The sequence below is a fragment of the Salvia splendens genome, chromosome 8 (assembly GCF_004379255.2).
Source record: "Salvia splendens isolate huo1 chromosome 8, SspV2, whole genome shotgun sequence".
NCBI lineage: Eukaryota > Viridiplantae > Streptophyta > Magnoliopsida > Lamiales > Lamiaceae > Salvia > Salvia splendens.
The window spans coordinates 26821768-26878623 of NC_056039.1; the positions used below are offsets into that span (position 1 = coordinate 26821768).

Below are 56856 nucleotides of genomic sequence, written 5' to 3' on the forward strand. Positions count from 1 at the left end.
CCGAGCAGAATCAAGCCATGCGGGCTCGGGGGCACCCTCGAACTCCCTAATGTCCATGTACATGACCGCCACAATGGCAGACACTTCCCGCATGACGCCTCCCCAATACCAAGTCTATCTTGTCGGAATTGAGTTTATGGCAAGACAACTTAGTATTCCGCCTCCAGGTGGCTTCAGTGCACCTCCACCGCCTTCGAGGGATGATTCGCCGGCGGAGTAGTTTTTTATTTTCTATAAAATTGTATTTTAAATTATGTAATTTTTATTTTTTTAGGATTTTAATATGTGTTTTTTTATTATTTTGAATTTTAAGTTGTATTTTTATTTTATGTTGTAATTTTATTTTATTTAATGAAGTGTGTTTTTTATTAATTGAATTTGTTGGAAATAAAAATAAAAAATAAAAATGATTGAATAGTAATTTAAGAGATATAAGAGATGGAGGGTTGCAGGTTTTGTCCCTTAGTTAAAAGATTGAGTAAAAAATACAATGAACCTAAGAATAGTAATTTGAGAGACGGTTAAGGGACAGATAAGAGACAGCCTTGCAGATGGTCTAAAAATAAAGTGTAACCAAAAAAAAGGGTGACTCTGGAGTTGACTCCCCTCCATTTTCGACTGCTCGTTTCTCTCTCTTCTTCCTCACATCACATCACATCACATCACATCACATCACGTGGGCAAGGCCGCCAAATGGTTCCTCGGCCTCAAGCCCTCCAAATCTCCCCCGCCCAAGAAATGGACCTTCGCCTCCCGCCACAAGCACACCCCTGACGACGACGCTGAGGCCAGCAAGCACGCCATCGCTATCGCCGTCGCCGAGGTCGTCCAGCTCACCACCAGCGGCAGGAACATCTCCGCCGCCGTCGCGATTCAGTCCCACTTCCGTGGTCAGTGCACTTCAAATTATCAAACTTCAAAGGCTGTGTTGAATCTCTTTTTTCATTCAAAAAAGAAAAAAAGAATTTTGTGAAACATTATTTATTGATTATGCATTAATTTGGATTTGTCCGTACGTGGTCGGTGCGACATTTTTTAATTAATAATTGAACTTTATAAGTCACGCTATCACTCCTACTAGTCAAGATTTTACAATATGTAATGTGCTGGACTTAGTGATAGTACTACTTCTTTGACCTTCATTTTACTCATCTAATTTCTGTACTACTACTACGTTTCTTGATTCTTCTAGTAAATGTTACAGAAATTAGGAACATGTATTAAATGGCAATTTAGATCTAGGTTTGGTCCATTTGGATATAAAGCTGTATTACTTTATCACTACTAAATTTATCATTTATGTACATCTATGTATACCTCTCCTTTTCACTTTGCAGTGGCCACATTTTCCATAACATGTCACCAAATTTTAAAAATTTTCATGATTTTCAGTTGCTTAATTATGAATTTCATGTGTAGTCGAGGAGAGCTCTACGGGCGCTCAAGGCGTTGGTGAAGCTGCAAGCACTCGTGAGGCGGCAAACTGCATACGCCATGCACCGGTTGCAGGCGCTTGTCCGGGCACAAGTGCGAGCTCGGGCCGTTGGGGCTCTTATGTCGGAATCCCCACACTCGAGCACGAAATCCTCTCACTTCAATTATCCGGTGTTGAAGATGACAGAATGCAACATGCATGGAGATAGCAGAGTGCAACATGCATGAGCGTGAAGTCGATGTGCATGGATGTGAAATTGATGTGGGAAAATATCTTAATCCAGCTGGCGTCCAGGTGGAGTCTAGTCAGCATATGCGAATGGAAGAGGAGTTAGTTAATTGGTAGTTAAGCTTCATAACCGTGTTAGTTTAGCTTAAGCTTGTTTAGTATAAATAGCTCTTTTCTTAGCTTTGTAAACACATGTTTTTTGAGTGTGATCAATAAAGATCTTTTCCCTCTCAATTTCATTCAATGTTTCTCGATTTATCATCTTCTACATGGTATCAGTGACAAACTTTCAATTTCCACTATTTTCTATCTGATTTCTTACGTCTTCAATGGCTCCTCGCGGCGGCGGAAGTCAGATCCAGCCGACGGAGGATTTCTCCAGCCCTTACTACCTTCATCCAAGTGATAATCCCGGCCTTCAATTGGTACCTCAGCTATTCATCGGTTCCAATTACATCGATTGGAGCCGATCTATGTCTACGACTCTCTTAGCTAAGAATAAGTTGTTATTTGTCAATGGTGTTTTGTTGAAGCCTACTGATGATGATCTCCTATATTCCGCTTGGATCCGATGCAATAGTATGGTTGTTTCCTGGATTAGGAACTCTCTATCGCCTCAGATATGTTCTAGCATCTTGTATCTCGAGGATGCGAAGGAAGTACGCGATCGATTTTCACAATGTGATTCTACTCACATTTATCAGCTAAAGCAGAGAATCATGTCTCTGACTCAGGGAGATGATGATATCAACAATTACTTCACTAATCTCTCAATAGTTTGGGATGAATACAAGCACAATCAGCCGATCTCAGGGTGTGTTTGTACGAATTGTAGGTGTCACAGTGCAGCAAAGTGGCATAAACACCAGGAAGAAGAGTGTGTTATGCAGTTTCTGATTGGATTGAATGCATCTTATTCTCAGATTCGTTCTCACATATTATCTATGGTGCCTTTGCCTACCTTATCTAAGGTTTTCTCTTTGGTTTTACAAGAGGAAAGACAGCGCACTATTGGAGGAAGCAGTGACTCTCCAAAATACTCTCATGTACCACCATCTCTGAGTGAGCAGCCATATTCAGCTAATGCTGCCTCATCTAACTTCAATAGAGGCAGATTATGTTCTCACTGTGGAAAGACAAATCATACGGTTGACAAATGCTTCACTCTTCATGGTTTTCCACCTAGTTTTGGAAAAGGAAAGTTCAAACCAAATCCAAATTCAAAGGATTATGGTTCCTCTAAGTCTGTCAATTTTGTAGATCACTACTTTCCAGATTCAAATTCAAATGATAAGGCTCCTACATTTGATCAATACCAGCAGCTGATAACTCTATTGCAAAGTCAACTTGCTACTAGCTCTCCTTCTCTTCCTGCTTCAGCCGCACAACACACTCCACCTCCTCCACAATCTCCACCTTTCACATGTACTACTCTTTATCATCCTATCATAGCAAATATATCAATGACATCACATGTTTGGCTCCTAGACACAGGAGCTACTCATCATGTCTGCTGCAACATGTCCTTATTCAACTCATCCTCTCCTGTCCAGTTGCCATTTGCGTTCCAGTGGCCAACGGCATTTACTTGGGCCTGCGGCTCTGCCTTTGGGGGAAACTCGCAGTAGTAGTAGTGATGCTCTTCTGGTGGTGACGACTGCGGCACATACTGTGGTTCTTTTGGTGCAGGTGGTGGAGATGGTCTGGCTTTTTCTACTGCCTCTAGCAGCTTCTTTTCCATTTGCTCGAATCGAGCTTCCTACTTTTCATCATTGCGCGCCTCTGCTGCGTGTACTACCCCTCGTCTGTACTGCCCTCGAGATGTTTCGTACGACCGTTTGGCTTCAATTAGCCTCTCCAGAATATTCTTTGCTTGGCTAAAAGGGGTTTTTGAGAAATCCCCTTGGGCTGCGAGATTGAGGTCATTTTTGCTGTCTACTGTGAGTCCGCCATAGAAGATCGAGTAGATATCCCGCTCCCCCAGCTTGTGGTTGGGGCATGCTTGAAGCAACCCTTGGAATCTGTCCCAGTACTGGCCGAGGGGCTCGTCATACTCCTGTCTGGCCTCTGTAATCTCCCTTTTCAAGGCACTTGTCTTCGATGCTGGAAAGAAGCGATCGAGAAATATCATGCGGAACTCAGCCCATGTCCTTATGGAACCTTCTGGCAGCCTTGACAGCCAGACACCCGCATCGCCCTTCAAAACGAAGGGAATATCATTGTATCGGTAGAATTCCTCCAGCCGGAAACCCGTATTTGAGCCTGTAATCTTCGGATCTGGATCCAGTCGGCACAGGCTGAATATCATTGTATCAGTAGAATTCCTCCAGAAAAACATACGGACACTCCTTCGAAAGACCGTAGAAGTGGGACAAAACGGCCAGCACTCCTGACTTGATCGCGATGGTCCGCATCCCAGGAGTGGCGGCAATGGCATGTGTGGGCTCCCTGTCGTCGTGAGCGTGTAGAGAACCGATTCCAGAGTCATTGTCGGCGAGGGCCATCTTTGCCCCTGCTTGTTCAGGTGGCGGAGGTTGTGTATTTTGCTCGGCGGCTGCTGCTGCTTCTAATGCGGCTCTGTAATGAGTGGTGACAACTCCGGCTTCCTGGACTCTCCAATGAGCGTTAGTCTCTCTGTATAGAAAGGGATGATTCCAATGTCCACCGTGTTGGTACCTTCTCATCAACAGTGAAAAACAAAAAATGAGAAAACAAGGAAATAAAACTATATACACCTACGCACTACGCACAAACATAAAGTAACACCATGCTTCCCCAGCAACGGCGCCATTTTGGAAGGGCTTGGAAAGAGACGAAAACGTGATTAGAATGCGGATCAAGTTATATGGAATGATAACCGAACCGGTAGGATCAGTTAGCAAATGTCGTTACCACTTAATCACTGCAGTCTTGCTCTCGCTCTTTCTTCCTTACCAAAGTAATTTATAAACTCCCAATTTTGCACTACTTTAACAGTAAAGCGGCAAGTTCGGGGTCGATCCCACAGAGAAGTTGGTGTGTCGAGTGTGTGAGTAGTGAACAGGGGGGTTGGCTGCTGCCACGCTTTAACTTGGGAGTTTTTAACTACTGTTTTTACTCTAGGCAGAATTAAACTAGTTAGCTTGATCAATGGAACTTTAACTACTGGGTCAAGTGAATTGCAGGTAACAGCGGAAAAATAAATGCGAGGATGAAAACGAAAATAACTTTGATTAAACTAAACTGAGTACAGCGTGAAATTTAAACTAAGCTAACACTTCGGAAACTAAAAGAGCGGTAAAAACTGAGAAGAATCTCAACGGGAAACTTAACATAATGCTAACAGAAAACAAGTATTCTACAGCGCTTCTTTGATTGCCCTTTTTAACTACGCACTACTTTATCTAAACTAAGCTATTCTAGAGAACTGGACTAAGCTAGAGAACTAAACTAAGCTAAACTAGACGGAAAGTAAAAGATCAGATCCCCTCTTTGTGATGGCACACCCTCTATTTATAAGCTCGATTCAGCCTCCAGCTGGATAACGATCTTGACAGGGAATATTCGCTCATGCTGAGAATGAGCGACTCATTGATTGCTACGTGTCTTTTCTTCTAGAATGACGACGCTTTTGAGTAACAGATTCCTGACTCAGCTCCGTCCTTGCGTCTCATAAGTTAGCACGTGCCCCCTTCTAGAACGTCGTCCTTGATAACAGAATGGTGCGCCATATCCAGCTCATTTCCTCACGTGTTCTTCTTCTAGAAGCCAGCGGTCCCCGCCTAACTGCTTGATCACTCCCCCTTGATCAACTCCCCCGATTCTTGGCCTTTTATCGCCTTTTGTACTTGCTTGATCAGTTCGGCCTTGCTGCCTTGGTCAAGTGGCATTTCTGCACATTTAACACGTGTTTTGCGCGATAAACCGATCAAGTAGCATACATTTTACCCTTAAACCGATGCATGAAATGAGCCTTATCACTCACATAGGAACTGTTTGCCTTACACCTTCTATCACTCTTCATTCTGTCTTATATGTTCCATCTTTTTCATTCAATCTCATCTCTGTCAGTTCATTGACCAGTTCTCTATCTTGCAATGTGATATTTACTCATGACTCCATTGTAATCCAGGAAGCTTCTCAGGAAATTGTGATTGGGAAGGGTAGAAGATTGGGAAACCTATACACACTAGATGTGAATTCTGAGCATGAAGCTCTTATCCCTACTTCTTTGTCTGTTTCTCATCCTCTTAATGTCAATTCTATTATAAATATTGATGTTTGACATAAGAGGTTAGGACATCTATCTTACAGTAAATTGAAATCCATGTCAGACACTCTTTCTTTTGTCAATTAAAGCCATTCATTGTGTGATATATGCCCCCTTGCAAAACAGCAACATTTACCTTTCCAGCCATCAGTTAATGTTGTTAAAGACCATTTTGATCTTATTCACTGTGATGTATGTGGTCATTTTTCTCCAAACACACAACAAGGATATAAATACTTCCTCACCATTGTTTATGATTGTTCCAGATTTGTCTGGACTTTCTTGATGCAAAACAAATCTGATGTCAACCTCATTCTGACTCAGTTTTTCAACACCATTCTTACACAATTCTCCAAAAAGATCAAAGCCATCAGATTTGATAATGCTCCAGAATTTAATATACCTTCCCTATACACTTCTCTTGGAACCATTGTTCAACATTCTTGTGTTGAAACTCCTCAACAAAATGCTCGAGTTGAGAGAAAACACAAACACCTTCTTAATGTGGCCAGAAGTTTACCTTTTCAGTCACATCTACCTATACATTTTTGGGGGGATTGCATACTCAGTGTTTCCTATCTCATAAACAGAACTTCTTCCTCTGTCCTTCCAAATAACCTTACACCTTTTCAAATGCTCTTTCAGAGACCTCCCTCATACACTCACTTGAGAGTCATAGGTTGTCTCTGCTATGCTTCTACTTTGCACAGAGGCAGAGATAAGTTTTCTCCCCGGGCAACTAAGTGTGTTTTTCTGGGGTATCCTACTGGATACAAGGGATATAGACTTCTTGATCTAAACACCATGCAAGAAATAGTCACAAGACATGTTTCTTTCATGAGGATACTTTTCCTCTTGCTCATCTTCCATCATCCACCTTTCCTTTCTCTCACCAGCAAAACTCCACCTCTTCTGATTCCACAGTCACAAGAACTGGCAGACAAACCAAAACCCCAGCTCACTTAACTGACTTCATCTGCAATTCTGTTGCATCTTCCACTCTCTATCCTATATCAGCTCACTTCACTTTGTCTAAACTCTCCCCTGATCACCTGAAATATATCATTCTCATGTCTGCCATATATAAACCCCACACATACAAACAAGCCTCTGAGATCAAAGAGTGGCAGTTGGAAATGCAAGAAGAGTTATCAGCCTTCATCAGGACTGATACTTGGTATATCAATGTGCTGCCACCAGGGAAAATACCAATTGATTGTAAATGGATCTACAAAGTCAAATATCATGATGATGCTACAGTTGATAGATACAAAGCAAGGCTTGTGGCCAAGGGTTTCACTCAACTCGAGGGTGTTGATTTTTTGGACACATTTTCTCCAGTTGCTAAACTCACAACTGTCAAAATGATGCTGGCTCTAGCAGCCATTAATGGCTGGTCATTATCTCACTTGGATGTCAACAATGCCTTTCTCTATGGAGATTTAGAAGAAGACATCTACATGACCATACCACCTGGCCTTGAAGTTGACAAACTAACTGTTGAAGGGGCCACTCCTGAGTCAACCTTAGTCTGCCAATTGAAGAAATCTCTATATGGTCTAAAACAAGCTTCTAGGCAGTGGTATCTAAATCTATCAGAAGTCCTAAGAGGTTTTGGATTACATCAATCAGCATCTGATCATTCTTTCTTTTATAAGTCTGATGCAGCAAGCTTCTTTGGCATAGTTGTGTATGTAGATGATATATTGGTGGCAACTACAGATCCACAAATAACTGAGAACTTCAAAGCCTTTCTGTCACAACACTTCAAATTCAAAGATTTGGGAGTACCAAAATATTTCCTTGGCATTGAGATTGCCAGAAACAAAAAGGGAATTCAAATATCACAAAGAAAATATGCTATGGATCTGATTAATGATGCAGGACTTTTAGGATGTAAGCCTTCTACAATACCCATGGATCCTATGAAGAAATTACAAATAGACTCTGGATCACCATTAGAAGATCCCTCAAAATACAGAAGATTGATTGGGAGACTATTATATCTTTGTATCACCAGACCAGACATCACTTATGTTGTCCACAAACTGAGTCATTATGTTTCAAAACCCTGCACAGATCATTGGTATGCTGCTAAAAGATCTTGAAGTATTTAAAGAGAACTCCAGGTCATGGCCTTTTCTTTTCCAGTAGCAGTAAGCCTACATTGAGTATATTCTCAGATGCGGATTGGGCAGCTTGCCCAAACACAAGAAAATTCATGACAGGATATTGTTTGTTTCTTGGTAATTCTCTGATTTCATGGAAAGCTAAGAAGCAAAACACTATTTCTAGATCTTCTGCAGAGGCAGAATATCGAGCTATAGCACAAGCAACTTGTGAAGTTGTGTGGGCAAAGGCCTTACTTGAAGACTTTGGAGTAAAAACAGAAAAGGCAGTTCCCTTATATTGTGACAATCAATCAGCTATCTATATATGTTCTAATCCAGTTTTCCATGAGAGAACAAAACACATAGAGATTGATTGCCACACGATTAGAGAAAAGTATTTGAAAGGTGTCATCAAACCACTGCACATCAGAAATAATTTGCAGATTGCTGACATTTTTACTAAACCGTTAGGAGATACGGCCTTCCAATCTATATTGGACAAGATGAACTTTAATATTCTATATAGTCCATCTTGACGGGGCATGTTGAAGATGGCAGAATGCAGCATGCATGGAGATAGCAGAGTGCAACATGCATGAGCGTGAAGTCGATGTGCATAGATGTGAAGTTGATGTGGGAAAATATCTTAATCCAGTTGGCGTCCAAGTGGAGTCTAGTCAGCATATGCGAATGGAAGAGGAGTTAGTTAATTGTTAGTTAAGCTTCATAACCGTGTTAGTTTAGCTTAGCTTGTTTAGTATAAATAGCTCTTTTCTTAGCTTTGTAAACACATGTTTTTTTAGTGTGATCAATAAAGATCTTTTCTCTCTCAATTTCATTCAATGTTTCTCGATTTATCATCTTCTACATAAAGTTATTCCATTTTTCCCTCCCATTGATTCAAAACTTGAATTGGTTGGTAGTAGATATTAGTAAAGATTACCTAACTAGAAGGGGGACGGGGGACCATTCCTTTCACTCTTATCATATTTACCCTTCAAAATAATGCTCATAAACATTTAGCTACCCTCTATATTTAACAATACAAACTAGTTGGGGTCAAATAAATTTATTTTAATTGTTCCATGTTATAATTTCACAACATGGTCTGGCATTGTGCATAAGTTGAGCCTCAATAGAAGACGTTAGCCCCAGACTAATAGGTTCGGGGCTCGAGCAACTATGAGTTAGTTTGTATATGTTCGAATAATAAATGGTTACTTTGTAGGGGCCAGCAACACCTGAGAAATTCGAGTATGCTACTCGGTCTAGGAGCATGAAGCATGAACAAACAATGATACTAAAGGTTTGTTGATTGTTGTGGTTTGGTTTGCTAACTATCTCTAACCATATATGTCTACTAATGAAAATGCAGAGGAATGGTTCGAGGTCAGGCGGAACTCATCACCACCACGATCCAGAGAAGTCACATGCTAGCCGTGTGCTGTTGATGGACAGCAGGAGGTTGTGGGAGCAAGGCGACGATAGAAGTGACAAGATTCTTGAAGTGGACACCGGTAATATTCATCATGTCACTTCCAAGCGTAGGACCCTCTTCTACTCGTCTCATCTTAGCCTAGGCTCCGATCAGAACTGTCCGAGCTACACCACATCCAAGGACTCCACAGCCCGACAGTCAGTACGGAGCATGGCATCAGGCGAAGTTCAGTCCTTGAGCCCCTTCAAGTTTGCAGAGGAGGACCCAGACGAGAGTGCCTTCTGCACTTCTGACAACAGCCCAGCATTCTATTCAGCATCGTCGAGGTCCAAGAGGGGAGGCCCCTTCACCCTACCAAGAGTGATGGTACGAGAAGCTGCCTGAGCGGTTACTCTGATCATCCAAACTACATGTCTTACACATAATAGTCAAAAGCTAAGGTGAGATCACTCAGTACTCCAAGGCAGAGGCCTAACTACGAGAGGTCGAGCTCGACCAAGAGGTATTCAGTTCAAGGCTATGGCAATTCAAGGCCTGCTCAGAGAGTGTCTACGTTGCATGCCAACTTCACCAGCAAGGCTTACCCTGGATCCGGACGCCTAGATAGGTCCGGGATGCCTGTTAGAGGCGACTTCGATGGTTTCAGCGGTGGTGGTGGTAACTGCCAGAGATTTTGAGCTAAAACTTGGCACATATTTTCAATGAAAATTTTAACTAATTGCTAATGTAGCCAGATAGAGAGAGTATTCTAACTATGGATGGTTTTGTTGTGTTGTTTAGTATCAATTGTAACAGTAAAAATGTCAAGCAACTTATTTAGAGCTTTGGCAATCAGTACTCCTATTAGCATTGGCATGAACGGAAGGTGTTGGATACATTTCTGATAAAGTTTATATTTACATTATAACAAATTTGTATTTTATCCCAAATATTTCAATAATTGCAAATATGCCACTATGGAATTCATCAACTACGATCCAGAGTCGACGAACCTGACACAACGAACGATTCGATCAAACCTTGAGCAGAAGCAAGAGTCCATTATGATTACAGAGTTACCTTGGAACCAGTTAGTCATCTATGGTTCAAAAGTAGGGACCTGATCACAGGAGCACGAAAAGCTCGGTACATGGCTCTATCAATGATATTCCTGTACGGATCCTGCTCTCTCTTCTTGAGCAGGTATGACATGCTTGCCTCTTCTTCAGACTTGATCGACAGATAGAGCTCTCGCGCTTTTTCTCTGTCCTTCAACGTCTCCTTCCTCCCCTTCATTTGAATCGGCTTCCCAAATAGGTAGTACAGCCACCCAGGAATCTTTGGTACGATTCCGGGAACATACAGATCCTGATTCGCAACCTCACCACTCACCCCAGCCCTGCACCAATGGCGTTCGACTCTAAGCACATGTTACAACAGCAACCTGAGCGTAAGGTAGCTGGCTATACCTGAAATTAAATTCTTGTGCCTTCTCGTTTTCGCTTCTTATTAGATCACCTAAATATGGGATTTTGATCATGTCATCATAGTCCAGGACTAACTGCCAATAAGAAAGCGCGAATGGTTGAATGCATGAAGGAGATCCATCATCATCAATACACAAGTCCGTTTAATTTATACTCTTCACGAATACCTGAGTTAGATCATCCTCTCCGATAACTCCAAATGGTACGATAGTGGCTTCAAATCTTGCAGCCATCCTCACAAATTCCGGCTGATCTGGCCAGAATAATTTATACTCTTCACCCTGATCACATAGAAACTTCCCATCAAGTGCAAATAATAAATTTGTAATCGTCCAAGTTTTACATATTGAACACTGATATCTTGAGAGTACTGATACAAACATCTTTCTGATCATCTTCTTAGCTAGTTTCATGAGATGAAGAAATACGAAACAGAATGCATACTAACCCTCTTGTGGAGAGCCTCTCGAGCACCACCAGGATACAACAATACATGGGATTTTGTTTTAAACAGCTTGAAAAGATTGCTTGCGCTGACAGGTAGTGCACCGAATAATTTTGTATAGTTGTAAAACGAAAACTCCTTATTTTCACTATCAATAACATCTGAAAACAAAGTTGGATGTGCTATACCACGAACCAAGATCTTCTTCTCGTGCAGAAATTGTAGGACTAATGGTGAGAGTTCTAAACCCATAAGCATGTGATAACCAACTAACAAGACTGGACCTTCCTCGGGAACTCCATCTAGGCCTCTCACGATCTTCCCATCTTTCATATTAGAAAAGAACACTGTTCTGAAGGAGTCTACATTTGCATTCGATTACAGTCAATTCATTAGGAAAAATTCACATATAATAGAATATGACATACATGACTGAATCTTCTCGGTTAAGTTCTTAGTGAATGAATATACAAGGATAGAGAATTATGTTGGTAATTTACCCATTTCCCTCGACTGCTAGCTTGAAATCGGATTTACTAGGAGGTAAGAAATCCATCACATAATCACGGTTTCTGGATCGACGGTACATGTGAGTAGCTTTGATAATGGTCAATAGATTAATACCATCCTCCTGTAAAAATAAAACTTGATATGTTCAATATGTGAGAAGTAGACAGTGGCAAAAAACAAATGAAAGAAATGGTGTTTCAAAACACTCAACATTAATCTTATGAAAATATATTTGCATACTTCAATCTTTGCAAGAGGCATTTCAGAAACAAAAACCAACAAAGGAAAGTCCTTTAACGCAAGGACAATAGGGTCATGATGAACTATTTATCAGGAACTAACTCTACTGGGAAACATTCTTATACATCTCTGGAGAAGCCATAATAATATCCCCACCTACCAATAATATGGTATGCCCACTGTCTTTGTAGTATCTTATATTGCAATTTTTCAGTGATTTTAAGAGCCTCCAAGCTTCATCTCTACTGGGAAGCATGCCATCCTTGCCACTGAGATGCATGATCCATCATTAATATTACAAATTTAAATTATAGCCACTGTATCCCACTGTGAGTGTGTGACAAGAACAAGTCACATCAAATATAGTGTGGACAAATCTTAACAATATAAAGTACTACACAATTGAACAATTAGTTAAGCTTTAGGATGTAAATATCTAGAACAGATGCATATGCTAAATTATTGAGATAATTTCCTAGATGATTATGGTTTCTTGCCTCCCGAAGAAGAGGAAAATTGGTTTTATCCTTTTGCTGTACAAATTATAATATTAAACAATAGAGAAAGATTGAGAACAAACCTAGCAAGAACAAGTACTTCAGCTTTAACTGCATGAAGACGAGAATTAGCATAAGCAGCACCCGTTTTCAACTGCTTCAGTCTCCAAAGCAGGGTTTCTTTTGGTATGATATCGGCCAAGCCCTATCCATATTTTATTGAAAAATAGTTAGTAACTTATCAAGAAGCCTGTAGACATGTACATATATATGTGTGGGTGTGGATGTGGATGTGTTGCCCCGTAAAGTGGCCACTGCAATTACATGTGATGCAAAAAGTTTGATTGAGCATCGTTTTTGCTTCATTTGTTTCTCCTGCCATACTTTTATCGGCAGGTTACAAAAAGCTACCAAATCACAATCTCCTTTTCTTAGAAATAACTTTTGAAAAGTAAGTGCAGATATGATCAAGCAAAAGGAACCAATGTTCTTACAGAAAGACGTGGCAGCATAGCAATAAGGTTATTAGCTAACTGTTCAAAATATTGGCTAGGAGGGCCCGCTGTATCAATATTCACCGTGGCCATCTTCACTGGATCACCTGGTTTCGGAATGGTAGACAGTTTACAGTCAAGACAGTTTGAACAAAATATATGTTTCCAGATAAAAGCTTGTTCACAAGATGGTAATCAGAGGGGTATTATCAATACATTGCTACAAACTTAAAATCCCTAAATGAGACAATAGGAATATTTCTAGAAATAACAGCAAACTTAAAAATACTGCTATTAACAAATCCGCAGAGAAAATTGTTAGAAGTATGTCTACAGAGTGCAATTAGAACACCTAAATCACATGGAATCCTCACAGAAATCCAGATGGCTAATGTTTAGATGGCAATGTTTATGAGTACGTCAGATAAATCGACTACTCAAAACAATAGAATAAGATATCGAAGAGCATTGAGTACATACCCATAACAAAGCTTAGAAGATAAGGAAAAGCACTATGAAGTTCATTAGGCAATGCTTCCAACAGAGGTAGAAAAGGCTGCAGCTGAGACCTGCCAAATGAAGTTGCTGAGAAAAAACGAATAATCAGTTAAACTTCCCTATCTGCCAGCCACAGTTGTCAACCGGTGTATCTGAAATTTTTTGAATAAGTCACTAACGAGTTTCTGAAACAGACCTGGATTAGCTAGTATCACTACAAGGTTAATATCAGGATTCAGTGCTGCAACTGCAAGAGCCAAGCACCCACCAAAGGAATCTCCCACCAGATAGATAGACTTATTAGGACATGAAGAGTGCTTGGCTCTCAAATTTTCTTCAACCCACACTACCAACTCTAGACAATTTATGAATATAAGAGTTTCTTGTTACTCATATGAAACCAAGGAAAATTTCAGGTCACAGGAAGCATGACAGAACAATAAATCGAAGAATAATACTCCCTCCGTTCCATGTTAATATTTTAGGAAGTTCCAAGTTAATTGAGTCATTTCTATTTTTGGCAAAAAGCAATTCTCCTTCTTTTACTTTATTCTCTCTTCATCTCTCTTACTTTATTCTCTCTTACTTTTTTCACCATCCATTTAACACACTATTCTTAAACTTCGTGCCGAAAAGAAGTGTCTCTATTAACAAGGAACGGAGGGAGTACTACATTGTTTAAATTTGAGTAGGCTTTCATAAACATAGATACCTGCAAATGGGGTTCGATCTTGCACTGGGATATGCATACACCGAACATCAAAGACCCTGTGACCAAAGAAAGAACCATTATATTGAACAAACTAAAGAAGCAAGGTACATACTGATACCACAGTATGTTTTTGTATTAAAATTTCCAATCAAGATAGACTCTGTTGCTTGGAATAGATGCATATAAATTACTAACACCAATTCTTCAATGTAAAGGATCATGACAATTGAACGTCAAATGAACTCAATACACTATCTCTCCACAAAAAGCATAGCAATTATGCATTTGAATAACACAAAAACTCTTACTTAAATACTCCACTTACTTTCCAAGAGATTTGTGGTGCACGATAAGGCCGAGTCCCAAACCATCTATTCCTGCATAAAAAATAGAACTTCAAAATACATTCTTTTTAAGTAGAAAAATATTAGAAATTAATGAACAGCAATCAAGAATCAATGATTTTACCAGGCAAGAAAAGTAACAGAGGTGAGCCTCTCAAATGGGGCCCACAAGAGATTGGTGTGAACCCCCGTCCGGCTTGATTAAATCTCCGGCATAATCAAGGTAATCTTGCACAGTTTCAGTCCCATAGCCATCATCCCACAAAGCTTCCAACTTTACCTCCCCCCTCTCCTCCCCTTCCCCTCAATCACACTGGCTAAATCAGCCTTCCCTCTCTCCTCCTTCACTGCACCATTAACTTTCACAGATAATGCAGCTGCGGAATCCTTACTAGAAAAACACCTAATTGGATATCTAGAATGAGCCATTCTCTCCAAATTCGAAGCAAAATGAGGCGGTGACAGCGGAAAACTGTTCATAATTGAAGCCATGAAATGGAAGGTGCAAAATTCTGAAAAACTAGAGAAACTATGTGAAAATGAAGTGTGCTTCCATGGTTTTAGATAGGAGTAGAAAAGAGGAAGAGAAAAACGAAATGAGAAGAAGCAAGAAAGAAGTAGAGACAAGCCACACGAAACTCTATTTCGTGTGAGAATAAACAAGCAAGATACAACCTAGAGTGAGGTTGCACATGGAGATGGCCAGTCGAGACTTGTTAGTTTATTGAGCTGATCAAGGAGACATCACGGTGAAGCTACAGCTTGATCAAGGAGGCAAGCTGATCAAGAAAAAAAAGGGAGATCCGACTTGATCAAGGAGTATAGATACAGCTTGACCAAGGAAAAGAGAAAGCAGTTTCCAGTAACTAGCCGTTGTGCTAAAAACGAGAGAGACCATTGAATTAACGGTTACAACAGAATTTGGAAGGCGGTTGGGCTGAATTGATCGAGCCTAATTCCTTTAAGTAGCGACGATGCTTCCACTCATTCAACAACAACAGAATTCAAGAGAGATAAAGTAGAGAGGAGAAGTTTTTCCAACTGTGCATTTGTGCTCTCGAAGCAAATCGACTTCGAGCGAGTTGAGAGAGTTCTTTACTTGTAAATCTCCGAGAGAATTGAGTGTTCTTGTAAATCCTTTTGAGTGATCAATAAACACATACACTAGTTTTCTGCCCGTGGACGTAGGCATAGAGCCGAACCACGTAATTGCTGTGTTTTTACTTTTCTTGTTGCAGTTTATTCAATCATGCAACTGGTGTCTCACAACTATTCGATCCACATTCACAACGTGGCACCGTCTGTGGGAAGTCTTGAGTAGTCGTGAAGGCATAAGGGGTTTCTCTGGAATTCTTTCTTGGTATTCATTCTCTGTCATTCGAGGAAGGCACCCCATCCGTTTGAGGAATGGCTACAACGAGGTTTGATGTTGAAAAAAGTTCACTGGTCGAAATGATTTCGGCCTGTGGAGGCTTAAAATGAAGGCAATCCTAATGCAGCAGGGCTTATGGGAAATCTTGAATGGTGGAGGCGGCAGTGAGGAGAAGAAGCCCGAGCTAGAAGAAAAGGAAAAGGCGAGGGCTCAAGAAATGGAGTACAAGGCATATAGTACCTTGATCCTCAATCTCACTAATAGAGTCCTGAGAGAAGTCTCAAAGGAAGAAACAACGGTTGGAGTCTGGTCCAAATTGGAGTCATTGCACATGGCTAAGTCACTGGTCAACCAGCTACGTTTGAAGCAGAAACTGCTGACATTCAAGATTGCTGATGGAAAAGGTGTGTTGGAGCAGCTTGAAGATTTTGGAAAATGTGTTGATGATCTTGAGAACATTGATGAGGAGATCAAGGATGAAGATAAAGCTCTGATGTTGTTGAACTCTTTGCCACCGAGTTATGAACACTTTAAGGATGTTATACTTCTTGGGAGAGAATCCAAGATCAAGTATGAGGAAGTCTATTCTGCCTTGAAGCTCAAGGGGATCCAGAAATCCAACTCTAAATTTATTGATACAGTGTCTGAGAGCCTGAATGTTGTTGATTTCAAGAAGAATGGAAAGAAGAAGTTCCAAAAGAAAACTGATGCAAAGGAGACAAGATCATGTCACTATTGCAAGAAACCTGACCACTTAAAGAAGAATTGTTGGTCTTGGAAGAAGAAGCAGGCCGAGGAAAAAGTTGGGAAGAACACTGCTGATCTTGCAGAAGAGTTGGAAATCCCAAAGGCTCTGTGTGTATCTGAAGAAGTGGAAGAGCTTCCTTGGATCATGGACTCCGGTTGCAGCTTCCATATGTGTCCATCCAGAAGCTGTTTGGATAAAATCGAAGATGCAGCTGAATCAGTCTTGTTAGGAAATAATCAGATATGCAGAATCAGAGGAATAGAGAACATGAGACTCAGGCTTCATAATGGATCTATAAGGTTACTCACTGGTGTGAGATTCATTCCAGAAATTAAGAGAAACTTGATCTCCATTGGAGTCTTGGATGCTGCGGGATATGCTTGCATGTTATCTGATGGAGTCATGAACATCGTCAAGGATGGTGAAATTGTCATGATGGCTGAAAGAAGAAGAAGTTTGTACTATCTAAAGGCAAATGTGATTTCTGGATCAGTAAATCTAGTGCAAACAATGGATCTGAGGACTTAGCATCTGAGACTTGGGCACCTAGGGGAGGCAGGAATCAAAGAGTTAGCTAAAAACGGCCTGATCAAGCTGGAAAATCCCAGTGAGCAGCTGGGATTATGTGAGCAATGTGTGCTCGGGAAAAGCAAGAAATTGCCCTTTGCAAGGGGCATCCACAGTTCAGCAGCTCCACTTGACTATGCCCACAGTGATTTGTGGGGGCCAGCTACACCAATCACATTGGGTGGAGGTAAATATTTTCTATCCATCATTGATGATTTTTCAAGGAAGCTGTGGGTGTTTATTTTGAAAGAAAAGTCAGAAACCTTTGTGAGGTTTAAAGAATGGTGTAGAGAAGTTGAAGTGGAAAAGGGTTGTTCACTGAAGTGCTTGAGAACTGACAATGGGTTAGAGTTCATTAGCAATGAGTTTGACTCTTTCTGCATAGAGACAGGGATGAGAAGGCACAGGACAGCTCCAGTCAATCCCCAGCAAAATGGAGTTGTTGAACGCATGAATAGAACCATCCTAGAGCGGGTTAGGTGCATGTTGTTTAGCTCTGGAATGCCTAAGAGGTTCTGGGGTGAGGCTGTCAGTATGACTGCAGTCCTCATTAATAGAAGTCCATCTTCGGCAATAGCATTTGATACTCCAGATCAAAAGTGGTATGGAAGGGTTGTGGACTACTCAAATGTGAGAGTTTTTGGTTGCATGGCTTATGCTCACATCAGGCAAAGCAAGCTGGAGCCAAGAGCTTTGAGATGTGTGATGATTGGATACCAGAAAGGAGTGAAGGGCTATAGGCTATGGTGTATAGAACCAGGGAATCAGAAGGTTCTTGTATCTAGAGATGTGCAGTTCGAAGAAAATAGAATGTCATTTCTGGAAAAGGCTCAGGATAGTGGGAGGTCATCTCACTTGAGGAAGGAGCCAGAGCATGAAAGAATAATGGAGATAGAGATGGTGATTTTAGAACCTGATGAGTCAGCTCAGGTGGAGGCTTCTGGAACTGACAGAGTTGCTGAGGCTGAACAGCAATCAAAGGCTCATGATGAACAAGAGGAGCCAAGCACTGATGCTTTGTATCCTGGGGAGGATCAGCAAGACCTAAACGATTATGTCCTAGCTAGAGACAGGATCAGAAGAGTCCCTAAACCATCAACCAGATACAGTGAGGCAGAGTACTTGCTCTATGCATTTTGTATTGCAGAGAATATTGAATATGCAGAGCCTGCAAGCTTCAAGGAGGCTATGAGGTCAAAGGAGAGCAAGCAGTGGATGGAAGCTATGATAGAGGAAATACAGTCTTTACTCAAGAATAAGACTTGGATACTTGTGAATAGATCATCCACACAAAGGCCAGTAAGTTGTAAATGGATATACAAGAAAAAGGTGGAGGCTGGGAACAAAATCAGATTTAAAGCAAGACTTGTGGCTAGAGGCTTCACACAGGAGGAGAGAATAGACTACAATGAGGTGTTTTCTCCAGTGGTGAAGCATGCCTCAATTCGAATTATACTGGTTGTAGTTACACAAAGAATCTGGCTTCTAGATCAACTTGATGTGAAGACAGCTTTTCTTCATGGAGATCTTGAAGAGACTATATATATGGATCAGCCAGAGGAATTTATGATACATGGCAGTGAGGATAAAGTGTGTCTGTTGAAAAAGAGCCTTTACAATTTAAAACAAGCAAGCAGGTAATGGCACATCAAATTTGATGAGCACATGCAGAAAATGGGATTTGTAAATTCCAAGTATGATAGTTGTGTTTACTTTAAATCTGATTCTGAGGGGCCAGCGGTGTATCTACTGTTGTATGTGGATGACATATTACTTGCTGGACCAGATAGGCAAGAGCTGGATAGAGTGAAACGATTGCTGAAAGAAGGCTTTGAAGTAAAAGATCTGGGAAGTGCGAGGAAGATACTGGGTATGGACATATTCAGAGACAGGGACAAGGGATTTTGTGGTTGTCTCAAGAAGACTACATCAAAAAGGTCATACAGAAGTATCAGATTGAAGGGAGCAAAACAACAACAGTTCCAATATCTCAGCAAATAAAATTATCTAAAGAGCAGTGTCCCAGAAACCAGCAAGAGGAGAGAGAGATGAGCCGAATACCTTACCCCAACATAGTGGGTAGTGTACATGATGATATGCACAAGGCCTGACATTTCTCATGCAGTGAGTGTAGTCAGTAGATACATGTCCTGTCCAGGGAAAGAGCATTGGTTAGCATTGAAGGGAATTCTCAGATATCTCAAGGGAACCTCTGATCTGGGAATTATGTTCAAAGTAGAAAATGAAGATAATGGAGATGCTCTTATGGGGTTTTGCGACTTAGATTATGCAGCTAACCTTGACAATAGGCGCTCGCAATCTGGATATATTTTTACTTTATTTTGATCTGCGGTGAGCTGGAAGTCCAATCTTCAGTCTGTAGTGGCTTTATCAACAACGGAGGCCGAGTATATAGCGTTCACTGAGGCCGTGAAGGAGAGTTTCTGGCTCAAAGGAATGGTTGCTGATTTTGGAGTAAAGCAAGAAAATGTTGCTATCAAGTGCGACAGTAATAGCGCAATTTGCCTCACAAAGCATCAGACTATTCATGAGCGGAGCAAACACATCGACGTGAGGTTACACTTCATTCAAGATGTGGTTGAGAAAGGTTCAGTCAGAATTGAGAAGGTAAGCACCGAACACAATGCAGCTGATGTACTTACAAAGGCCTTGCCAAAGTCTAATTTTCGACATTACTTAGATTTGGTTGGGGTGGTTCAGAATTTGTAAGTGAAAGGAGAAAGGTGGAGCTAGATGTATGGGATCCTTAGATCACTCAAGGTGGAGGATTTGTTAGTTTATTGAGCTGATCAAGGAGACATCGCGGTGAAGCTACAACTTGATCAAGGAGGCAAGCTGATCAAGAAAAAAAGGGTGATGCGACTTGATCAAGGAGTATAGATACAGCTTGACCAAGGAAAAGAGAAAGCAGTTTTCAAAAACTAGTCGTTGTGCTAAAAACGAGAGTGACCGTTGAATTAGCGGTTATAATAGAATTTGGAAGGCGGTTGAGCTGAATTGATCGAGCCTAATTCCTTTAAGTAGCGACGATGCTTCCACTCATTCAACAACAACAGAATTCAAGAGAGATAGAGTAGAAAGGAGAAGTTTTTCCAACTGTGCATTTGTGCTCTCGAAGCTAGGGGTGGCACGGTACAGTATACCGCACCGAAAATATCATACCGCATACAGTACCGCAAATTGCGGTATGAGAAAATGTCATACCTATACCTTACCGAATTTTTCGGTATACCGCATTGCGGTATACCGAAAATTCGGTATGTCAATATTTGAAAACCTTTACCTTACCGACATTGCGGTATACCGTACCGTGTTGCGGTATACCGCAAATCATACTTGTTTGATTTATAAATAATAAATATATTAAATATTATAATATTATAAATAATAAATATATTAAATATATATAATTATTAACGGTATATACCGCAATTTTGCGGTAAATACCGTAATTGCGGTATACCGCGGTATATGCAAAATTCATACCTTTGTCGTACCTTAATCTAACGGTAAGGTATCATACCGTACCGAAAAATGCGGTATTCTGAAAATGCGGTATTTTTGGTATTTTTTTGGTACGGTAAGTGCGGTATTTCGGTATATTTTGTCAGCCCTACTCGAAGCAAGTCGACTTCGAGCGAGTTGAGAGAGTTCTTTACTTGTAAATCTCCGAGAGAATAGAGTGTTCTTGTAAATCCTTTTGAGTGATCAATAAACACATACACTAGTTTTCTGCCCGTGGACGTAGGCCTAGAGCCGAACCACGTAATTGTTGTGTTTTTACTTTTCTTGTTGCAGTTTATTCAATCGTGCAACTGGTGTCTCACAACTATTCGATCGACATTCACAAGACTATTTCCATTAAAGAGATTGAAACCGACATGGAAAGATTGGTAGTGTTTGTGAGATAAATGGAAAGCACCGTTTTAAACTGCTGAAAATGGAACGGCCGATTCGTGGAGTGAGAAAGTGGATTTACTTAATTCAAATTAGAGCATCCACGATCGGAAGGATATCCCCACGGACAAACACTAAGACATCCCAAAAATCACCTCCTGACACGTCACTAGGATATCCCACCTCACTGCCACATTACTAGGACATCCCGCTACACAATAGTGGACAAGCACTAGGACATCCTGACAGACAAACACAATAATAAAAATTTACAAATTCACAAATACGCAATTACGGAATTAAAATTTCGACATGAATACGGGCGGAGAAAGAGCAATAATAATTTTATTAAATAAAAAAAGTAAAAGAGTACAATGCAACAAAAAAACAATTTAAACAAAGTACATGTTAGTATGCCTTGAATCTTTATAGTTTGTCGCTAGCCGAACAGGGGTCTCGCTAGTATGATATGTGTATGTTTTAGGCCTTTATTTTCGACGATCGTTGTGCATGATAATACATGCATTAGTCGGTCTGTGGTGCAAATAAAATGAAGTGCAACAAGCTGGATATATAGAGTTGAAATTAAAAAAAAATAAAAATCGAAAAAAAATTAATTTTTTTTTTTAAATCGAAAAATGCTCTCGTCTATCGACCGCCCACAATAGCGGACGGATGAGAGGACGGACGTCCGCTTTATCCGATGGACGACCTCTCCTCCGTCTGGCTCGTCCGTCGGGCGCTCGTCGGTCGCAATAGTGGACGAGCGCGACGGACGAGCGGCTCGCCGATCGCTCGTCCACTATTGTGGATGCTCTATGCTATCAGAATTGTGTATGGAGCATACTCCCATCTCCTTCCTTTCCATATTAATAAAGTCATTTTTCTATTTTAAATTTTTTTAATATAATTGAATTATTTTTATTTTTTTCTAAAAAAGTATATCATTTAAAGTGGGACGGATGGAGTACATGTTACATGCCTACGTCAAGTATCAACTAGAGACTTAGAACAAGAATTAGAATAAGATAAGTAAAAGTGGAAATGGATTTGTCCCACATCTAACATGAAACTAATGGGGGAAGAAGAAATTGTTATAAATTGTGATAAATGGCTTGCCTAAGCTTGAAAATTTTGTATTTGGTTTATGTAGTCCACCAACTAAAATCCCAAAAAAAACTCAAATTAGTTTACATTTTATTATTTTATTTAGTTTTTATTTGAAGAACCGATTACGTGACCGGTTATAACCATTCTAATAGAATGCTTTTTGGTACACCGTCCTGCCCTTATTTTGCTTCAGATATTTTATTGGTTAATCGACCGAATATCCAGGCGCCTAAAAGTTAGATATAGATATTTCTGTCTAAAAGAATTTAAAAGGTAATAGCACCTAATAAGTGATAATTAGGGTTGTTATTTTTTGAGTAGACACGAACATATAGAAAATTAATGTGTTAGTGTCAAGTTATTGTATTCATGGTATTAACGGATTGCCAAATAAAAATAATTTTATTAGACATAATTTAAAAAAATACTAATTTAAAATTTTAACTAATCATACTTTATTCATTCAAGTGTATTATTTATAATTTTTTTATCAAATTAAAGAATATTATAACAACCTTAAATCTAAGATGCATATTAATCAATAGTTAATGGCTAATGGTTAGTCAACTTATAAGTTTATTAATCAAAATTATTGGTTATTGGCATTAGCCAATTAATGCCTTGAAGTTAATTTTAATAAATAATGTTCTTATTGCCTAATTAAGTTGACAAGCTTCTGCATTACATTTTATAATTATGAATTAAAATGTAAATATTTTAATTGATTAAAATTGGGTAGTACACACATAATCATGTGTATCACTATAACAACTAGGCATCTCAAATGGATATCGGGAATTGGATACGCGATATCCGAACCCGAAATATCGGGTAATTGGATACTCGAAACCCGATTTAAAATCGGGTTTGGGTATAGGATTTTTGGGTATCGGGTATACCCGAATTACCGAAATTTTTAATTTTTTAAAATTTAAAAAATTATGTATTTATTTTAGTATTTAAAAAATTCATATGTATTCCCAAAATCCTTCACTCTTAAATTTTATTTCTACTAATTTGTAGTAATTTTTTTATCTTAAACTCAAACTACTTCAAGTTTGTATCAAATTCGAACTACAAGTTTGTATTTTTAAAATTTTGTAGTTAATTTTCTTTAAAAAATATAAAAAAAATCCACAATCGGGACTGGATACCCGAGTCGGGTATCTGGGTAGCCGAAATCATTTTCAGATCGGGTATCAAATATTAGATTTTGAAAATTCGAGATCGGGTACCGAATTTGACAGGCCTAACAACTATCTTGCTAAATTTTGATTGGTTAGCATCACATTACCTAATATTTTAGTTCTTCATTTGTTTTTTTTACCTAATTTAGTTGATGGGATGTCGTTCCAATCGCAAATAAGGTTGCCCGAATTTGAGGAATACGAATTAAATAGAATTTCGGTGTGCGTCTTAGTTATTTAGTACTATATTATAACTAGCCATGAAAAAAACTATGGCCCTCGAAATATAATTCTAATATTATATGGCACATTTGATCATGTCAAGATAGAAATTTGCTAACTACTAAGGATAACCAGAAATCCAGCCAGGAAGGAATAATAAGAGGGGATAGAAAGGATTTCACTTAGTACAAAAACAGAACACTTAAAGACAATATACAAATCATATGAATTTATCAATCATATTGATTGTTTATTTTTATTCATTAATATGTGGAGTGTTTAATAGAGTAATATATTTAATGAATAAATTTATTCATCGATAGCTATCATAAAAATCATACATCTATCAGAATACAAATTATAAAAATATATCAATATAAAAATTATTATTTATTAATTATTTATTGTCATTTATTCAAAATATATTAAAGCAATAAGTTTATTTATTTTATGAACTATACCTATTAAAATAATACTAGTAATTATTTTATACTCCTAAATCATATCAATATACTATTAATTATATTATTCCTCATATTGATTTGTTATATATCATAGAAAAGATTTTTCAACAAGTTGGTTGAAAGAACAAGATATATATTTGGAAAAAGAAAAATTCATAGGACTTATTGTATTTGTAGTCTTTATTCTTTCCACCTCACGCCTCGAATTACTTGTCTTGTTCCGGCTCTGTTAACAAAGATATCCATTTGATTGTATTAGACTAATAGAGCATAATGTTTGAATTAAGCATACAAGAGGAGGTTACACATAGTACCTGGCTTCACTCACAAGATTGTTTCTTTGATGGCACACTGATTGCCTGCAACATCTAACAGAAATAGCACCAGTTATTGATCTAACTTGAGTCTCTTTTTGGTATTGTTTTATGAAATGGAAGAATATCAACAATTCATGTAGCAGTATCATTAATAAAATAAATAGCTGGATTTATTATAACTCACTCTTTTTCAGGGTGCCAAGACTATCTTTTTATCAGATCTGAGTTGTGATGATCCTGGAGTGTAACATTTTACAGAGCTCGAATCCCACTCTAAATCGAATGAATGTTCGAGCCGTCTTTCCACAGCTTGTCCTATAACTGATGAATCAGATCCGGTGTCGTGACAAGGCAACCAACCTCTCTCACTCGTCAAATTTGAGCAGCCAGCAGCGTGCATCGAAGTGCTAGAGCAAATTCCACTAGCTGCTTCTCGATATGTTTTCCTCCGTATGATTGAAGGCGTATTTCTGTAACTTATGGCTGAACTCTTCAGTATGGATTCTGGACTAGAGATAGACAGTGCCAGGTTAATGGGGTAGGAACTAACGAGCTGATAACTAGCATGTTCAGTTTTAATATCGGAACCATTCGGACGAGAAGGATCATAACATGACAATCCACTCCCCTCATCAGCCAATAGAGGTGATTGACAGATCCTCCTTTTCTTGATCTTTTTACTATTGTCAATGTATCCACACACTGAGAGACTTAAAACGGTATCAACAGGTGAGTAATCACAACTTCCATCTGTTACACACGGGCTGTCTCTAGACATCTGAGTAGATGTAAACACTTTTGCATTTGTAGGGACGCTATCCAGAGCATCTTCTCTAACATCATTCAACGAGTTGGTTGACTTGTTATATGATCCGACTCTATTGCAGATGCCATTGAAACAACTGCTACTTATACTGGTGGGCGGGGAACCAAAATGAACACCGTTTGTACTCACTTTCTCATAAGATCTGCAGGAATCCAGCAGTGCAGGTTTTGCCTGTGCATGATCTGCAGGAAATTTAGTATTGCCAAATGCCATGATTGTAGAACAGGAACCATCACTCTTCTGAGTGACCTTCTGGTCTGGATTAGGCGATATTGTACCACTTTCAGCTTGCAGTTTTTCTTCTTCATTATTGAAGATATTCAGATATGAACTTCCCTGCGATTCCATTGCCAATATAGGAGGCGAATTCATATCAGGCCTCTTCTTAACCGAGCAATTCCAGTGGTTTTTTATAGCATTGTCAGTCCTGCAGTACCAACCATTTGCTAAGAGATCATGAAGAGCCAATAAACATGTTAAATTCCTAGTGTGCAGATATGAAACCTTGAAACAGATACCTTCCAGGGAGAAACTTCGCGATTTCTGCCCATTTGTTACCAAGTAGTTGATGGTAGTGTCTTAAAGTTTCTTCCTCCTCTTTCGTCCATGCATCTTTCTTGATTGCCGGATCCAAGTGATTATGCCACCTGGATACTTATGTAGGGCAAATCAGAAGACGAAGAAATATCCTTTACAACAATAAGCACACAAATAACAGATCACAGTAACGCTTGTAGAAAAACACTGCAAGACAGTAAAAAGCACTTTTAACTGTTCGGATAAACCTGCACGAGCTATTCATCAAGATACACGTTAACTCGATACATAAAATTTCCATTCTGCATTGCTGTCAAGACAAAGTATTGTTCCAGACCAAATACTTTGGATGACCGTTGAATCGACTAGAAAGGATGAAGAGGCATGCCAGTGATCTAATTATACTTATATAAAACAAGCTAATTAAACATACTTCCAAATAGTTCATTTCGTTTGTAGAAGAGTACTAACACTTAAAAACCTATTAAGTTGAAACAGGTAAACTGAAAACATATCTAAGAGATAATCAGAGGCTAATTGAAGAAATGTTTAATAGACCTATAGATTATAACATCAAAAATCAAGAAGAATATGCAGACAAATCACCTTTCCCGACACTGCTTTCCATTTCGACCATGTACAAAGTTTGCAATATATGACCATTTCTTAGTACCATACTTCACAACAAACTCAATAACACGATCATCCTCCTGAAGAGTGAGAGAAAAGAAACCAATATTGTATAAGAATCGGATGCTTAGTTAGATATTTATGTTACACATAAATTATAGCAATAAATGAGAAAAAAAAAACATACCTCCTTTGTCCAAGGGCTTTTTCTGAGGTCTGGGTTCAAAACCTTCTGCCAACGGTGCAAGCACTGAACATCTGTTCTTCCAGGCATGCATTCAGCTGCACGAGAAAATATCAATTGGTCAACAATGCGAGAGTGACAGCTGATCAGAAACTATAATCTCTAGATTCTCTACGACACATGCACATCATGAAGCGACAATGATATGAAATAAAAGCTATTTAAAGATTAGGAGATGATGTTGAAACTCAAATATAGCAGCATAACATGCACCAGATTCAAAACCATCTTTTGTTGGCTTCCATATTTTAAATTTGAACCGATAAGACAAGACAGTAGATAACATAGTATTATTAGAATATATAACATTTTTCACAGGCCAAATTGATCTTTACAACTTAACAAGGAGAAGAAGCAGAGAACATTGACAGTCCATAAGGCAAAGATGTATTCAAACGGTACAAGTTTACCAGAAAGCAATATAATCCAATGAATAAAGAATGAGATTCAGTAAAGAGGCATCAAAGACGGGCCAAATATGTTTAAGAAAGTTATTGCAAAGTAACTAGCTTGAAAACACTACATTGCATACTCACATATTTTTTTCCAGTTCTTGGCATTGAACTTCTGCACTACTTCAGTAAGCCTCTTATCCTGCAAAATCATAGTATATCATTATCTCAGAAGAATAAGAAACAAACTCTGTTGATGTGAGCACTAAATTCCAGTATAACTCAAAACAAGTCATCATTTAATAACACAAATGTTCCTTATTCTAGATTAAGGACTTTCCCTAGTTAAACATATTCAAAACATATGTTTAATGAAAGATACTTATCTTTCCAATAATTTAACAATAAGTTAGCGAAAAATTACTCAAATTGTCAGATGTGGTATAGACAATTTTATAACCGCACCAAGAAAACCAAACAAATTATGATACAATCCAATATAAATCAGATCATGAGCAGATTCAGCACTGTAATACAGCAATGTGGCAAAACTACTATTTGTATGTAATATCCCTGAACAAAGAAGTTAAAAGAAGGGCAGATTTTATAACCGAGTTGATTCCATGTTCACATCAAATAGGGTTTAGTCACATATCATAAAGTAGATGCTTACCTCATCATCTGTCCAGCCTGCTTGGGAGGAACGTTTGGTTGGATGGGAACATCCTCGGACACTTAAACTACAAACAAAAAAAAAACAAAATATAACGTAATAAAGATAAGAGAGAGAATCTTGTCATAAGTTTTCAATTTTTCATTCACCATCTTCCTGATATCATTGCCCCCACCATGAACTACCCAATTACATAGCCGAGAACACAGAAAAGCCACTTCTCAAATTATCATACTGCATCATATTGCAGAATACCCTCTGCCATTCACAAATACTAAGTACTAATGACTAAAGAATAATTTTGAGCCAATGACGTAAATTCTGAATATCAGTAACACAAAATGGATGAATGCATACCCAGAATCAGAAGATCTTGGAGTCACAACACCAGAACTGCTGTCAGAAAATGATGAGTATGAAGCAAATCCAACTTCTTTTGTTGATTCAGGTGTACGTATCTCCTTTCTTGCTCGGATCATGACTTCCTTGTCAGTCGACTATCAATATTCAGCAAAAAATATTAAAATAGCTTTCACTAACAAAACAATTAGAATCAGGAGTGCATCCACAAACATCCATCAAATCTTTAAAAAAGTTACACACCCATTACCCTCGCGCATTTGCATGGGCAGTGTGCTAGTTATGAAAAGAAGAAACACCGGCGTACTAGTTATAAAGAGGAAAAACTAAGAACTTTACCATAGAAACATGTAGATAGGCTATCATTGCATCAAGGTTCTACTTTGACATCCATATGCTATTTATGGGAAACAAAAAAAACAAATAATAAACCGCAACGAATGCAACATTTTACACACTAGACTGGCATGAAATACAGAGAGCAAATCAAGCTCAGATGCTCACAAACAAAAGAGTGGGAAGTGAGAAAACAATCAAATGCCCCACGAATTAACAAATCACGGAGTAGATGATTGAGTAATGACGAATATTCAACTTGTGCTGAACTAATTGATCACAATTTTCAATCAGATTAAGAACAATACGAAACCTAGAAATGGCAATTCATCGAGCTACAATCGGCACCGACAGCCAGTTCGAAGACGAAATGCATAGCAATGAACAAGTGATAATCAATGCGGAGAGTGAGATAAATACGTGCCACGATCTGTAACTGTAAATCAAGCAGCAACAAAAACGTAAGGAGCTCTTAAGAATCCGCAAAGAGAGGGGGGGGGGGAAGGAATAAGGAAAACATAGAAATAAAACAGGAAAGCAGCGGCATTACGCGTTAGAGAAGAGGAATGAGCTGCGCCTGCGGAGTTAGGGTTGAAACGGTGGCGAAAAAGAAGGAAGAGTGCATAGAGACGATGGCATTGGCGGAGGAGTAGCGGGAAACTCCCAAGATTCAATTTGACAGCTAAGAAGAGAGAGAGGGGGAGAGAAAGAGGGGATTTCTGCTCTGCATTTCAAACAAGGATTGTAGACCGCCAGTTTTTCCTTCTTTAACGGGTTTTTTTTAATAGAATATTTGCAGAGAATCTAGAAGTCAATGTGGTTCAGATTCATATACTGATTAAGAATATACTATTTTGATGGATTAAGAAAATCTAAGGAAATTGAATTTAAACTATTTGGCAAACAATCCTTTTCGCTCGAAAAGATTTAATTGCAATATAATTGGATTTGTTTCCTTCGTTATCGTATTACACCAAACTGTGTTAAGATGTTGGAATGTAAATATAGATTAATAATGTAATTTCATAAAATTGAATCTTTGATTCTGTCAAACTGCGTTGACTGGATTTAGATTTGAACACACATCTAATTCAAGCGAAAAAAAATAGCAACGTTGAGGTGGGGGCCCAATTGAGCGACAACTTTCAAAGTGAGGTGGTGACAGCTCCGCTCCTCGAGGAAACTCGTGGGTTCGGACATATTGAAGAATCGGTCGGCACATCCACCATGTTCATCATCGGCCCACCTCCACTGATGCATCGGATTCCTGCTCGAATGCCAAACTACTTACTTGGCTTGAAACAATCATAAAAGTTTAAAGTTGTGAGAGTTTTTTTTCATGCATAAAGGAGCAGACTCAAGCCATCAGAACTTGCGAGCGAGAAGTCTAAAATACAGAGAAGAAAAACAGCTAAAATATACAAGCAAAACAACTAAGCTAACCTAAAGGAAAAGCCAACAAAGCTAATCTACGAGAAAACTAACACGATCAAAAAAACAAACCACCAAGCATAAACGAGCAAAGACTCATCACAAGCACCTACATTTAGAGCATGGAGCAAACACCCACATATATGTTATGTTTGTAGGAGGAAAACCAAAAACCAAGCTGAAGTCAAAGAAGTCATGCTCAATCACTTATTATTCCTTGCACTCGTCCACCCCTTAATTTCACCTAAGTTATCAGACAAAACATGAAAATCCAAATTTTCTTATCAAATCCTCTAAATGGAGGATCACACCAGCATAAAAATATTCCCTCTGTCCCATAAAAATATGGGCAATGGGCATGGCACGGAAATTAAGATAAAATTGGTGAAGTAAGAGCGAGGAGGGGAATGATAGTTAAGTAGTGTTAGTGGATAGTGAACTTATATTATTAAATTGATATAATTGTCCAAAAATGGAATGCACATATTTTTATGGGACAGATGAAAATGCAAAGTGCACACATTATTATTGGATGAAGGAAGTAATAAGTTACATCTACGAGACTGATGTTTTGTAGATATACAAATAACTGCGCTTAGTGTTGCCCACGGTTCGGAACCGGACGGTTCCTGTTTGGTCCAAGGCGGAACCGGAACCGGACCGTGAGGCTATTTCACGGTTTCGGTTTCGGTTCGAAAACCGGCGGTTCCGGTTCGGAACCGGCGGTTTCGCGGTTTGATTATTATTTTATTTTTTTTTAAATTTGAAATTTGGATTTATACAACAAATTGGAACAAGACAATGTATAATTCAAATAGAAATACGACGAATAAGGAGAAAATGATATCAATTTTATTGAGTTTGAGTTGTAACGGACAACAATACATTACAATTTACACTACATATACATCTACAACTACAAGTATACAACATACAACAATGTAATATAATTTACAAGTGTCGTCGGACTCGGAACGTAAATAAAAAAAACATGAAATGGGGGGAAATTTTGAAAATGGCTTGAGCTCAACTTAAACTTTCAAAGTTAAACTTTTCAAATTTAAGTTGAGTTGCCTACGTATCCACAATTTTATTGAGGAATCAAAGCCCACGTAGTCTCTCTTACCTTGCTTACCTATTTGGTCGGCCGTGCTCGCCGTTCACCGCCCCCCCGTCATTGCTATTGTTGAGTGCTCTCGCTTCTGACCTCGTCATCGCCATCGGAGGAAAATTCTTCACCATCACTCTCTACACGGAAGTTGAAATCCGGCTCTTGTGCTCTCATGTCTGCCTTTGCCCAATCATCAAGTAGCATAGTGGCTTCCATGTTCTTGGCGGAGAGATTGCTCCTTTTGTCGTCTAGGACACAACCGCCGACACTAAAAGCTTGCTCAACGGCGACGGTGGAAGCGGGAACGGCGAAAATCTCCTTAGCCATGATGGATAGTATCTAAACTCTTTGTCATGTATTCCCCACCAATTAAGGACGTCAATTTGTTGAGTAGGAGGACAAGCATCTTGAAAAATAGAGCGCGATTCCAAATATATATCTAACTCACTAGTCGCTCTAGTCCTATTGGTTGTAGTACCGTATAGATCTTGCAATTGTGATACTACGTCTGGATCAATCATGACATTGCTAAACTCCCCGCCACCAAAATCAAATGTGGAAGGACTAGATGGAGCACGTACCTGGTGAGCGGTGTTATAGCGCATTTCATATTCCGCACAGAGAGCACGAAGTGCACTATCTAACCTTAGTTTGATTTCATCAACATCCGGAATACTTAGTTCGAAGCATTCTCGTCTTGTCAAGCCCATTTCGCGGAGTTGAGAAAAATCCAAATCGTGCAAACAACCATAGTACATGTCTAAAATTTTACAAACACCATGCAACTTCCACTTTGGATCCAAGCATTTTGCAATCAAAAACACATTTGGAATACGGGCAAAATATTTTAACCACTTTTCAACCATATAAAACAAAATTGTCCTCAACTCAATGAATTGAGTATTTTTTACACATGTTTTAAAACCAATTGCCACATACATGCAATGCTCCAAAACGCGCACAGAAGTAGGATAATAAACACTGGATAACTCAACAGTGGCATTTTTGAAAGCGCGGAATAATCGAAACAAATCCATGTTGTGGTCCCAACAAGCGAGTATCAAAATCAAATCAGAAGGAACATGAGGACAACTTCTAAAAAAATCACATAAATACTCAATGTGGTTCAAAGTCGACTCCAACATATCATACGTCGAGTTCCAACAAGTTGAAACATCCAAACGAAAGTTGGTGTACCTGCATTGCTTACTATGACAATATCTCTTCCAAGCTCTACCAATAGGAGCTTTGTTATGAATTAACTTCACAGCAGTTCTAATAGGATCAACATACTTTTGCCACAAATCGATCGAATCTTGAACACACAAATTCAAAATATGGGCAATACATCGCACATGAAAATATTTGTCATCAATAACAGGAGAACATGCACTGATTAGTTCATCTATGCTAGCAGTGTTAGCGCTAGCATTGTCAAAACCAATGGAAAAAAATTTATTGATCAATTGAAATTCATTCAAAACTTGAATGGTCAATTGAGCAATTGCTTGTGCAGTGTGTGGTGCGGGAAATTCCCGAAATGCAATCAAACGTTTGTTTAAAGTCCAACTGTGATCAACAAAATGCGCAGTGATGCCCATATACGAATTTTTGCAAATACAATCAGTCCACACATCAGAGCAAATAGAAACTTTATGCCTTAAGTTAATAATAAACGTACCTAATTGCGCCTTCTTTTCCATGCATTGTCGAACAACGGCTCGAGTCATTGAAGTTCGACTCAATTTTCTTGCAGCGGCATTATAAACTTGCCGCATACTCGACTCAAAAGCATCGTTATCAAAAGCATTGAATGGAAAATGTTTCATAACGGCAAATCTAGACATCACATTAAGAGCATTTTTGTGATTATATTTCAAAAGAGTATTGCTACACATACCTGATGTTTGGGATGAACCCGTCCCACTCCCGGTCCCGACTCCATGTTGAAAGTTGAGTTGAGTTTGGGTTGGAGCGATACCAAACTCGACCGGATGCGCTTTCTCCATGTGACGGGTAAATGTACCGTATCCTCCACCCCTTCGGAATGTGTATACGTTTTCGCAATAGTTGCAATACACATTATAAGTGTCAGGATCGTTACTATCTTGTACCTTCTTGAAATGTTTCACCATGATGTTTGAGGTTAAAGACCTTTCAGCTGGTCTAGGAGGTTGAGGAGGGTGTCCACAACCACGACTACGGCCACAGCGACTCCTTGGTGGTGGGGGGGTGGCATTTCTTGAACCTCTTCTACCTCCTCCCCCTCCTCGTCGTCATCATCATCATCGTCGTCTTCATCAACATTCATAGGGGTTGGAATTTGTTGAGAATAGGCACCGCGACCGGGAGCACCACTATCGGTACCAACATAAGCATCGCCTTGGGATTGAGAGCGAGAGAGAGCAATAGCATGTGCCACATCTTGCTCTTCTCGAGTCTACAAAATAATATTTTTATTGTAAATTTCAATTAAAATTATGAACAATAATGTAATGTAATTCAAAATTAATTAAATTAGTAGATAATAAATATTAACCTGCCACGCATCCATGTTCATTTGAGAAATTTCATCAATAGCGGATCTCCGAGATGGCCTCTTGGACTTTCCCTTTCCCTTATCAACACGACCTTCTCGGGATGAAGACATATTGCTATGTAGAAATATGGAATAATATATATATTTTTTTGTTTTAGCAATTGAGAAAGAAAAGACAACTTATAGAACTACGGGAACAAGTATAAGTGTATAACAATGCGTAATAAGAGTAGCACTTGAGTAATTAAATGGAAGCACAATAGCACAAATGAGAAATTGGAGACAAAGAGAGAGAATTAGGAGATTGAAGAGAGAAACTCTTATTAACACAAGAGTGGGGCGAATGTAAATGAGGATAGAGATGGGTATTTATAGATAAAAATGGGGGGGGGATGGAAGAATTCGAATTTGAAATCTAAAATTAAAAAAAAATTGAATTTTCGGAAAACCGCATGAACCGCCGGTTTCCGGGCAAAACCGCCGATTTCCGGGACAAAACCGCCGGTTCGGTCAACAAACCGTCTGCCAAAAGTTGCGCCATGTCGCCTCGTGTCCCGCGCCGCCTCCGAAAGCCACTGAACCGGCGGTTAACTGCCGGTTTTCACGGTTAACCGCCCAAAAACCTCCGGAACCGGCCGGTTTTGCCGCTGAAAAGCTGCCCCCTCGGCCCATCCCCCTGCAGCCTTGATTTACGCGCCCGAACCGGCGGTTCCGAACCGTCCCGAACCGCCGGTTCGGTGACGGTTCCGAACCGTCCCGAACCGCCGGTTCGGTGACGGTTCCGGTTCGAAAAATCATGAACTTGAACCGGACCGCGATCCGAATTGCGATGATTCCGGTTCGGGAAAATTGCCACGGTTCCGGTTGGGAACCGGAACCGGTGGGCATCTCTAACTGCGCTCAACAATTGTGACATTTACCATAAGTTGGCATAGGACATACTTTAGTGGTCAACAAATCAGCAGCAATGATTTGACCATATTTTGTTTTTGAGTGATTTCTATTCTTGTTACGTTTGATTTTCATGTGGTCAGATTAAAAAGTGTAGTGAATGTTTTAATTATGTGGTAAACTTTGGGTGTAAAGTATGCTTCGTGAAAGTTAAATAGCAGTTTATTGCCACATACTATGTCCATTTATGAAAAAATATAAATTTTTAAAATAACATGAGTTTTAATACTGGATTGATAAAACAAGATAGATAAATTGGTAGAAAAATAAATAAAATAAAAGAGAAAAAGAGAAAAAACATGTTAGTAGATTATAAGGCCTGTTTTTTAAAATAAAATATTCAGTAAATTTTTATGTTTAAGGTACAAATAAAATAAAAATAAATTTTATTTTTAAAGGAAGCAGAAAGTAAAATGGAGTAAATAGTTTCTGACGCAATTCTCCACCCGATAGTTTCTTGACGCTTTATATAGTTCATCATTTATTGCGTTGAATTATAAGAATACTCAACCTATTTATATTATTGTATGCCTACATACATAGTAGTACTACATACTCTACCTAATTATAATAATTTTTATCTAATCTGTATGTTATATGAATGCGTGTATACATAATGTATTTTTATCGTATTAATTCGTTATCTGATTTGTTCGTTCTGTAGTTACCATTTCTATAAAAGAAACTAATTCAATTTGTTATATACTTTAATGGAGTATGTTTTGGAAATAAATCAAGTCTGAGTATCTGACTGAAAACATATTTTCTAGATACTAATAAAAAAACATGATGTTAATTGTTATCTAATCCCTCGCACGTTTACAATTATTGTTAGTTTGCTACAACTGGATGGGCCTTTTTTTAGAAGGCTATATTAATAACGTCATTTTTTTAGAAGGCTAAATTATTACTAATTTATACTAATAATTAATAACTCTTAATTTTGTATATTAAAATTATCAACACAAAGATATAATTATATCAATACAACATGATTGGTAGCTAAATTGTACTTGGATGTGTTAGTTTTACTAAACTATTCCCACCAATTATTGTACCATTATCATTAATTATAAAATAAAAACCTCCAAATACTCGAATTTTCTATCATTTTCTTTTGTCTTTAAATCATATAATCAAAACTCCTAATGCTACTGTTTACCAACATTAATAAGCTGCCAGCAAAGAAATGACATTCATTATTTCCTTATTCGTGGAGAATGTATCAAAGTAAAGAATTATTATGCATACAGTTGGTGATAGTTATTAATATTGATAATATTATAATAAAAGATAATTTAGTTGACCGCTTCTCGCAACAAGAAATAAAATTAAGACCCTTATTTTCTCTTATTTAGTAAAAAATTATTTCAATTTATGAAAGCTTCAAATAATCAAGAGTGCTCCAAAGCGAAATAAATCAATCAATAACACGAAAAAGTGATAAAATCTTCATTGTGTGATAAGAATGGTAACAATAATCCAAACAAATTAAATAACTTGTATACTTGCTGTAATAATCCAACACAACTAATTTAATTTCTCCTATAGTTTAAAAAACCATAAAATATGTAATATAATATCTACATCATCATCTACGCAACTCTACACAAAATGCTAAAAACACACACTACTCTCTGAAAGAAGTTTCTTATCTGAACATAAAATCCTGCTGCAAGAAAATGACTTAGATCAGTTGTGGAGAGGATTGGGCCCTCCCGGTGTTTTTGGTTTCGAGACGCCATAAATCGATTCATCTTCTTTACTTCTCGATTTCGTCGGATTTGCTGCCGGCAAATGCCATGACAACTTTGAAGCTAATGTTGACGATGAAGAATCCTCAACCGTTGATTTAGCCGGATATTTGCGACAATCGGACAGGCGACCGATGGCTAAGATGATCAGAATGACCAGCAGAATTGGGGTTTTGGAAGAATGGTTTTTCATAATATATGAAAAATATTGGAGAAGGGAAAAATGAGAGAGAGAGATGTGAGAAAATGTGTTGTTATGGAATCAAGAGGTTTTAAATAGGTCATTTGATTTTAAGTTGAATGACTAAATTGCCCCCATGAGTGTGTGAAATGGGTTCTTGTTTTAGAGGCTTCCAAAGCGTATCCATTTCTATTCACCATGTTGTAGTTATGACTTTTCTTGAATACTTTACTTTAATCTATTTGAGTTGTTTAATTATGATTTATATGGATGGAAGTTGTATGTATATTTGGTTTTAGTGTTGGAAGTCAAGAAAAAGATAAGCATACAAAATATTATCAGTTCCCACACGTTACAACACTTTCTCACTTTTCATGAATCCAAAATTGAAATTTTGTTCGTGGGTGGTTGACAAATTGAGCCAAGTACTTAACTTAATTTCTAATTTTGTGAACATTGAAATTAAGTTAAATTCAGCAAGATATGTTTCTTTCTTATCTTATTATTACATTCACATATAAATTTTTTGATGATATCGTTCATTGCAAAAAACTTACTATATATTATATTTCAAGAGCATAAAAATAGAGACGCCAGTTAATTGCGTCAGAATTTTTTTAAAATAATTATAATTTAAATGTTAATTGCATGAGAAGTTTTTTAAAAATAATTATTATTTAAGATTGCAAAATGAAGTGTCCTTAAGTTGATAATAAATTATCTTTATTTTTGCATTTCTTAAACACTTTCTTCCCCTAATTTTAGTCGAGATAACAAAATTGAAGACGTTTTTTCTTGAAGTGATATATTTAGAAACACAAATTAGTGTCTTTAATTAAAAATTGTTCTTAGTTGTTTTTTTATAGTGGTTATGTACATATTATTATATCACTATTTGGTAAAAATACGAAATGAAAATTATTAATTAGTGCAGATTTAATGTGAATCCATGGTTTGAAGTAGCATTTCGTGGATAATCGAGTGCCAAATCTTGAAAGACATTTTGCTGAAATTTTGGGGTAGTTTGACTTGTAACCAGGGGAATCATTCATTTTTGTTCGTATGAGATTTAATAATTGTAAAAATATACATAAGAATTGATTGCTAATAGTAAAGTCTCATGTGCCGACAGAGTAGTGAAGCACATGATTTAGAAATGTTGATAATAAATTATTACGGCCATTGAATGACCAAATAAAATATGCATGGCGGTCTTCCCACAAATAAATTCATTGTTTCCACACAATTATTAATTGTTGACATTAGAATTGGAGGTATTTCTTATGCTTTACGGCATTCAATAGGGTTAATTTTGTTACTATACTTTGAAATGGTGTTATTTCTTTGCTTTTCCGCCACATTAATAAATTGTGATGGATTTGATTATACAAATTCGAATCTTTGTTTTAATTCATTTTATTTCTGATATAAAATTGATGAATATGGATCCAACTAACAATGTATACACTACAAAAAACTTATTTTTAGGGACACAAAAATTGAAACGTCATTACTTGCGTTGGAAATTTTAAAAAATAACAACAATTTAGGACGCAAAAGAAAACGTTCCTAAATGAAGGAAAAATTAACTTAATCTTTTACTTTTTTAGGACGCTTTCGTTTGCGTCCTTTAATTTTAATTGGGACGCTAATAATAAGGATGTTTTTTAAAGCGTTGGTGGTATATTTAGAAAAAAACAAAGTTAGAGTCTTCAATTGCATTAAAAAATGTCTTAAACGGTTTTTTTGGTTGTGGTGATAGCTGATGACACTAGTTACATCGCCACCATTCACCTCCAAGGTGACCCTCGCCGGAGCGAAAAATAACGGGAAGGATATTACGAATGGCCTGCTCCGCACCGGTGCTGAGCCTCTCGCGTACCCTCCTCCCTGCTTTGCCGGTGGTGGGACATTTTGATCACCCAAATACATAATTTTAATTAATTTCTAAAATTAATCCACAAACAACTATTAAAACGATATCAATTATCAATCGATCCTTAAGCTCTAATGTTATTATTAGAAAATTTTATCATCAACTAATAATACACAATGGAAACATTGCTCCTATTTTACTCTTTCGCGTGCACACAAAAGCAACAAATAAGTCTCACATAATAAACCTAATTATCTTATTTGCACATTGACTGAGAAAGACGGGTTAATTTTGTTAAAATTCTAATATCTTGTCTCGCACCGGCTTGGTGATGATCCTATCTCTTCTATATAAGTGTGGATAACCCTCCCCTTATGAGGCCTTTTAAGGGGTGAGTGGCTCATTTCTAATATGGTATCAGAGCGGGCCCAAGTCGATGATGGAGTTTATTTTCTTTATCTCTTCTCTTGCCTACCCACGTGATGGAAGTCCGATGTGTCATTCCGGCCCACACGTGAGGGGGCGTGTTAAATTCTAATATCTTGTCCCACATCGGCTTAGTAATGATCTTATTTCTTCTATATAAGTGTGGATAACCATTCCCTTCTATATAAGTGTGGATAACCCTCCCCTTTATGAGGCATTTTAAGGGGAGTGGCCCATTTCTAATAAATTTCATTGACACATGTTTGTCATGACTCATGTCACCTAATTTTGATTCAAATGATAAGTAAAAATAATTTATTAGTATTAACTTAGTAGCTATAGTATGGCCGTCCGAAGCAATATTTATAAATAATTTATTACTAGTATTAAATAGTAGAATGGCCGTTCACAGAAATATTTATAAATAATTTATTATTAACTAGTATAGTTAATTGAAAATTTTGAAAGAATAAAATCCAAAACCCTTGCAAGCGTTTGGCATGCTTTTTGCTTTTAAACCAAACTGAATTTTGATCAAGTGAGTGAATTGTAGATTATAAATTTGAGTTTTGAAATTTTGCCACATCACGTCAGTGTTTGTGATCGTCAATTTTCAATTAGTCTATTCACTTAATTTAAATAAAATAAAATAGTGAAAATGATAGTACTTATATTAGCATCAAGAAATTTATCACGCGTGCAGTTATGGAGCAGACACACACTCCAAACATAAACAGGTTGAAAACAATTTAAAACTAGCCATTGAAAATAGATAAATAATAATGTCAATATAAATATTATCTGGCCAATTAATTATATGATGGCCGGTTATTAAATACTATAATTGAAGGTTGATGGTGAAGTGGAATACCATGCAACGACGTCACTTTCTTGTTTGAAGACAATAATAATTTGTTGATAAAGGTCGGTGTCAAACTTCTTTTTCACCAAACTATTTGTTTTTTTTTTACTAAATTTCGTCTGGTCTTAACTATTCAATCAATCATATTTTTAGAATTAAAGTAATTCTCATATTTATTTGAGAAGGATGAAACAAAAATTTGAAATTGTTCGTTTTAATTAATATAGAACTCGGAGTAATCGACTTTGGGGAAATTAAAGTCAAATTGCTAAAAGAAATAAGAAAATCCAACATTCCAAGTATATTTTGCAGTTAACCTAACTTTCGAAACTTGCATGGTAATTTTGAACATTTAATTTGCTTTTAAAACATGGAATAAAACTACATTAGCGTCTTCTTCTATTTGCTCATTTCGATTATTTTGCATTCACGGACATGGTGTATATAATGCACCAACACATATGAAAGGTGAAAAAATCACTTTGAAGAGTCAAATACCAATCCAATTCAGAAACAAATTTTATTAAAAAAATAAAATAAAAGTATTCAGTTTGTCTTTTTAGAAAATCATAATCTAGTCTTTTGAGGCTTTTATTTCCTTATATACAAGCTAACAAAATAAGTAGAGTATGTAAATATATCCTAAAAATTGAACTATCATCTGCAAGTTATTAGAGTCGTATTTTATTTTAGATTGTTCCAAGTTACTCGAATCATTTCCTTTGATGGCAAAAAATAAAATATTTAATCTCACTTACTTTATTTTCTCTTATACTCTTCTTTTTCTTCTTTTTCACACTTTATCATGTCTCGTACTTTATTTTATCTCCATTTAACCCACTAAACACAACTTTTTAAATATTATGTCGAAAAGAAATAACCCACGGGCCACGGGATACTAAACAAAAATTCACCATCTTGAATGTCAACTAAAGTTGAGGCCATCTACATCTTGAATTTTAAGTTCATATTAATTATAAATATAAACATTATATTCAAATTAATGATAACAAAATATAAACATGCTATTAGGAAAAAAAAGAATGCAATAAATTAAAACAATTATAAACATAAAAAAATAAAAGAATATGGAATTAGGTTTTGAATTTATAATTTTTTATTTTAAATATAAATTTTAATAATAAAAAATAAATTTTGATAGTTAAGTACTATCTAATTATAAATATATACTGCTATAATTTTAAAATTGGGAAAAACAAAGCCCACTCAGAGACCCGCGAGTGGGCTTCATGGTGGCTTCCCATTGACCGAAAAGGGGACAGTTACGTTCTTGTTCCATTACTTGGCTGAGGGACAGACGGGGGGGATGGGACGGGACACATCCTTGCGTTGTGGATGCTCTGAGTGATCCTTAGTTTCTAACATCTCAAAGTATTGTGAACAGAGAAGAATTACAAATCATACGCACCAAAAGAGTAAAAAAATGAATAGATTTCTTCAAGCCGCGAAGAGATGCAAGGGGCCTTAATTATATACGGAGTACAATGCTGAAGGAAAAGCGAGGAGCTACTTTCGTATTTGAATGCTAGGGATGCCTTTCATCTGCAGTTTTACGGAAGAGTGCATGAGGCTTCTCTAGGCCGATAGGCGATAGGTGCTGCAAATTTGTTCACCAACTCCACCGGTGTTGTTTTGTCTCTGTCAATGGCATTGATCGAGTTGTAATAACCAAGCCAAGGTTGATAAGCTACTAGGAGTACTTCTTTGGCATTATGTCAATCTGGTTATTTTCTCTTGCATCTTCTGCATTGTTGCAATTATGGTGGCTATGTGACTAAATGATCTTTAGCCAGTTTCTTTTCAAGCCATATAACCTTAAACCTTTGGATGACTGTGCTGTGATATAAGTAGTATTTGGATTTAGGTAATGACCTATCAAACATGTAACATTCCTACATAGAAAGGAGACATAAAATCCTATGAAAATAAACTTCGTAGAGAAATCACTATACCATATCTATCATTTTATAATTATATATATCATGCCTCAAACATAGGTTTTGAAATCCATTTACGTTTGAAGTTATTGGAATTGGGATTAATTGTCTATAAATATATGGACCATATCTAAATTTTGCTTTCAAACCAATTTCCTTTACATGGTAAAAAACTACTACTTGAGTTTATAATTTTTTTGAATTTGACATAAGTCTAATTTTCATTGGCAATAACTCAATTTTTAAAGTTCGATAAATAATCCAAAGGTACCTATAGAACCTCTCAGTGAAAACTTTCAAATGCTACATATAGTGTTGGATGTCAATCTTCCAGTGATAAAAAAAGATAACGAAAATTAATGTCACAAAACAATTCCTAGTAATAATCTCCCTTAGTCGTAAAAGCCAAGGTGAGATGAATTATTTCAATACATTAAAGTGGTGTTCGGTTTTCTTAATAAAATAATATTAAGATATAATCTAAGATTGAATTGTGAGATTATTTTAATCATATGAGATTAATTATGACTAATTATCCCATGATTATCCATCTAGGATTGAGTTGTGGGATTGAATATCATGAAACCAAACCCACTACATATTTAATTTCGGATACAATATTGCAAATCGAACACCTCATAAGAAATAAGCACACCCCAAATAAGGAAGAGAAAAATAATACGAAAACTTAGCATTGGACAGAGATACCCATGGAAAGCCCTCGGTGAAGCTTTCTAATGGTATAGTAATGGATTTGATCATCAAAAGTGATGAGAAAACAGCATGAAATTTGTTGTAACAAAACTATGCCTTTTTTGTTATCTGTCTCCATACAGAAGGAAATCGACATTTATTGAATAGCACAAATTCTAATTTTATTGCAAAAAGATGAGAGGGCTAGCTATTTCCCAGTCATGAAGAAAACTATACGAAAACAAGCTAGAACACTAGACAAAGGTATCCATTAAAAGCTCTCAATGAAAGCTTTCTGATGGTACATATCATGTTGGATTCTAAATTTCTAATCATTTAAAGTGATGAGAAAATAACATGAAAATTCTTGCAGAGAAAAAATTCCTAATTTGTTATCTATCATCATACCAAAGGAAGTCATCACAGATTGAAAAACACAAACTCAATTTTCATTATGATTTTCCTTAAGTGCAAACAAAGAGAGTGGTACTTCCAATTCTTTAGTAATGAAGCAAGCAAACAATAAAAAGATAAACACCATGTTAGAACATTAGACAAATGTACCCTTACAAAGCTCTTGATGAAAGTTTTCCAATAGGAAGTCAATTAAGATTGAAAAACACACATTCAATTAAGATGGAGGAGAACTTCCAATTGATTAACAAAGAACACTGCAAGTAAAGGTGAGAAAAACAATAACATGTTAATACAACGTTACGACACCCATGGAGAGCTCATGATCACAGCTTTCAAATGGCACCTATAATGTTTGATTTTGATAATCAAAAGTGGTAAGAAAATAGCAAGAGAGTCGTTGTTATCAAAATTATGAAACTATTTATAATTTAAATTTCCATCTTTATACAAAAGGAAGCCAACAAAGATTGAAAAGCAAAAATCCAATTTTAAAGATAATAATCTCTCTTACAACCAATTTAGTTAAAAAGAAGCACTCCTAATATTAGTGGATGCTAGAAATGTGGAATCAGTTGCAATCAATCAAACTCCAATTCATCCAAGTAAGAGATGCAGGCCAAGTTTTGGAAGCAGAGAATACAATACAACAGCCATGAATTTGGATTAGATGGCAAAATTCGCAAAAAGTAGACCTAACCAGAATGGAGGGAATCATCTGATTTTGTGAAGAATGTCGGAGATGAGCTTGTCCATGTCGAGGGCCCTGAGCGGCGGAAAGGGCCTCTTCATGTCCAGCAAGCTGACGAAGACCTCTCCCCCTTCCTCGCGAATCTCGAAGCAGCCCCTCCTCGGCTTCTCCCCGTTGACCACCACGTTGACTCCGGTGACCTCCTTCTCAAGCTCCTCCTTCACCTGAATCGCCCTCCTCTTGAACTGGTTGCACTGTTTGCAGTGCTCTATCACGATTGTCTTCCCGCCTCCCGCTTTCTCCACCGCCTCTCCACCCTCTTCCTCGCTGGAGGCCTTCGTCTTGGTTTCGGCTTTGGTTTTGGTTTCGGTTTTGGTTTCGGTTTCGGTTTTGGGTTTGGTTTGCTTCTTCTTGGGGGGCTCGGGGTCGGCAACGACGGCGGCGCTGGAGAGGCGGGCGGACCTCCGGACAACGGGGGCGGCTTCTTCGGGGGTTGTCTGTTTCCGTTTGGGTGCCATTTTGAAATTGGAAGGAGGAAAAGGGCAAGTGTGAAAAGGTTATCTGTTTGATTCCTCTAAATAGGCGTATTTCGATTTTCCCGCCATTTTGATCGTGGGGTGGTTTGAGCCCCTCTTTTCCCCTACTCAAAACCCTAGCAAGAGGGTGGGAGGCTGGCTGGGCTGGGCTGGGCTACCTTCAACAAGGGTACAAAATTGGGTCAGATTAGACTTATCAATTGGGTTGAGCCGGTCCGTCCTAGCCCTGATCCATCGATGAAATGAATCTGGCTTGGGCTAACCCATTCGTTGAAATAAGCTCCAATTGGGTCATTTTGTAAACCCAAGCACATCCCAAGTCTAGGCTAGGCCCATTTAGAGCCTAGACCAGGATCAGTCCAAGTTCAGCTAAGTAAAGACTCACCTTATATAATTAATTTTTTAATATAATTAAGTAATTAAATAAAGTCTTCTCTATTTTATTTTTTCTCTCAACTTCAATCATTAAAATATTATTTTTTCAAAATGAATTCAAAAAAGAAAAGCTAATTGAACTTCAATCATTAAAATATTATTTTTTCGAAATGACAGCAAAAAAAGAAAAGCTTTTCAATTAGCGAGGGATTGAGGGAGTATATAATAAACCGCAACATTCACTTTTCACTGTATTCAATTTTTTTGGTTCCAGAGAGAACGCCCGGTCGGGCGTTTTGTTATTTGCAGATCGTCGCGGTCGAACGTTTTGCACAATTTCTTTATTTTGCCAATTTTCACTCCAGATATAAAATGGTTCTCACTCATTTTTTAACCATAACTCCCACACCACCAAATTAATCAAGATTTCAAGAGATTGAAGAGGATTTGAAGGCAAGGAGCTCCCCCTTTCAAGAGATTGAAGGAGAAGACTCCCCAACATCAATTCCACCTATAGGGAGTTCTTAGTTTCATTTCCATTATGTTTTGCTTTGTTTCCTTTGTTTTTTCCTTTTGTTTTGTCTTTGAACATGAGTAGCTAGATCTTCTTTAGGGATTTGGTGAAGTTTCAATGGATTGATTCTATGGTTGAATGCTTATCTATCTTATTTTGTTGGTTTTGTTGACTCTCGAGCTTTCATTATCTAATTGTTTAGCTACCAATTAAATACATCTTTTTGCCTAATTGTTGTCATTGAGAAATGCATGATCAGGATAGACGTGTAATCAACAACTCTGTGCAACCCATGTAGGGAGACATTAGAGGCCGACCAACGCGTTAGATGCACTCGAGAGAGGGTCTAACCAACCATCCCGACTTTCCTAACCACACTTGAGGCCCAATAGATGAGCATGACCCGTAGATGACATCCTTGGTCCCTTCTAACGGATCCATTTTCCTATCATTTCCCAATTTTTGTGAAAACCATCTTTTATTTGTTTTACTTAGTTGATTGTCTCTATTTGTTCTTTGTTCTTCGTTTAAGAAAATCCTAAAACACATTTCCTTATTCTAGATAGTGTTCAAAGTTGTATCGTAATACTCAAACCGGCTTTTTGTCTTCAATGATCGATAATTTTAGCTTGCCATGTGATACATATTCCGTACATCCGTGGATGACATTTTTATTGCAAAAATAGCATAAGTCAGTTAAGAACAACTTATATCTTGTTTCTTGTCTCACTTCTTGTCAATGACAGTTTGATTAAAGATATACTGGTTTCTATGATTGATCTAAGGTTGTGCTACTGTTTAAGTCTTTAGATCTAAAATCTTTCGCTCTACTCACTACTTTACTATTTTTGTTTGTAGAGTATTACTTTTTCCCTCCGCCATGACTTGTCACTAGTTTTTTCGGTCTGTCCGTCAATAATTATCACACTTACTTATTACTTATGAACCTACATTCCACTAACTCATTCCTACTCTCATTTTATTATAAAACTAATGTATAAAATTGTGATCCACATACAACTAATTTTATTAACATATATTCTAATACATTTATTAAAACATGTGCCGAGTCAAAGTGTGACAATCAATGACAAAAAGGGGGAGGACTTAAGATCTGGTTATTTCTTTCGTAGATTTAACTTTATTTTTACATAATCATACATATCCTTTTATTGTTTCTTGTCCTTCTAATCGATTTGTATAGTGAGAGCTAATCTCCTCACCACTTGTCTAAAAAGTGATCTCAGTTGTAGTGATTTCTAACTGATCAAATCCTTACACAAGAGTATATGGTTAGAAACGCACAGATGCACAGATTTTACTATATCATTTTTTATAAAAAAAAAATTTAATCAAAAAATGTATCTAATCCAGTCATCATTTATTTGCTCAAAGGCTCTATTAGTGACACCTTCTTCATTATATACGTCGACTAATTGTGTGGAAATATAAGCATTTTATAAATAAACAAATTTTTGCACACATTATATGGATGGAAAAGATTGACTAAAATCTACTTTATATTAGAGCAAAATTAATATATGTGAGATTTACAAGAGGGGAAAAACCTAACAAACTACAACCACATTGCCAAACCTATGGTTACTACATCTTTTCACATTCAGCCTCAATATTTCGAGGAGAAGTGATGAGCAGAATCTGAGGCGGAGCCAATACCATCGTCTTTGTTCGTTCAGGCCACCCTGTTGGTGCAGGTCAGGATAACAGCTTTCAGCTCCTCTTTGCTCAAACAAGTTTCCACCATTACCTGTTTGCAAGTCATGTTTCCTCATTCTATTATCCTCACATTATAGCAAGATCAAGTCATCAACGAAATAACATCGAATAAAGATACTGAAACAAGATTTAGTAACGGCAAAATCTGCTATTGTTATACATATGTTTCTCATTTACCTAAGTTTCCTTTTTCCTAAAATATGAAGATATAGAACAAAAATATACCAATGAATAAGATCAAACAATAAAAATTGTCAAGGCTTAACCTCTTGTACTTGATTTCCGGCTCGAGCGAGCAATTTGTACTGCCTTTCAAACATAGAGGCCATATAAACCTGCATAATAAGCTCACATATCAACCATCTCCAACATAACAAGTCAATCCTTCAAGTGTGAAAAACTTTAACTTAACAATCACAATTAGGAGCATAAATTTGCATCTTGGATTAATCATTAAACTGAAAATGCGGTAGATTATTTAGTCTTTAATGTTTTTATTTATCCAAGATATCACCTAAAGTAAATGCTCCCTAAAAGGATACAAGTACTATAGTAATAGGCTATTAGCACAACAAAGATTTGTGTAGTAGGAATGATAAGAAAAAATCAATAATTCAAAATTATTTGACAGAAATCAACAAATTTAATACTAGCTTTAATGATCAGCTTGATTAACTTCACCTGAAAAGTAGGTGCCAAACCCGGGCTCAAAAAGTACCGTCCTTTTGACACAGACTGGATTCCGTCAATCTGCCTCAGTTCTTTCATCAGCGACTCAACCTCGACCCACTACATGGTTTCAGAATAATGTATTTCGCTAGGTGAAGATGCGGTAGGCAGTTAGAAATTGCCAGTGTTACAAAAAATTAGATATAACCTCGGAATTTGCCTCAGCTACTTCGAGTCTACCATCCAAAGTATTCTGATCACCAACCACAGCCTCCAAGGTCTCCATCAAAGGATCTGGCTGCCACGAGAAAAGATGAGGGCATTCTTATTAGTAACAACTTTAAACAACAATGTGCCGTTAACAAGGGACAGTAGTTACCATTACTTCCTTTAATGACAAAAATATACGTTCAAGAGAAAAATCCAATTGATGGACTTTGGCATCAACAATCTGCAATCCAACAAGGTATGGGGACAAGAAAGGTCATATTTCTAGTAAAATGGACGTGAAGGATCGATACTTAGTCTTTTACACTACATACCTGGCCAACTTTGAAGTATGATGCAGGGTCCAAGGTGGCATCCCAAGAAACTTCTGTCTGGTGAATAAGCGCAGAAACCCCTTCAACCTAGGTAAAGATATTCATCAATTATAATTATCCATCAATTATAGATATCCATAACGAATAATAGACCCTTTAGCTATTTCAACCGCTAATTATTTTGAAACTGCAAAGTTAACATTACACACTCAAAGCTCAAAAACCATAAGATATGTTGACCTTCTATAGAAGATCATGGATGCATATCGAACCAACTCAAAACCGAAAATAAACACTGAACTTGGCCTAAGCTATGATGGTAATTTGATTGGTCAATGTTTTATTTCCAGTGTATAATCGAATACACAACATACTTAAATAATGTCTTATCAGGTCTCAAATGAATTCTGAAAAGTCATCTCTGGAGAATTTATTTTGGTTGGAATTGTTAAACTAAATATTAGTATGTCTTTAAGTTCAATATTATTTTCTGTAATTCTAAAACAAGTCCAAAATTGCACAATGAAAATGGAAGTCCAACCAAAACTGTTCTAGTTTCTTTTAACAAACTAAAACCAAAACTCTGAGCCAATTCAATCAGGTCATTACAGTTATTTGCTTCATCCGGAAAATATAAAATACTAATTCGAATATGTTTGTTGGAAATAGTATTAGTTAAAACCAACCAAATGGCCAGAATCCTAACCTGTCAGCCTAGTGTAAAAAGAACACTTCATTTACCTCAACAAAGACACCGAAGTATGTAATCTTTTTAATGCAGCACTTGACTATATCTCCAACACTCAGACGTGCCTGAAATGCAGGAATGCATAAGGTTCCGGATATTTAGTAGGACATCGAATCACGCATACTCTTCCATACTTCATAGGAACTAAAAATTGTTGGGACCTTTTTCAGGATCTTACCATGAGTTCTCTCTTCTTTTCAACTAATTCTTCTTTCTCTTTTGGTTTTATGGAAAATATTAGCCTCCGAGAATTTCTGTCAGCCAATACTACTCCCACGTAGATTCTCTGCAAGTCCAGGCCCCAGGGACATTAGGTAAAATGTACTGTAATAAAAATGAAAGGAGAGGCTTTTTGGCATGAATCTCGTCATCCAAACCTGACCAACAAAGGACGATAAGAATTTAAGTTTCTCTTGGTCATAGAGCATAAGAAGATCCTCCAATTTCATATCTTGTGTCAATGCCTCATCAGTCTTGCTATCAATTTCTGAACTTTTCACAGACTCGGGAGAATCCATCACGCTACTAGCTTCATACTTCCCAATTATGCCCAGGTTCTGCCTGTAAAGGGATGGATCTAAACCTTTTCTTCTCAACCAGGACTCAAAAGCTAAGAATTTCCATCTAGCAGCAAGATTACGATATGGTAGAAAACCAATCAAGGAGCCAAATGATACCTGTAAGCAAAACAAGAAACAAAAATACTTACAGCTGAACTACGAGTATCGACATTATAAATATCGTTCAAGCTAGAATAACAATTTAACCCACAACGAATCCTCTAGTACTGGCGCTGATCAATTCCACTTCTTCTCTTTCTCCAGTCTTAACCAGCTGTTCTACTCTAGTCCAGTCATCTTCCTCCCGTTCCTAGATTAGTAGGGCAGTCGGAAACAATCAGATCCCAAATGTAAGTATGTAACAATCAGGAATACTGTGTACACTAAAGATGGTAGCCAACCTTAATCGGTGATGACGCAATGAAGTTCTCCAGATCGGATGGATTACCCCAGCTGTCAGGGTTTATAGGAACTGCCTCATTTCTAATTTTCTGATCTGCTGGTTTAACAGCAGGATCTAATCTATAGCATAGTATAACAGTAATTAAAGAGCACTATATTTAAGCAGTAGGAAGATAAACTTAATGGAAAACTGTATCTACAAGCAATTTTTAAAGATGCAACGGAGAATCAGAAAGACTGCATTACCTTTCTGGTTTGCCTATAAGCATAGTATCTATAGACACTGCCTGTGTACTTATAGGAAGTTCATCGGAAGTGAATGTTTGCCCACCAGACCGCATATCAGCCTGCAATTCTTGAAAAAGCACAAAGACATTTAATAGCACATTGAAGTATTAAACTTCCATACACAACTAAGATATGATTTTGTAAAACAGAATGTTCAACTAAAGTCTAATAAAATTACCTTTTCCCAACCCCTCATCTGAAGCAGATTCATCTTGATTGGCTTCATGGAACCAGTTTTGATTTACGGTGTTTGTAGTTGCTTGACGATTCTCTGAGTTGGAAACATCCATCCTATTCTCGGTCATAACATCATTGAAGCTAAGTTCAGTATGCTCTTTTGGTGAATCATGATCGGCTTCGGCATTTGAATTGAGCTTCATCAGTTCTGGCTTCTTCAGAAGAGGGGCAGAACTGCTTCCTTCAGTAGATGAATTTTCCTCCAATCCAGTTTTACTATCCAAAGAATTTGGGCGGCTGTCTTCTTCTCCAACTTCAGATCCGGATGATAATGGTTCAGGTTTCCTTAACAACGTAATATCACTAAACCTCTCTTTCTGCGGCTCATTTCCCATTCTCAGTGATAAGTTTGGCCTCATTCCGAACCTTGCGGATCCACTCGCACCATCATCCTCATTAAATGATCTTGGTTTTCGCAAGATAACATCAGGAACGCTGCTTTTAGTCTCTTCTGAAGCCTCTGAAGCCTTTTTCATAGGACGGCTGATAGAACTTTTAGCACTTGTTTCCACAGGTTTAGCAGTTTCTTCGAACTTGGAACCTTTCTTTAATACAGGTCGGACCAAATTTAGCCCTTGCACGGATTTCACTGACTTCTTTTGACCAGGCAAATCAAATGGGATCTCCTCTACGCCTTCATCCACTGCTCTCCCCTTCTTCTTATCTAATAACTTCTCAATCTCCAAATAAGACACATCTGGATTCGATTTTCTACCCATTATCTGAAAAATTATAACAAATTATAACCTGAGAGTACATGACAATGCACAACACTTCAAGATTGATAAAGATAACACAGGTTGTGAAATCAACAAAGCATATGTTGTTATTCTTCATAAATCAGTATAACACATGCATCATAAAACTATGATTAACTGGGGAAGTCCAATAACCGAGTCCAAAGCCTAGTTCGACGCAGAAATCTAGAACTATTACATGCCCCTTGTAGATAAACAATGCATCTCCTACAAAGTAAAACATTCATCCAATACACACGCAAACAAACAGCTACCACTTCATTAGGTGTGGTAAACCATGTTCTATCCCTTTCCATCCCAACCACGGTAATCAACATAAAAAATCAGCATAATAACACTATCTATCCGTTATACTACCATCTATCTTTCTCCAATTACCAAAGGAAGCCACATCAAAAGCAGCAATTGTGCGCTACAAACACTGCAAACGCAGTTTACAAGTGATTATCACACTCATTTAACTCATCAGTGGTGATTCCCTCCATTAATCAGAAAAACCCCAGTATAATAATGAATAAATATACATCGAATATTCTAAAGTTTCAATCTTTCAGCAAGTCTAGAAAGAGATATCCAAGGAAGGAGAAGAAAGGATAAGGTAAAGGCACCTTGGCTAAAGTGATTTTGGGGTCTTCCCCAATCATTCTACCAAATTTAAGCTCCATTCTATCCCAATCATCAAGCTGCGGTTCATCTCTTGACGCAGAAACCCAAAACTTTTTGGGTTTTCTGCCAGGGAAATTCAGTAGACCGGATTTCTTGGCATGATAAACGGGTTGTGAAAAGAATTGAATTGAAGAGAGAGAGGTGGAATTGGCGGTAGTGCTGAGCGTGAAACTATCCATTGTTGATGAGATAAGGTGAAGCTTGTGTGATAAGGATGCATAAAATAAAACGACGGAATCGCCTTTAACGCTGCAATAAAATAAAACTATGATGTTCTTAATTGTGGCAAGTACAGTGGTATTGGCCAAAATATGAAATAATTTTCAAAATAATCCAAATTAAAATTTATACTCAGTACTAATGAATGGAGGTGTTTTTTGTTACGATTTTTAAATGTCATGACTCATAACTCTTACATTCCAAAACGTATAAATATGCTCTGACTACTATTATGAAATGTTGCATTGTTAAGTTGGAAAATTTTCTTACATTACAAAGCTAACCATATTGATGTAACATAGCACTGAAATGATTTAATAAAAATATTAGTTAAATATTTACTGAAAAATGGGATCTTGAAAAATTATTATTTTCTTTGTATATAACATTAAGCATGTGAAAGTATTGATTATGGATTGTCTTGACTTATCAACATTTGCAATTTTTGATCACCTACATGAAGAGACAACCTACACTTAAATGAGAGAAAGGCTTAATTCATAACACTACATAATTTAACAATTTTGAATATTTTAGTCTAGTCGGGTTGCGTTAGGATAATACTAATTTACAGTAATAACTAATAATTCAATTATGTATATTAAAATTATCAACACAAAAGACATAATTATATCAATCACACATAAGTTTATCAACACAAGAAAATTGATAAATTTATATCTTTATGTTGATATTTTTAACCTACAAAATTAAAATTAGTTATTAGTTATTATTGTAAAATATAAAATTGAAATTAGTTATTATTGTAAATTAATTTAGTGACAGAAAGTGTGATGCAAATATTACATTGAAAAATAATAAATATAGCTATATATTCCATTGCAAGCGAGAAATAGGTTATTGTTCTAACTTGGTTTATAAATGTGCCAATTTTTTTGTAATCAACTAAAAAAATGTAAAAAAAATCAAGTTTCAACTAGATGGAAATATATGAGTTAAAAGAACCTAAAATCCCTTATAATCACCAGTTAATTTAGATTGTTTCATATTTTGCCACAGAAAAATCGGTCTTCCAATTCAGCAGCACCATTATTTGCCTACTTTAAATTTCAGCCTGTAACTCACCTTAAAAAAATTGCTTAAAATGCTAATTTTGTTAAAAGGGCAGTGATTTAGTTGATGTGTAGAAATTATTTGGTAGAAGAAGAAAAGTAAAAGTGAGAATAATAAGTGAGGTCCAATAAAAAGGAAGAAATGTCGTCGTCTTCATATGGCACGACGCAGAAGTGCCATACTTGCCAAAAAGTTGTGCATGCTGCAGAAATGTTTTCTGCTGATGGAATTCCCTATCACAAGAATTGTTTCAAATGCGACACTTGCAATGGGCGTCTCGCCGTATGTATATAGTACTATAATTTTTTTTGTGGGAAACAGCCTCATACATACTAATGGAGTAGGGTTGCATTGTTCACACATATTTTAATTATCAGACGTGCCAACATTTTCTAAACTTTTTTTTTCCTCTTGGAATTATATCTTTCATTTTTATGCATGTGATGTGTATACGCCAAGCGCCCTTCAATATGTAGTATGTTTTAAGAAAATTAACATCATGAAATTGATATTAATTTGAATAATAATGATAGATAAGCAACTACTCAACAGTGGATGGGAAACTCTACTGCAAGGCTCATTTTGAACAACTCTTCAGGGAAACAGGCAGCTTCACTACTAAGAAGTTTCAATCAAGCTTAAGTCAATCTCCAAACCTCCTTCCATATTTATTTTGATACTTTTTCAGGATTATTGATTCTTACATTATATTTTCTCTCATTTCTGATCAGGTGGAAAACATCCAGAACTGGTAAACACCATTACAAAAAGGGGGGGAAGACCTTTTTTTTTAATTTTTTTTTTGAATTTATAAAGTTGAGAGTTATAATAATTAAGTTTGTTGATATGCACAGAACAGGACTCCTAGTAAAGTGTCAGCCATGTTTTCTGGCACGTTAGAAAAGTGTGCAGCCTGTAAAAAAACTGTCTACCCACTCGAGAAGGTATGCTTCATAACTAACCAAATTTTAATTTGAAATTAGAAAAAGAGAAATGAAAGAACAAAAAAAGTGACATATATAGAGAGAAGTGCAGGTGACGGTGGAGGGAGAATTTTATCATAAGCAATGCTTTAGGTGTGCTCATGGAGGTTGCAGCCTAACGATGTCGTCTTACGCGGCCCTTGATGGAATCCCCTACTGCAGGACTCACTTTGCTCAGCTCTTCAAGGAGACGGGCAGCTACAACCATCTCACCAAGACTACTTCTCTCAAGAAAACCGCTCTCGCGCTAGATCTTGATTTGGGCGACCCGCCCGCAGAGCCTGCCCAAGAAGAAGAAGCATAGATAGAGACACAAGTAGAAGTTATGTGAGTTTTCCTAGCATATATATGGTTGTTCTTTTATATACCGATAACTTGTGATTGCAAAGTTATCTGCATTATAGGATATATCAGTTTATTTGATGCACTTTATACTACTATTATAATTATGTAATGGGTATATAGTATGGTAGCAGTTCAATAATATTATCATAACATTTGTTATGAGAGGGGCGTATCGAGCCTCAACCCGACCGTCTCTAATAGCAAATTTAGACCTACAGCAACGCATTGGTTTCGTTTTGTTCAGGAGGGACGGGACGCTATAAGGATGTGTTGCAAGCACCGTAACGAATGAGAGAGCATCTGCGTCATAAATGACGAGACCTATAAATGATAATATAAGAGAGAAAAAGAAAAATGTTGTCATAAATCATAGATATGAACTATTTTTATGGAACAGTTGAAAAAGAAAATATGACATTTTCTATGAGACTAAGGGAGTATTAAACTTTGATAAATCAATTACTCGAATAATCTCAACATAATTAAATGTTAAATATATTTATAAGCTTACTTGAAGTTGTACTTTTCCAATTTGGGAACAAACTATATGCTGATATGCAAAAGTGGAGTATATAAAAATATATTTCCTCTGTAATTTTATAGGTGAGGTATTTTTTTTACACTGAATCTAAGAAATCAATATTTAGTGAGTTAAGTATGTAGGTAATAAAGTAGATAAACTAAAAAAAATAGTTAGAATAAAGTAAAAAAATGAATAAAATAGGAAGAACAAAGTAAAAGAAAGATTGGAGTAAGAAATAAAAAGTAAGTTAATTTACTACCCCTACATCCGTGAAAATTATGAAGATTTAGTTCGGCACAGATTTTAATGTATAATTGATAAAGTAAGAGAGCTATATATGGTATTGTAAGTAGTGTTAGTGGAGAGTGGGTTCCACATAATTAATAGTGTAATGTAATGATATAAATTGTAAATAAAATAATGTGTAGGGGTAATGTGTTATTTAACAATTCCAAAATTAGAAAGTTCACAGTACTTTTGAGAGACTGACCAATATGAGTCACTCTTATTGTGGGCATGGATTTTAAGAAATATGAAGAATAGTTGGTTGAAAAAGTTAGTGGGAATATAAGATCCACTTTTTTTATATTTGTTTTATAATAAAATGTGAGTAAAGTGAATTAGTGTAATGTGGAACCTACTTACCATTTATGGTAAAAATGAAGTGTGACTCATATTGTGGGATGGACCACAATGACAAAGTGTGACTCTTATTATGAGACGAGGGAAGTATATGGAAACAATGAAACTATAAAAAAAAGTTTCAAAATTAAGAAAAAACTCAAGTCACTCAACTCTGGAGGGGCGGAATAATTTCAACCAAATTAAACATTAAAGGCTAATTATAACACCTATTTGTTCTCTCAAAGTAATTGAGGAACAGTTCCACACATGGTCTATAAATAAATAGCATACCGAGAAAAAAACTAAACAATCCGAGTGAATAAAATGTAGTACTACGCTTTTTCTTATAAAAATTAATTTACGAAGGCTATGACATACACTTAAAAGTTATAGTTTGTCTTTAATGCGATTCAAATATAAATTTAAAAAATCAAAAGTCACTTTGCAATGGGTAGGTTTGATCAAGCTCCACCAGTTTAATTATAGAAAACGTTACATGTATAGATACATTATATATTCAATTTGTCCTCTCTCATTGTTCTAACAATGCGAATAATGTAGAAAATGGTGGTCAAATGTTTCAAAGTTAAAAAGTCGTAAATTTCCACAGGATATACTATTCAATGTTCATAAGAAAGAGATATAAATACATTGAATATGTCAATTTAATAAATAAGATTAATCATGACACAAATATGATATAAATACATTAGTCAGAAAAAATGAGTTACCATCTACTTAAAATACGCATCTTTTAAGTTAAATATAGTATTTTCCTGACATAAACATACAATAACTTACAACCATTTCACATTGTAATCAATTTCAATAAAATCTTTTAATTCTTCTCTATATATTCTATTTTTAATATCTTTAGCCGGCCCCAAGTAGGCTGGCCGGCCACCCCCACCACTTCAATTTCATACTTGTATTTGTATATATACACTTCAAATAATTTCTTGCACACCACCAATCAAATTATATAACTCATAATTATACATATATTCACCCTTCAAACTCTCAATATAATCGTTGTATCTCTAAAAAACCCTAGTTTGAGACTCCAGCAAAACGGTGTAGCTGAGAGGAAAAAGAGGAAACCCTAGAAAATGAGGCAACCGGGCGCGTACTCTAACCTTCTGAGTGGGGGGAAGACGGGACCTCATTCGCTGCCACTAGCAAGAATCAAGAAGATCATGAAGAAATCGGGGGAGGATGTGAAAATGATATCGGGGGAAGCCCCCATCGTGTTCTCCAAGGCGTGTGAGTTGTTCATCGAAGAGTTGACGAAAAGGGCGTGGGCGATGACGCTGCAAAGGAAGACAAGGACAATGCACAAGGAGGATGTGGCTGCTGCTGTTATGGAAACTGATATATTTGATTTCCTTGTTGGCCTTGTCTCTCACACTCCTAACCCTAGTGCTCCTCTCGAGTCTTGAAGATGCATCTCTCTCTCTCCCCCTCTGTCTCGCCATAGGAGAGACGCTTCTTTTAAATGATATTGTATTTAATAGTAGTTAAAATGGAGAAAGTATAGTAAGAGGGGGACTTCTATACATTATTCTCTTTTAATTTACTTTCTCTAGGCTTTAAGTTAAA

General features: G+C 37.1%; 5 protein-coding genes and 2 pseudogenes across 10 annotated transcripts; 3 read left to right on the forward strand and 4 right to left on the reverse strand.

The window, feature by feature from the left end:
- Nucleotides 1-490: 490 nt before the first annotated feature.
- LOC121745996 lies at nucleotides 491-10151 on the forward strand (annotated as a pseudogene).
- A 133-nt stretch (nucleotides 10152-10284) lies between these two features.
- On the reverse strand, nucleotides 10285-15569 carry LOC121744948 (annotated as a pseudogene).
- An 8756-nt stretch (nucleotides 15570-24325) lies between these two features.
- Nucleotides 24326-29345, reverse strand: LOC121744901 (transcription factor MYB3R-2-like). Of its 5 annotated transcripts, none has more exons than XM_042138600.1 (11): nucleotides 29121-29345; nucleotides 28884-29006; nucleotides 28232-28371; nucleotides 27875-27941; nucleotides 27346-27403; nucleotides 26753-26847; nucleotides 26542-26645; nucleotides 25917-26045; nucleotides 24757-25825; nucleotides 24570-24614; nucleotides 24326-24481 (listed from the first exon to the last, which is right to left on the reverse strand). In XM_042138600.1, the coding sequence occupies exons 3-9, from the start codon at nucleotides 28351-28353 to the stop codon at nucleotides 24763-24765; spliced, it is 1638 nt and encodes a 545-aa protein (XP_041994534.1). In that variant the 5' UTR covers nucleotides 28354-28371; nucleotides 28884-29006; nucleotides 29121-29345; the 3' UTR covers nucleotides 24326-24481; nucleotides 24570-24614; nucleotides 24757-24762. The 5 variants fall into 5 exon arrangements, with proteins under 5 accessions (XP_041994534.1, XP_041994529.1, XP_041994532.1 ...); XM_042138595.1 differs by having other exon boundaries at nucleotides 24570-24623; nucleotides 29121-29344; XM_042138598.1 differs by lacking the exon at nucleotides 28884-29006 and having other exon boundaries at nucleotides 24570-24623.
- A 13821-nt stretch (nucleotides 29346-43166) lies between these two features.
- On the reverse strand, nucleotides 43167-44051 carry LOC121744942. Its single transcript, XM_042138655.1, has one exon. It carries the CDS (start codon nucleotides 43973-43975, stop codon nucleotides 43481-43483), a length of 495 nt encoding a protein of 164 aa, XP_041994589.1. The 5' UTR covers nucleotides 43976-44051; the 3' UTR covers nucleotides 43167-43480.
- A 2333-nt stretch (nucleotides 44052-46384) lies between these two features.
- LOC121744885 lies at nucleotides 46385-51748 on the reverse strand. 2 transcript variants are annotated; one of them, XM_042138564.1, is made up of 14 exons: nucleotides 51432-51747; nucleotides 50007-50787; nucleotides 49787-49895; nucleotides 49540-49660; nucleotides 49350-49448; nucleotides 48956-49255; nucleotides 48757-48864; nucleotides 48572-48643; nucleotides 47831-47917; nucleotides 47668-47739; nucleotides 47497-47586; nucleotides 47301-47408; nucleotides 46886-46954; nucleotides 46385-46650 (listed from the first exon to the last, which is right to left on the reverse strand). In XM_042138564.1, the coding sequence occupies exons 1-14, from the start codon at nucleotides 51666-51668 to the stop codon at nucleotides 46576-46578; spliced, it is 2328 nt and encodes a 775-aa protein (XP_041994498.1). In that variant the 5' UTR covers nucleotides 51669-51747; the 3' UTR covers nucleotides 46385-46575. The 2 variants fall into 2 exon arrangements, 1 of the variants encoding a protein (XP_041994498.1); XR_006038720.1 differs by lacking the exons at nucleotides 46385-46650; nucleotides 46886-46954 and having other exon boundaries at nucleotides 47345-47408; nucleotides 47497-47582; nucleotides 51432-51748.
- Nucleotides 51749-52884: 1136 nt separating this feature from the next.
- LOC121744935 (LIM domain-containing protein WLIM2b-like) lies at nucleotides 52885-54130 on the forward strand. Its single transcript, XM_042138649.1, has 5 exons — nucleotides 52885-53064; nucleotides 53316-53424; nucleotides 53514-53533; nucleotides 53637-53726; nucleotides 53818-54130. The coding sequence occupies exons 1-5, from the start codon at nucleotides 52924-52926 to the stop codon at nucleotides 54067-54069; spliced, it is 612 nt and encodes a 203-aa protein (XP_041994583.1). The 5' UTR covers nucleotides 52885-52923; the 3' UTR covers nucleotides 54070-54130.
- Nucleotides 54131-56366: 2236 nt separating this feature from the next.
- Nucleotides 56367-56696, forward strand: LOC121745997 (nuclear transcription factor Y subunit C-2-like). The gene has a single exon (XM_042139939.1). It carries the CDS (start codon nucleotides 56367-56369, stop codon nucleotides 56694-56696), a length of 330 nt encoding a protein of 109 aa, XP_041995873.1.
- Nucleotides 56697-56856: the final 160 nt, after the last annotated feature.

What these genes read in the sequence shown, in the direction of transcription:
- LOC121744901 (XM_042138598.1), bottom strand. Translation starts at nt 28,353, where the DNA reads ATGATCCGAGCAAGAAAGGAGATACGTACACCTGAATCAACAAAAGAA. An exon ending in AAAGCCCTTGGACAAAGGAG is followed by an intron (nt 26,646 to 26,752) that starts GTATGTTTTTTT and finishes CTCACTCTTCAG; the next exon opens with GAGGATGATCGTGTTATTGA. An exon ending in GGAAAGCAGTGTCGGGAAAG is followed by an intron (nt 26,046 to 26,541) that starts GTGATTTGTCTG and finishes ATAAGTATCCAG; the next exon opens with GTGGCATAATCACTTGGATC.
- LOC121744942 (XM_042138655.1), bottom strand. Translation starts at nt 43,975, where the DNA reads ATGGCACCCAAACGGAAACAGACAACCCCCGAAGAAGCCGCCCCCGTT.
- LOC121744885 (XM_042138564.1), bottom strand. Translation starts at nt 51,668, where the DNA reads ATGGATAGTTTCACGCTCAGCACTACCGCCAATTCCACCTCTCTCTCT. An exon ending in CTTATAGGCAAACCAGAAAG is followed by an intron (nt 49,661 to 49,786) that starts GTAATGCAGTCT and finishes ACTATGCTATAG; the next exon opens with ATTAGATCCTGCTGTTAAAC. An exon ending in ACTTCGGTGTCTTTGTTGAG is followed by an intron (nt 47,918 to 48,571) that starts GTAAATGAAGTG and finishes ATCTTTACCTAG; the next exon opens with GTTGAAGGGGTTTCTGCGCT.
- LOC121744935 (XM_042138649.1), top strand. Translation starts at nt 52,924, where the DNA reads ATGTCGTCGTCTTCATATGGCACGACGCAGAAGTGCCATACTTGCCAA. An exon ending in GAAGTTTCAATCAAGCTTAA is followed by an intron (nt 53,425 to 53,513) that starts GTCAATCTCCAA and finishes ATTTCTGATCAG; the next exon opens with GTGGAAAACATCCAGAACTG. An exon ending in CTGTCTACCCACTCGAGAAG is followed by an intron (nt 53,727 to 53,817) that starts GTATGCTTCATA and finishes AGAGAAGTGCAG; the next exon opens with GTGACGGTGGAGGGAGAATT.
- LOC121745997 (XM_042139939.1), top strand. Translation starts at nt 56,367, where the DNA reads ATGAGGCAACCGGGCGCGTACTCTAACCTTCTGAGTGGGGGGAAGACG.